This window comes from Phalacrocorax carbo, chromosome 1, assembly GCF_963921805.1.
Source record: "Phalacrocorax carbo chromosome 1, bPhaCar2.1, whole genome shotgun sequence".
Taxonomy (NCBI): domain Eukaryota; kingdom Metazoa; phylum Chordata; class Aves; order Suliformes; family Phalacrocoracidae; genus Phalacrocorax; species Phalacrocorax carbo.
In genome coordinates this window covers 130,217,950-130,288,914 of record NC_087513.1, presented here as the reverse complement: position 1 = coordinate 130,288,914, position 70,965 = coordinate 130,217,950, and the positions used below count along the sequence as shown (strand labels likewise).

The 70,965-nt window shown below is 42.4% G+C and overlaps 3 protein-coding genes and 1 long non-coding RNA gene across 17 annotated transcripts in view; 2 read left to right on the top strand and 2 right to left on the bottom strand.

The window, feature by feature from the left end:
* The window catches only part of ACOT9 (acyl-CoA thioesterase 9), a 24,439-nt gene extending 16,444 nt beyond the window's left edge, over positions 1-7,995 (bottom strand). For 7 of the 11 annotated variants that reach the window (XM_064474137.1, XM_064474149.1, XM_064474138.1 and 4 more), the window contains exons 1-3: positions 5,555-5,633; positions 3,820-3,846; positions 1-831 (exon numbers count right to left, since the gene is read on the bottom strand). The exon at positions 1-831 is cut by the window's left edge. Coding sequence is in view for 2 of the 11 variants with exons in the window: in XM_064474135.1 (XP_064330205.1) it covers positions 786-831; positions 3,820-3,846; positions 5,555-5,646; positions 7,545-7,558 (179 nt within the window). In the remaining 9 variants the exon portion in view is untranslated. Of the gene's footprint in view, positions 832-3,819; positions 3,847-5,554; positions 5,647-7,544 lie in introns of those variants that run through there. The other 4 variants (XM_064474135.1, XM_064474136.1, XM_064474140.1 and 1 more) reach the window with 4 other exon arrangements.
* A 5,452-nt stretch (positions 7,996-13,447) lies between these two features.
* Positions 13,448-16,442, top strand: SAT1 (spermidine/spermine N1-acetyltransferase 1). Of its 2 annotated transcripts, XM_064474050.1 has the most exons (6): positions 13,448-13,728; positions 14,004-14,055; positions 14,131-14,214; positions 15,406-15,507; positions 15,598-15,638; positions 15,942-16,442. In XM_064474050.1, the coding sequence occupies exons 1-6, from the start codon at positions 13,663-13,665 to the stop codon at positions 16,110-16,112; spliced, it is 516 nt and encodes a 171-aa protein (XP_064330120.1). In that variant the 5' UTR covers positions 13,448-13,662; the 3' UTR covers positions 16,113-16,442. The 2 variants fall into 2 exon arrangements, with proteins under 2 accessions (XP_064330120.1, XP_064330112.1); XM_064474042.1 differs by having other exon boundaries at positions 14,004-14,214.
* Positions 16,443-34,130: 17,688 nt separating this feature from the next.
* Positions 34,131-66,738, bottom strand: APOO (apolipoprotein O). 3 transcript variants are annotated; one of them, XM_064474029.1, is made up of 9 exons: positions 66,657-66,738; positions 61,709-61,819; positions 59,232-59,351; positions 56,496-56,550; positions 55,344-55,439; positions 52,371-52,462; positions 46,933-47,040; positions 37,421-37,516; positions 34,131-34,446 (listed from the first exon to the last, which is right to left on the bottom strand). In XM_064474029.1, the coding sequence occupies exons 1-8, from the start codon at positions 66,663-66,665 to the stop codon at positions 37,448-37,450; spliced, it is 660 nt and encodes a 219-aa protein (XP_064330099.1). In that variant the 5' UTR covers positions 66,666-66,738; the 3' UTR covers positions 34,131-34,446; positions 37,421-37,447. The 3 variants fall into 3 exon arrangements, with proteins under 3 accessions (XP_064330099.1, XP_064330081.1, XP_064330090.1); XM_064474011.1 differs by lacking the exon at positions 66,657-66,738 and adding an exon at positions 63,648-63,711; XM_064474020.1 differs by lacking the exon at positions 66,657-66,738 and adding an exon at positions 63,648-63,694 and having other exon boundaries at positions 34,131-34,341.
* Positions 66,739-66,917: 179 nt separating this feature from the next.
* LOC135317783 (uncharacterized) lies at positions 66,918-70,039 on the top strand. Its single transcript, XR_010376451.1, has 3 exons — positions 66,918-67,013; positions 67,761-67,827; positions 69,097-70,039. It is a non-coding gene; the product is annotated as an uncharacterized LOC135317783 (long non-coding RNA).
* The last annotated feature ends 926 nt before the right edge of the window (positions 70,040-70,965 follow it).

The window sequence follows — 70,965 nt, the reverse complement described above, 5'->3', positions numbered from 1 at the left end:
CACTTCCCCATCAGTGCACAAAGTGTGAAACATGAGCTAGCAAACACAGCTGTAAGAAAATCAACAATCAGTACAATAAATATGGGACCAACCAAACAGCAATATGTAATTTTCCCAGACTGCTATACTGACTGATTCAGAATTGTTAACAGTAGAGGATTACAGTCAACTCTGGCTTACTCAGCATAACGGAGGGGGAGGAAGATAACCTGCATAAAACCAAAACATCAATGATTTATTTAAATTGTACATAAATTAATTTAAAATTAAGTTACAGGGGAGAAAAGAAATGCCCGAGATGCTCCTGACTGAGACACAGACCTCAAGCTGACAATTTTCCAAAGTAACATGGGTGCTGCCAGGTCATTCATAATGCAGCCTGCTTCATGGTGAACCAGTGAGGTTGCCCCTGAATCCAGTGCAGGACAAACCCATCATGTGGGTAATCCACCAACAGGTAAGTCAAGAGGTAACAGCAACATCACATGTCCAGTCAGACTCTACAGCTCTTAAACTTCCATCAGATTCAAAGCTAATGGAAGAATCTTGTAAACATCAAGATCACGTATTTTGTTCCTTTGGTGCTAAAGATCTTCTGCAAGAGAAATCTCAGAAGTCTGTGATCCACAAAGTACCCGCTCAGAAACCTTGTTTGCATTACGCTTTAGCTTGGATCTTTTTTCTTCCCCAGTCAGCAAGCTAACACCGTTACCTTCCACTACCTCAACCCTGAGCTCTCCCTGGGTTTCACAAATAAAGTAAAATACATTTAATGTACACTGTACCTCCAGTTGGTAGATGCTCCCACTATATCCCTCAGTCTGCTCCGCACTGGAAAAAAAAAAACAAAAAACCCCAAAGCAAATCAAGCTTAGTTCTGCAGGTGATGAACATGAGGTCGCCTGGTGCTAAAAGGCACAATCCTCATCCCAGAACAGGAAAATTAAGCAAATTCATGCAAATAGCAGGCCAGAAACAAAATTTTTGCCAAGTTCACTGATGCTGTTAGTAGGCATATCACAATAATGGGTTGAGTAACATGATTTTGTAGCTATGTACAGCCAACAAAGAATGCATCTCGAGTGTCTGTCAATGCAAACACCTGCAATGCTAATTAACAACTGAAAGAGAGTTAAGATCAAGATCAGATTGAGAAATTTTGATGTGAAAATATTTTAGCCTCAACACAAACGAACTGTGGAAATAACAAAAATCAGAAAGTCATAAAAGAACATAGAAAGGAAAGGTGCAGCTGGGAGACAGGGAATGAGAGTACTTTTTAAATAATCCCACCCACAAAGGGCAGGTAACGTCAGCCAATTGCCTGTTGCTAGCAGGGTCTCATAGCCTAAATTTTTAGCAGCTGCAGAGAACAGTGTTAAGAGACTGAAGACAGGCCTATAAAATTGTTTCCGGCACTGTTTGCCCTATCAGAGTTAATTCCAGCTCTGCAAAAGTTCTTCCTAAATGTCAAGAATAACCTGCATAAGCAGATTTTCTGCTCTCTCCTCAGATGAGGCTACTACCTGTGCTAAGGTCCCATCAAGTCTATCAAACCCCTCCAACACTATTAGGCAGGTGAACGTATGCTATCTGGAAACACCTGAAAACAACCGGCAATTCCCAGGCTCGGAACAGAAGTTGAGAACTAGATAATAGGGATTCCTTGCTCATTTATGAAGATTTTTATACGAGGGGATTCAAATTTTAGGACAAAATAGATAGGGACAGACCAAGGAAGGGCTACCAAAAGAACCCCAAATTTTATGGTGAAACAGAAAAAGGGCTGCTGGTGACTCACAAGCTGATCCTTTATACTTTTAGGTTATTAGACATCATCAGGCTTGGCACATTCCAAACTAAATGCCTGGCCAGAGTATTCACTACTATCAGCAAGCTGCCCTGCGAACCCTGGAGCAAGCAGAGCCTGATTTCCTAGGTAGTTAAATCACATACCCCTCTCTCAGCCAGATCCACCCCTCTCCTCCCCATTCAGTCACTTCAGTTTTGCTGCTTTCCTGCCCAAGTCCCCACACCACCACCCCACACTGCAATGCCCCTAACCCACCTTTTCTTGTTCCTCCCTCCGCTCCCAGTCCCTATGCCCCCAGCCCGCTTCTGTTTTGCCTGCCCTGTAGGCAAGCACCAGCGTGAGCTGGTGTGGTTACCCCGGAGCTCCGCAAGGCTGACTGCCAGCCAGCACATAGATCCCAGTCACCCGCCAACTGCCAGCAAGCACCGCGGTCCACGGCTGACCCCAACACTAGCTCTGGCACCCTAACAAACCTCTGATTCGCAAGCCAATTTTCACAAAGCATGAGGAAACGCATTTCTCTCTGAGATTTGTGCTCACCTATTTTGGCTAGCATCAACCAATAAAAGGTTCTGGAAGAAGAGGGGGACAAGAAGATAGGCAGACAAAGACAAAACAGATTGCTTAGGCCTCATTTCTTTAGGAAATCAGGCTAAAAACGTGTTTTGAAATTAAGAGAGTTCCACTACAAATTCTAAGAGCAAAAAAATTTTCAGTGAAAGAAACTGACTGAAAATCTTACAGTTGATGGTTTTGTTTTGAAGGGGAAGGGTCCGATTCTTTTTTTCTTAAGAAGCAGTAGGCTGGTTTACAGAATAGGTGCTACCTTCTTGTTACTCATACTCCACCTGTGAAGCTGCCATAGCATGCGCTGGATCAGTACAGTGTTAGCAGGAACACTGTTAAAGCTTCTAGAACACAAAACCTCAGTTTTCCAACAGTGTGCAGACTGTGCTGGGATGGAGGGGCAATAAAAAGCACTTTCTCTTTGCTTAAATTAGGTTCATCTTCCCTTTAAACTCTGAAGAGGTAAAAAGCTCTGAAAAAAAAAATCTTGGGTCCAAACCTGCAAACACATATGTACACTGTCAGTCCCATTTAATAGCATTGATTTCCATTTTAGGCATACAAGTAAACCTTTTCCAGGCTGAGACCACATAATTTTTATTTTAACAATAAAAGGACAAAGTATAAAAGCATTTCTAAAATTCTGCCAAACTAAATGTAGTCCATTTTACAGGTTCTTGAATAAATCGTTCTCTTTTTTCACTGGGACAACTACATTGCTCTTCCAGATATTAATTATTTTACAACAGAAATTTAAGTAATTAAGCATAAAAATCCATAAATTCTTTCTCTTTCCTTTTTTTGGCAAATGTCTTAGATGTGCAAAACAATTACGGCAGATGGGGTTTTGTCCATCATTACCACATTGCGTATTTCACAGCACCTCCTAAACTGTGGTCAGTGGATCATTAATGCCAGAGCAGCAGGGCCAGAGTTTATTAGCACTGTGCTGTGACAAAGGCCATGAGGGCAGCTGGACACAGTCATTGCATTCATCTCTGCCATTGAGATCCATGCCCCCACATGCTGGTGCCTCCCCAAGCTGTATCCAGGTTCTGGTAGACCGCTACGCTGTATTCTGCCACCAGTTCTGGTATAGAGCTCGGTCTGGACTTCAGTGAAAGATGCAGATTCAAAAGTCTAAAATGAAGCTAAGTACTGCAGGAGTTGCTGTGTAAGAGATTTTGTATCCCACAAGCCTCTTAGAAATGTGTTACCCAGCACACCACCAGAAATACGGTGTGCTGACAGAGACCCAGTACAACAATATTGCCACAAAAGAGGCCAGAGCCATTCGCTGAAGGCAACGAGGCTTGAAGCAAGTCGACAGAGAAGAAGAATAGCATTTAAGTTTTCATGAATGCTGAAGTTCGGAAAAACAGTAGCTAAGTTTAGCATTATAGCAAATATTAAAATATGTACAGATTACCACAACACACCATTATTCACATGAATGGGTAAGTGTCCTGTGGAGTGGAAAACACAGGTTAGATTAAAATTAAAAAAAAAAAAAACACAAATAACATCCGTTAAGGGGTTACCTGATTATTCTACCTGCTTGAGTACCATTTACGCACAGCCTCCTTAATTTTAGTAAGCAGCAATAGGCAACCTGTCCTTGCCTGATTTACAGTCAGTATCTTTGCGTTTCCAGCTGAGTTCGTCCTTTCCTTCAAAACCACCTTTCCAGTTCCTTTGCCTACTGGCTCTGTGTAGCATCCACTTGCAGTGTAATTCCAATCAGTTTTTCAAACTTGGTGCTACCACGTGCTGTTGACAAACACTATTAACTGTGGAAAGAATATCTGGGGCATTTTTCCGGAAGCAGGATGAGAGTTATCTCAGAGGGAACTTCCAGAGTCCTGCTTGGTGTAGCCTTTGGGAGAACCACGGAAGAAGTAAGGGCATTCACAACTGGGACCCAAAGTTGGGAGGAAGCATGTGGAAAGCTAGGAAGAATAGTATTCGGTGTTCTGCAGAAGCATGGATACCAAATCGAAGGAAACTAGTTTACATATCAGCAAGAGTTCTAATAATGTTATTTAAATGTTACAATTTTGGAACAGAATCTCAAATATTTAGTTATTATAGTCCAAAAAATATTAGTATTCATTGGAAACAACTCAGAGGCAAGGCCAGGATGGCCTCACTGCTTCACTATTTTTACTAGCCGCCTAGGTGGTATCACTATCAAATATCCAAATAAAAGCACAGGGTAATATTTGGAAGTACGCAATATTCTGTATCCTTGCTTCTCTCCTTTAACCTCCCAAATTACTGTTTATTAACAACGATGAGATTTTTTTTAATCTCTAACAACAAATAACCCTCATCTTCTCTTTTACCAGATAACCTGTGGTTTCTGTTTAGAGAACAAAGGGGAAACTAAGATCTTAGAAACAGATTTCCATGAAGGAATTATTTGTACCTGGCTCCAGCCCTCTTCCTCCTCCCCTTCTCTCAGCACATGGGGTTAGAATGCAAGAAAACTTTTTAAAAGCTTCTGTAACAGCAGCTTTACGGTTTATTACTATTAGAGCGCTAAAACAATACTTCGACACAAAGCTCTATTGCCAAGAGCATTTTCATGAGTCAATGCTGCTGATCTGATTAAAAGATTTCTCTAAGTGTATGAACTTCACAGTTTATTCCTGTTAGAGCGCTAAAACAATACTTCAACACAAAGCTCTATTGCCAAGAGCATTTTCATGTGGCAATGCTGCTGATCTGATTAAGAGATGTCTCCAAGTTTACAAAATTAATGGTATTGGCACATTAAAAGTTCTGTAGAACATTATTTCCACTCAGTTCCTCCATTTCTTGGCCATTCTCTCCAGTTGCCTTAGAACCTGGCTGTAGTACGTTGACTTTCTATCTAGAGCCAACCTGAGAAGCAGTTGTCCCTCCAGAAAAGAATCACATGCTCTTCCAAGTCTTAAAGAACCGAACAAGTCCCTAATTCTGCAGCTTCAATGATTATGCATATATGTTGCCACTAATCTCCAAACACACAGAGTGACATTCTGCTACTTGCTAAACACTTAATCTATGAACTAACAGTCAAGGGCATGTTCATCATCCAAACTGTATTAACACATGAAGGGCCACCACCTGAAAGAATAAACTCCTTAAGAAATATTTCTAAATCCTCCAAAGTACAGCCAGTTTTTTTACCTTCAGACATGTCAGGAAGCACTTGGGATCCACTGGTTCCAGAAGTAAGTGTCCTAGCCAGAAAAGAAGGAAGCTTCCTCATCGTGCACAACCTATAGGCAGAGCAGAAGAATTTAGTGTCATTAAAACTAATGCCATGAAGATAATTTAGGATTTATTTTTGAAATGGCACCAATTACTTAAAAAACCCCACTCCTTATTTTTAACCTGATTTTTAGAACCAGACGCAATCAGTACAGCAGTTCAAGCCAGCTGAAATTCCAACTGATATCTCTCCTTATCTGAAAACAGGAAGGAAGAATGATTCGCTGGTGGCAACTGTTCTCTTCACCAACTATTCAGATGCCCTGGGACAACCAGCTTAGACCAAACGTCAGCTTCCACCCTGTATACATCCTAAGACAGACAAGGTCCTTGTGCATCTAGGCAATTGTCCATGACCCTGACCATACACTTCTCCTGCACCTGGCTGGTGTGCATAGCAGTGGGAGGTGGAATATCCCAAGAAGAATACCACAAGGCCTCCCACACGGTCCCATTCAACAAAGCCTGGTCTTCTTCTCCATGGCTTAGTACAGCTGCAACTCAGAACAAGTCTAAAGTGCAGGATGCAATCCTCTTAGCTGTTTAGCAAGAGGGGACGACCATGAAACCCTTCAGAGAATGTAATCTGCCCAGCAATTCAGTAAGCGTTCAGCCAGGCTGTAGCCAGGGCGAATCCTCCAGGCAGGCAAAACTGTGGTAACGCAAAAATATGCAGAGAGCAGGAGTAAAACCCCCCATGAGAGTTCACAGCATTATCCGGGCAAGGAACACAGGTTACCTGTCCCTTAATTTTCTTCGGCCGAGACGGGGGTTTCACCTCAAAAAAGAAAAAGAGGCAAGTCCCCGGGCACAAGCCAAAGAGCAGGGCCACGTACCCATATGTGTACTCTATATATGTATCCCTCACATACATATCCACACATACGTATCACAGAATCCCAGGTTGGAAGGGACCTCAGGGATCATCTAGTCCAACCTCTCTAGGAAGGGCACAGTCTAGACCAGATGGCCCAGCACCCTGTCCAGCCAAATCTTGAAGGTGTCCAACATGGCCGAGGCAACCACTTCCCTGGGGAGATTATTCCAATGGTGACTGTTCTCACTGTGAAAAACTTTCCCTCTCGTGTCCAATCGGAATCTCCCCAAGACCAACTTGTGTCCATTCCCCCTTGTCCTCTCCATGTGACTCCGTGTAAAAAGGGAGTCTCTGTCTTCTGTGTAGCTACCCCTGAAGTACTGGTACATGGTGATGAGATCCCCTCTGAGCCTCCTTTTCTCAAGGCTGAACAAACCCAGCTCTCCCAGCCTATCCTCGTATGGCAGCTTCCCAGTCCTCTGATCATCTTGGTAATGTATCATGTAAACACAAGCTTCCCTTGCCTACAGGTACACCGGGACTAGTTAAGAGAGTAACAGGGCAAGCCCCCCAGAAGCGAGCAGCGCCCCGTACGCATCCATGGCACGGGTGACAACGACTGACACGGCCTGGGGGCTCAAGGCGAGCCTCACGGCGCAGCCGGCAGGCGACCCCCCGCCCAACCGGCCGGCACCCCGCGGGACGGCGGCCGGGCCGGGCGGGGCGAGGCGAGGCAAGGCGCGGGCAGCTCCCCGGACCGACGGGCCAGCACCGCCGACGCCGGGCGCCATGGCTCGAAGCCGGGCCGCCAGCGGAAAAGAAAGTTACCAGGATGGAAAGTTTTTTAGGGTGCCGCGCCCCAACACCCAACGCACCCAGCCCGCCTCACGGGGGAGAGCCGCGGGTCGGGGCACAGCGCGGCACCCCCGCCCGGTGAGGGAAGGCGGAAGGGCGGCGGCGGCGGCCCGGGGCTCTGCCCCACCTCCCCGCCACCGGGCCCTCCGCGGCTCGGGAGAACCGCCGCCTCCTCCTCCCCTCAGGGAGCGGCGCCTCCCCGGCCCCGCCGCCGCGGCTCGGAGTCAGCCTTACCGGGTGGCCAGCATGGTGCCCGCCGCGCCGCCGCCGGGGCCGTCAGCGGGGCCACGCCTGCCCCAGGCACGCGGTCCTCCAGCACCATAGACTGGCGGCTCGCCTGGCGCACAGAGCGCCCCGTGCGCCGCCCCTCCACCGCGGCGCTGCCTGCGCAGGGCCGCTCGCAGCCGGTTCCCCCCGCGCTGGTCCGTCCGTCGGTCGGTACCGCTCGGCCCCAGCCGCCTGCCTGCCAGGCGGGGGCGAGCTGCCGCTCCCGAGCCGCTCGGCGCCAGGCGGGCCCGGCAGGGCGGGCGGGCCGAGCCCGCGGGGCTCCGCGCGGGCCTTGCTTTTCGTAAATACCGTGAACGTTTATTTTTTATTTTTTTTTAATACTCCTTTTTAATTCCGCCGTCTCCCGGAGAGGAGCGGGCGGGCAGTGCCTCCGCAGCAGGCCCAGGTGCCGGCCCCACCCGGCCCGTGGGCCGCGGAGGCTGCGAGGGGCGGGAATCGGGAGCCTCGGCGGTTTATTACAGGGAGCCGCAGAACCGCGGCGCGGAGCCGGCAACCGGCCGGCGGCGGGGTCCGAGGGCAGCGAGGCCGCTCCCGCTCTCTGCAGGAGCGCCGCCCCCGCCGGTAATTTGCGAATTACAAATGGCAAATCTCTGCGATTTGGCAGAGAAACCGGCCTCTAACTGGCGGTACCTCCGAGGGACTTGTGCACAGGTGCCCGGGTGCAGCCCGCGGCTTTCACACCCACCAGAATTTAACGTGGTTCCTGCCGGTCCGTTTGAACTCGCCAGCAAAATGGTGCTTATAGGAGGTACGACTTAGCAAAGGAGCTGTTACCATACCTCCTTAAAGACGTACCAAAGGCACCACTGAGCTTGTACGAGGGTATGATAAAACAGACGTTCCAGCAAGCAGCAAAAGTACATTAATCAGATTATTCGTTATTTGCAAGAGTAACAACAAGAGTTTATTACTTTCTTCTTGATAAATTGCTTCCAAACAAGCTAAGCTAAGGCTATGGGAATTGAAAAATAGGTTTTGCATCTCTTTAATACAATATATTGGAGTTTTCCCATTTGAAAGACCAAGAGACTGAAGCTGCATGCTTTGCACACCAAGCAAAACCTGCCCGAAACCAACCCTTGCTACTAGCACGGGTTTTTCTGTGATGGATTTGGCGCACGCGCTTCCCTCCTGTTTCATTACCGCATAACCACGCAGGAGCGAGTGGCCTGGTGGGTGAGCCCCATTTGTGGAGGAGGCAGAGAGCAGGCAGAACAGCCAGCACAGCACGGCACGATGAGGGAAAGGCTCCTCTCAGCTGGCCCACATCCCCAAAGGTGTTACTCACAAGTCCCATCCCCAGCTACAGCCCATGTACGCGCCAGCCCACACAGTCACACACCTGGTGCTACGTGAGCACACACAGACCAGCCCTGCGTGTCTGCAGGGGAAAAAGTTGGAAGCGCTATTGCAAAGCTGCTCGTTCATCTGGTCGTGGGTAAAAATGCAGAAACCTGGTAACAGGTGCATGCTGAGGGTTCAAAAACCAAGATGAAATCCCTGCAAAGAATCACCTCTGGGCAGCGCAAAAGACCGTGCCAAAAGACAAAATTGTGATTGTGACATATAAGAAAAACACCTGCTCATCTTGTAAACCCCTGTTAGTTTTAAGGGGAAGTTTAGATTCCCCGGGCTTCTCTAGAGCCTGAGATATTGCGCTCAAGAACACCAACATAAGTACATCGCAGAGTCGGAGCCAAAGCGCCTTCCACTGTGTCCAAAACATAAAGTTATAGAATTGAGGGCTGGTTTCACTTTTTTCCTCAACATTTCTCTCTATAACTTTGAGACCCCAAATTATTTGCATGCATGATGTAGATGATTTGTGGATGCAGGCACATCATTATGTCTAAATCCCAAATTCATCAAATTGCATAATTACAAATGATGAGATAGGTCAGCTTACAGGAAGAGGGTCCTAGTGACCTAACATATGTCTTCAAAGAGAATAATGGGAAATTATTGTCCTCTACTTCCAGTAAATGGAAATTCGTGTAGTTTTATTAAGTGAATCTGTTGATTTTGTGTTTGCCCCAAATTTTGAGTGGGGCTACTGCAGTATTTATTTACTATTCTGTACTGTTCTGATAGAAATGAGTATTTTTTCCTATGTACAGCCTAGTGTTGATGAACTGTAAGTTGCTTGAAAAAAAGTATCTGGAAGCAACTGCAAACTCATAAATAGCAATGCAAGTTCTGAATATTAAAAAGAAATCATTCAGTTGAAAATGCTGAGAATCCTGAATGCTGCCCAAAGAGTTGTCTGGAAAAATAACAGGTCAGTACTGAATATTAATTACATTTTCTGTATTTTCCTCCAGAGATTTGATAAGAGATATAATTTGGACTTAAGTACTTGAGAAATTTAATACTCTAATAAAAGATTATTAACTCACTGCACTGTAAAGCGGAATAAGCAGTTCTTCCCTCTTCTAGTTATTATAAACAGAGAACCTCTGAGGCATGAGAGAGGCATTCATACAGGAATTCCAGGAATCTTCCTAGTGAAGGAGGAAATAAAAAATCAAAATACCAGAAGTAAAGAAGAGTTTGATGAGTTGAACACTAAAGAAAGCAAGCTGGTGCCCACTTTGAGCCTTTTCCTCCTGCCTCCAAGATAAGAGGATATTCAGAAGTTTAGATGCAAATAAAAATACGTTAACAGTACAAGGGTCCAGCTGAGGTCCCGTAACTCTCTGAATACATTGTTCATTTGCATTGCCATGAAGGGATCTTGAGGAACTAGCACAGCTGCTTCTCATAGCTTGAGACTAGATAAGACCTCCGTCTCCAGAGAGGATGTGGGGAGACCTTGCCTCAGTCAGATATGTAGTGCTCTTGTCTGCTTTTATTAATACCAGTTCCTGTTGCATGTTAAAAAAGAAAGTGCTGCTAGCTATTTTGCAGGAAATTTTCTGTCTCCCCACTTACAAGTAAGCTCTAGGGAGGAGAACATATGAGAGTAAGAGGAACAAGGCACGTGAGCTTTTTAGATAGTTCTAACCGTTCTACCCCTCAAACACCGAGGTACCCGCCCTCCTGCTGGAGGTGCAGATGGGTTCACGGTCAGCAGGTTCTGCATGGAAGAAGCCGCTGGCTGGTAACAGAAAAGCAAGCTAATCCAGACTTCCGCGCATATTTCATTGTAACAGGTTATTTCAACATTGGTTTACTTCAAACACGTTTGCTAACCACTTTCCAGCATATGTGTTTGCATAATTTGAGAAAAACTTGAAACTTTTCAGGAGGCTTACCACTACTCATTCCCTTGCGGAGAAGTGCAGATAAACAGGCTGACCATTCACAGATAAAATCCCAGCCCTATGCAGGTCATTAGAGGTTTCGCCACTGCCCTCAGCTACGTCAAGATGACATGAAACCTGCTCAAAGATGAACAGACCTGAGTCAAAAGGAAGCAGCTGCTTCTGAAGTACAAGGCCCATCACTCCTGATTCGTTCACAAAACTGAGTTCCTTTAGAAGCTCTTTGTAAAATAGTCTTACCATTCTTGTTAATCTTATTCTGAAAAAGTACCTCTAGTAATACATAACTACATAATTGCAGCATAGTCTCTGAGATCTAGGTATCTTAATTATATATTTTTCATTTTCTTTTATTTTTTTCTCTGCATTTCCTATTGTTCCATAAAATTATTTTTGATACTTTAGGAAATTTTTTACTAGTTTTTTCTTCTGCCTTGTGAATTTGAAAGCTAACTCCAATGAACTGTATTCACTGGGGTAACACAATATCAGCATATTTCTGAGCAAGTTCAAGCAGGATTTTCAAAAAGCAATCAAGGTGGAAGGTGGGTTTTTTTGCTGAAACTTCAACTTCTAAAATCATATGACTTTTCTGACTTGAGAGTGAAAAAACCAGATACTTTCTGTTCTTACACAACAGCAGGTTTCCTGACAGCATGACTTCCTTATTGTGAAATGCGAAACAAGAGGAGTTGACACAGCACAAACAACATGAAGTCTTTCATGGGGACCATATTCCCCCTTTCTGATCCCAGGCAGATCATCCCTAGGGATTAAAAAAAATGAGTATTCATTAAATGTATGTGGTTAGGCTGAGTCTATTATTCGCTAGTTTATTCAGCTTCAGTCTCCCTACCAAAAGCCCCATCCTGAAGGATTTCCAGATCCCTAACTCATTAAACTAATCTTGACTTTTCTGCTACTAGCCATTGGCTGTTGCTTTGTGTTTTGGAAATGCTTCTTTTCTTTGGGCATCTCCCTTTTTGCTCCAATAGAGGATAAACCATTAAGCCAGTTACGGTGTTTGCATAAATCCTAAATTACTCTTCCAGGACTCTAGGTACTTTGCACTGCGTGCCAAAGGACTTCCTTGGCTAGTGCCAGCCACCAGAATACGCACTTCTTTACACAATGCTCTTGTAGTGTCATGTTCCATACTGGCCCCTCTGTCTAAATGAAGGTGAACCTTGTAGGTTGTTGGATATGCTGAAAACTAGGGTGCAAGCATTGTGAGAGTGTTTGGTAATCCAGGTTTTCAGGGTTGTAACTCTGCAGCGGTAGCACGATTTAGTGTCTTCCCATATCCCAAATCCCTCTTAAAACAAGTTGGATTAAGCTACACGTAAAGTAAAGAGCTGCTTTATAGTATCTAAGAATGGACATGATAGTTCAAAGTTTATAGAAGAGGGTGAAAAGAAAATCATGCGTACGCCAAAGAATTATACTTCTCCTCTGAATGGCCTAGCTGGTAGGTCTATAGACCCGCATGGTCACCTGGATCAGGATCCTGCTCTCGTCCTGCAGCATAGATCTACATCTACAGGTAATGTTCCGAGGAAGAGCTGGGCTCGGGATAATTCCTCCATCCTTCCATACCGCAAAGCCATTTTGGGGAGTTGGCTGAATTTCTTCAACACACCCACCTCTCCCCTCAGGGACATCCATACCTCCATCAGGAAGGAATCTCGCCCTCCCTTACGGCAGGCCACCAGCAGATCCCTCCTGTTTTGAAAATACTCCTGTCCTTTGTGCTTCTCCCAGCACTACCCCTTCCTCTCCGGTCAGGCTGGTAAACTAGGTCGGTGACGGTGCGTGTGTCAGGCTGGAAAACATCCCCAGCCCGAAGAGAAACTTAAGTGTTTGGAACCCCCTTCTACTGGGATGCTGCTGCCCACGGGTGTACCTCAGTACTGGACACCTCAACTTCCTTGCAGGGTTTGACATGGATCGCTACTCAGTATTTCAGGCAAGTACAGAGGCTTTTTTCCGCCCCCCCCTCACACATCGGTGAAAAACACAGCGCAGTGCAGAGAGCTGCCGTGCCCCGAGGGCAGAGCCTGCGGCCAGGGCATCGCCACAGCCCCAAGCCCCAGCACCCCCGCATGGAGAGCCCTGGGGCAGGAGCCCCCGATTGCTGGGGCTCCAGCGGGCTCACTTTCCGGGGAACAACCCTTGGCGCCCCCGGAGGGGCAGCCCCTGCCGGGAGAAGCCCGCAGCCCCCCGAAGGTGGGGTGCCCGGGCGGGGCCGGCGCCTCCTCCGCCCCGGAGCCTCCTCAGCCCCGGGGCCCCCTCCCTCCATCCCGTGTCCCGTCCCCCAGCCCCGGGCCCGCCGCGCCGCGGCAGAAGGGGCGGGGCCCGACCCGGGCGCTCTGCAGCGCCGCCCGCCTCTGCTAGGGGGCGCCACCGGGCGTGGCGGGGGGGTGGGGAGTCACGGGACACCCCGTACCAGCTGTTGCTGGCAGGCCGGGGCAAGATTCCGGGAAGGAGCGCTATCATTGGCTGAGGGCGAGGGCGGCGGGCGCTCCCATTGGCTTGCGTGCGGGGAGAGGCGGAGCGCGGGCGTCTATAAATACGGAAGGCGGCGGAGGCGCTGGGCACAGTCGGAGTCGCAGTCGCCGGTGCCGCTGGGAGAGGAGGGGGAGGTTTGTCTGCCTGCTCATCGCCGCCGGGACATGCTCGCAGCCTGACTGACCGCAGGTGGCCGCCGCGCCCGGGAGACGAATGACGAAACAGTTGCTCCTCCTGTTCACACATCGGGGACTCGTCAGCCGAGGGGGCCGCAGGGGGAAGCGCCGTCGAAAATGGCCTCGTTCAGCATCCGCGCCGCGCGTCCTGAGGACTGCCCCGACCTGCTGCGACTGATCAAGGTGCGGGGCCGGGGGGTGAGGGTGGGGGGGCAGCGCGGCCGCTGCGGGCCCTGCCCCGCCGTGCCCGGGCTCTCCTCAGGCGCGGTCTCCCCTGGGGAGGGCGGCCGGGCTTGGGGCAGATCCGCAGCCTTCAGCTGGGGGGAGGGAGGAGGGGGGGGGTGCACCTTTGTCCGTCTGTCTGAGCGAAAACAAGCCCTTGCGCAAGGCTGCGGGGGGGTGCGGGGGGAGGCGGGGACCTGCGGGGGAGCGTCTGCTTACTTGTCCTTCCTTTCCAGGAACTAGCGAAGTACGAGGAGATGGAGGATAAAGTGGTGCTGACTGAGAAAGGTATAAAAGCGGCAGCCGCTCGGCGGGTTGGTAGCCTGCTGACGGGGTCTGTAGCTCTTTATTCTGCTTTTCTAGAGCTGCTTGAGGATGGTTTTGGTGAGCACCCTTTCTACCACTGTCTGGTTGCAGAAGTGCCAAAAGAACAGTGGTCACCTGAAGGTGAGACTTCCTGATACTTACTTTTAGACGCGAAATAAATACACAAGAGGCACCTTATACTTAATGCTATCGATTGTACATAAGGTTCCACCAGTGAATCGGGGTAGGAGGAGTAGGTTAACTGTTAAATGCAGTAACACGTAGTGATACTCTGCTGGAGTAGTTGCTAATCCTGGAGGCGTGGGAAGATCAGGTGTAACATAATGTACTTGACTCCAATTAATTAAATGGCTTTTCTTGTTTGACCCTGACTTACCTTTATGTAATCCTGTTGAATCACATTTTTTTCTTTAATTTGTCCCCAATCTTCAGGTTACAGTCTCTAGCTTCGCCATGTACATGGCCCTTCTGTGTACATGGATGGGCGGGGAGGTAACTAAAAGATCCGTTACACAATAAAGTAGATGATCATAATATGAGGTAAGGTCTACAGGGACAAGTGCTGTTCCCAAACCTTTACCAAAGACACAGTAGATCAGAAATCTGTTTGCACGCTTCTCTTACAGTATGTGCAGAGTGTTATGGCAGATGTAGTTAAAATACTCAAGGTTTAGGCTTGAGTGACCTGCTGTTGGAAGAGTTGGTGCCTCTTCCCTCTTGTGCCACAGAATTATAACTGAAGCTGCAGCTTTACTTACCTTGACTTTATGGTGCTGAAGGTAAAACAGCTTGATGCTCTCGGTGGAAGTGTAAGTTGAGGTGCTGGAAATGCTGCTGTAAAGGTGGCCTGTGAGCATGCCTTCTCGCCCAGTGCAGTGCTGAGGAATGTATGTGGAAAGATCAGTGCTCTTTAGAGTGTGATAGACTGTTTTGGTTGCTAAGGAGGCAGAGTTGGGGCAATCATTGAGATGAACTGCTGTATAAAGCTTTTACTTGTATTCCAAAATGGAAATAAATCAGAGTATGCATTTGTTTGGAGAAAAAAGCCTTGTGTTCAGCACTTACTATAGTAGTACTTCTGAGGATTTCAGGGTATGGCAAGGGCAGTCTTCGTTCTGTTAGGTTGATGCGAGTTTGTCAGAAGTTGTATTTTCAGTTCTGTGCTTACTTGAAAACCTTATTCTTAATTCTAACCTAATAGCAAATGTCTGCATGTCACAGAGAATCTCTATGTTTAAACATGCATGTAATACTTAGTATTTTTTTGTCTTTTAAATTCACACTGGCTAAAGTTAACACCCTTTGTTTCAGAACACAGCATTGTGGGCTTTGCCATGTATTACTTCACTTACGATCCATGGATTGGAAAACTGCTGTATCTTGAAGATTTTTATGTGATGGCTGAGTATAGAGGTATGTATTAGTTAGATGAGTTGATTCCCATAGGGCTTTTTTAAAATTAAAACTTAAGTGTCTTGTGGTGTGTTGTTTTTTTTTTTTTAGGACTTGGCATTGGGTCAGAAATTCTGAAGAACTTGAGTCAGGTATGTCTAAGTGATAAGTCTAAACAATCAGAACTGAGGGCACATGGCAAGGCAGTGTTCTTGCTCTTCTAACTGCGTGAGAGCTTCTCCTTCAGCAATAATCAAATTAAAGGAGGTGACTGGACACTAGATGGCTTAAAACATTATCTAGAGTCTATTAAATAGTGTCAAGTGCTGAAGTGACTGACAGAATGAACTTGACTTCTGGTGATACAGTTAGGTGCTGAGTAGTCTCACAAGTTCTTACTAGGCTTATCATCTGGGGCTGTTGCTTGAAATGTGTCTTGTTGCTGGCTTTTGCAGGTCGCCGTGAAGTGCCGCTGCAGCAGTATGCACTTCCTCGTTGCAGAGTGGAATGAACCGTCCATCAGGTTCTACAAGAGAAGGGGTGCCTCTGATCTGTCCACCGAGGAGGGGTGGAGGCTCTTCAGAATCGACAAACAATATCTCTTGAAGATGGCAACAGAAGAGTGAGATTATTCTGGCAAATAAATTCTTTCTGCGAATATATATGCTCTCTGAATAAACTCCTTGCTTTCTGTGTACAGTTTGTAGTGGAATATAGTGTGGATGCTAATAATGAAAATGCTATGCAGGTGTTGTCATAGAGTAATTGGTACTGTGATCTGGAGTTACCTGTGAAGCTGTATGTGTGCTCATGTGCATTCTTTACCAGTGTGGGCTTGTAATCTTTGTATATGGAAACTTCATTCTTGTAAGTGTCATTCAAATGTGTACAATGTACACACTGGTAGGGTTTGTTTTAATTATTGCCTTTTATAAAAATAAATAGTTTTCACTTCATGGCAGTAGTTTTGACTTTAATTTTCACATACAGTTTGCAGATAGGTAATGTGTCAAAAGACTCTCTAATTCACCCAAACATTTTCATGAGTGAAGCAGATTTTACCACAGTGCCAGAGAGGGAAAAGGTGCATTTGTGTGCCTGCAGGACCCAGTGCTGAGCTTCTGAGCACCTGGGCTGGAGCTGAGCATTTGGAGGGGTTTGACATCAGTCTCTGCTTCCTGTGTGGTACTGAGCATCCCACCTAGTGACCATGCTGTGCCAGTGATCTACACTTGAGTTACAGTTGGCTTGCTTTGAGTCCTTCAATTAGGCTGCTGGTCTCGGCCCTCTAGAAAGCAGTTCCAGGAAAACAACCATGTAGTGGTGCCTCCTTGCAATTTGCAGTTCACTGCAGAGCACCTCAGTCAGGAGGGCATACCCCTGAAGGGGACATGCATTTAGCTATAGTTTCAAGGCCTACATCACAAAAGTAGGTTTGACTGGTCAGGAGTAGGAGAAAGTATTTTTACAAACCACAAAAAAAACCCTCCCTTGTGTGAGTCTTAAAGCATCAGACTTGAATGCTTCTGATAATCTGAATATGTGTACATTACATGGTTTCAGGTGCTGTACAGAGTTTTTCACATGCTTCAGAGTGGTGTAGCTGGCAGCAGTGGTGAACTGCCTGAAATAAAGTGCAGCGGTAGGCAGTGAAAAACTGATCTTGCGTGTTTAAACCTTTGTACAGCAGTAAGTGAAAACAGTGCCACTCATCAACTTCTAATCAGCTTGGAAGTGAACTTACCAACTTTGCAATACTGTGTCTGCCTTTCTCGTAAGTCAATGGTGAAAGTGGATGTGTGCAAGTTCTATGCTGCTCTCCTCTTGCTCTGTAATGACCCTGCCACATATAAATGAAAGGCTGCTTTTGGCCAGCACTGCCTTTGCTTCAAAGGAAGGGAAGAGACTGACCTGCCTTGTAACGTGCACTGGTTTAAATAAAACAAGGTTTTAAACTGATTTTGGTTGCTGCATAAATCATGTTTCATCTGGAAGATGTCGCCTCATCCTAGAGAGTAGTGGACAGTGACTGCTTCAAGTATGGGTAACCCTAACCTAAATTTAAGAACAAGATGTCCCTCTGCGTAGCACCAGCAGGAGGTTGTGCAGGGCATTTAGCATGAAATTATTCCTGTTTGCTTTTTTGTTTTTAACTAAGGCGTAGGCAGCAGTGCGGCAGCTCTGCCCAGGTGTGAGATACGGCTGTCAGCTGTTGCCTCAGGAATGAGAAAACCAATAAGAAACACAGGAGCTCTTGGAAGAGAGCAGGAAGTAGCATGTGTCCAAGTGGTTGTCTGGACAAACACACGCTGGACTGAGCCCAGAATCTGCCACGTAAATTACCCTGATTTAGCAGATCAGGTTCTGCATAAGAAACAGGCATTTCCAGACACTCCCCGTGTCTGTGCAGCACCTCAGCTGTGACAGCATTCGTACCATGCGCAGGAGCCGAGGCTCAAACCCCACTCCTGCCCCAGGGGAACAGAAATCTGTGTTTCTCACTTGACAGCAGATTAACTACTAAGCTACGAACCACCCTGTGCTTGCAGAGGTGTTTGATATTTGCTCTTGTTAAGCCTGTTCTATTCTGCAATTCAGTAGGCCAGAGAACATGAGAGTAAGCCCACCCGATGAACCGGGTGAGCTGGAGGCGGTGTGGGAAGGACGAAATGGTCTCCAGCAGTTCTTGCTGAGCCCCGGAGTGTTTTGCCTTCTCCTCGATGAAGCTGCAGTAATTTCACTGGTAACCCAGTGAGCCACAGTAACCTACTCGTGCATCTCAGTCCTAGTGGGATCTGGTTTGAAGTTATTTTAAGCTGGTCCTTTTGGCTCCACATATCAGTCCAGAAGGTGATTACGAGTAGAGCAGTTTAAGAATGTTTTTATTTTCAAACTAACAGTTCATTAGATATCTAGGACAGACCTGCTTAAATCTCAGGCCCCAGACTTCTGTAGCACAATAAGGCTATCAAAGCTGCATGACTGAATGGAACAAGCTAACTAATTAGGCATTATAATTGGGAAAGTAAGCAGCCTTGCCAACTTTTCAATCAGTTTAAAAGTCTTTATCATGTCTTGTTCATGTTCTTCTGCCAATGCAGTTTGCCACGGCATTTTCCAGATGAATTCTGCTGAAATAGATTCTCAGGGAGTCACAGAAAACAAGCAAGGCAGTGTTAAATGAGAAGACATTTTCTAGCCAACTGTGATAACAAACATTCACATGTTAAAGTAGAGACAAGGACTAACCTTTCAGATGTGACTTCCAGAGAGAGCCTACTAAAAGGCAGGGTTTTTAAAACCAGCAGAAATATTCTCAGAGTTATGGTACAGAGCCTCCAACAGAGTGATGTGGTAATGCCATGGCTCAAGAAAAGACCAATTTTAAATTCCCAAATAACTTTTTCTCAAGCTACTGGGAGACCAAAGTGACTCTGTAACTACAATCAAGAAGTATAGCTGAGCATTTTCTATGGGTTTAGAAATAGAAGAAACTTCACCCGGCTTGATTGTCTTCATTTCCAGGATCATGATCACGCCACCAAGCTGCAGTGCGAGCATATGACCAGGGCTAAGCAATACCAGTAGGCTTTGAGCTAGACACTGGCATCACACCAGTGGGACGCCATCACAGCACGGGCACAGGGCTTGCGTGGGGCCTGCAGGTATGTCAGCCTTCTGCATTACCCCATTTCCTCGCTGCAGCATGCCTGCCTCTGGGGAAGAGTTAGAGAGCGGGTGTTATGACAGCGCTGATAACATCTTCAGGGAGGTGAGGTGCAAAGATCCTCCTTGCTCTTGCTCTCCAGCTCATGACCCAGGAAGTTCTCCTCACGCCGAGCCAGGCAGCAGGAAATCTTGCAACTGCAGTGTTTCCACATTCCTATCAGGTGGGAATGGAAAGGTGGCCTCGGACAAACTTGTGGCTGGAGGACATGGTGGAGGGGCCGTACCTGGCTGCAACAAGAAGGAGCACCGGGCTCACCACCCCCTCCCTGCTTGGCGTTTTCCTGCTTGCAGGCTCCCGCACAATGATCTGAGCTGTAGCCATAGCGACGGCATGGAAGGAAGCTTTTTGTCTACATCTTTTGAGTTAAAAAATAATATATGCTAGAAAAACAACCCTTCCCTCTCCCCTCTTCTTTTAAAGAGCCTTTGCTCTCAATGTACTTCAAAAAGCCAATGGAAACTTTTCCCCCAAATGAAGATATAGGTGCTTTAATGCATTCCTGCACACAGTGTTTTGTCTTGGGAAGCTTGCCATCCTGGCGCCTGGCCAGCTGAATGAGGAGGTCTTGCTGACGCAGCTGCAGGGAAAACACCAGCTACATGTGGAGCAGGGACTCAGGAAACCATTGCACAATTCACCGCCGCACGGTGTTACCTTGGGCTGGAGGCTAGCCCCTAGATGTGCCCCACGCCTCCCTTTGAGTTGACCGGAAGGTTTATTTCCTTCAACTTGCACAAGTACACACACGCGCACGCACCCACGGGCACGCACCGACTGATGGCAGCGCTGATGAAACGGGCAGCACGTAGCTGTTTGCCTTGGTTTAAATAATTCACCTCATGTAACAGACCTGGCTTTGCCCAGTTGTTTTGCTTGCCTGGGGCAGGATTGCTTTTTGGTTTTGGTTGTTTTTTTTTTAACTCAGATTTCAGGGAAGTAAGTGATTGCAATTTAAATAAAGGCTTTAGCTGCTATCTGAAAGAAAACAACACACGGCTGGTGTGCCTGCCAGTGATGTTTAATCTCACTGCAAACTCAAGGCAGGCCATAACTTCACCATTCAGGCTCAACTCCCTCGCAGGACTCTTTCTCACCCCAAGACCTGGCTAATTATTTTTGCCGTTGAGCAAGTTTTTGGTAAGTGCAACCGTGATGGAGGGCTTTAGAGCCCATCAGGAGCTCAAATTACTCCCCATAGGGAGCTTGTGGAGGAGAGGGGGTAAGGCTGAAGATGGTGGATGTGGGCTCTGGGGTAGGAGCACAGCCCAACACCAGTGTGGCACCACCAGGTGCACTTCTCCTGTTCCCTGGGCCTCACCCTACTGTGCTCTGGCTTTTTTACTATCAATCAGAAACACTCACTATGGTTGATAACAGTAGAAAGCACAGGTACCCACCTCTACTGAAAAGAGAAAGGGGGAGGGGGGAAATTCCATCTTCAAACCAGTTTCAGTTTCATTTCACATATTTACTGGAGGCCAACGCAAGAAATAAAAAGCCTCAGGGGATAATTACCTCATGACTATGAAAAACAAACACCAGTTGCAGAAACTCCTCTAAGTTAAATAGTTTTGTTTATTTGCGTTTGGACCTTTGCGTTTTTCTATTGTTCACACAGCGGGTGTGAACATTCGCTCAAGGTGGTCACATTAACTCAAAGGGAAAAGGCACCTCCGTTTTCCTGAGCTCTGTTTCCCTTCTCCACCAAAACAGGTTAAAAAGAACATGTTTTGTTAAGACAAAACCGGTGCCCGTCCTCTCCTGAAAGTTTCCTGTCCAGCATGATGAGGGGGCTTCACGTCTTCCAAATCACCTCCCAGAAGCCCGCCCTGTGGGGAAGGGACATGAACCCTGAAATTCCTACCAGAAACCTTCCTCCACCTGGGGAAAAAAGTGCGTGAGAGACGGTAGCTTTATACATGAAAGCCCATCAGTGTTTCCAAGCAACCTGGATATTGCAGTGACGTTTTAAAAACACACTGGTAAAAGTGCAGGGTGACGTTTCTCAAAGCTGGTGACTATAATTAGGCACCCAGATACCACTACAAAGATACCTTTGAACTGCCTTCCTCTAATTGCTCTCATGATGATCAAACTCCAGTCTGGCCATGCACAATCTCCCTGAACTTTCACATTTGACCTGGTGAAAGAATCCCAGAAGAATAAAGAACACAAAGCAAAACCTTTTTGTAAGCAAATGCTCCTCAGGATTTACAGGCATCAGTTGACTACCTTCTCTGCAGAGCTAAGTAATAAAATGATCCTGCGTTTCCATGCCGTCACCAAGATTTGACTGAAATTTGATTACAGAAGTCCTGTGGGGAGTCACATCCAGGGTAAACTGCATATGTGAGGAAGCTCTGCAATGGCCAGAACCCCAGAACTCCTTCTCTTGCTACTTGGGCTTAGCATCAGCAAGCTATTATTTCTGCTGTTAAAAGCCAAAGCACTTTTTCACCCCTGCAGTTCAATGTACTCAGACATCCCTCCTTCACTCCCAGGCAGGACCAGGTTTGCCTCTATGCGCCCATAGCCACGTGCCTCTCCAGCACAGTTCAGGCAGCTAGGGCTTCCCTTACACACGCTTACATCTGGTTTCTCAACTAGGGTATTTTCTGGAATAAGCACAGGATTGTAAAAGCCAAAGGTTCTCTTAACACAGGTCTATAAACAAGAAGGGTTTTTGATGCGTAGAGGAGGACATGACATTATCTCCTGTTTGCTCTTAGAGAAGCTGTAGAGCCTTTGGGATCCAATAAATGGTGGTCCTTTCGTTTAAAATATAGCGCATCAGGTGCTCCTATTTGCAGGAGTAAAAGTGTAAAACAAATATAAATCCAGCTAAAACCATGTGCAGCTTCCAACAAAAGGGTTAGAAACACAAGTATGCCGTGGGCTCTGCTGGGCCAGCCCTTGCCGCTTGCTGGGGTGCAGCCCCAGCTCCTCGGCTGGCTGGGCTGCCCCACACGCTTCATAGCCCCAGTGTTATGGTGACAGCGGCACTCACAGCTGGTCCTTCTGTTTCATGATCTTTTCTAAGTTCAGCCATGGTGGTCTTACTTTGCGCAGTTCCAAACAGCACCCGCATCCCCCCACCAAACGCATCATAGGCGCTGCGGTATGTGTTTTAGAGGAGCTTCTGTGGGAGCTGGCACAAGATGGAAGGGCACAGAGGTGGCCGCGAGCAGCTGGAAGCCCTCAACCCCTTCATGCATGGGAGAGTTGGCTGCCTGGGGAAATGATCACAGACAACTGCAAGTAACAAAAGTCTCATAGTGTAGTCCCTGGTACTACTGCAGCCAGCAAAACCTGCCCGGCTGCAGCGTGGGGAACATCTGCAGGCTCAGTGCCTGCTGACACACCACACAAGTGCTGGTCAAAGTCAAAACGGCCCTTTCCAGTGAGGCTGAGTCCCGGCAATCTCATGACACAGCAAACCATATTTGGGAAGAGCCCAGATACGTCCCAGCCAGCTCCTCTGCAGCGGGGCTGAGCTGTGGCAGCCGAGATTTAGTGCCTGCTGGGATGTGAAAGCCAGAGTCACAGCCATGGGCTCACCGTGGTCTGCGTTGGGAGCACAACAGAGAAGAAACCTGCTGAGATAAACACGGGAAGGTGCAGGGAGCAGACATGGGTTCGTCCTGCCTCAGGCATTTGGGCACCCAACCGGCTGGCAGGGAGGCCCAGGTGTGCCGAGGGCAGGGGAGGGCTGGCTGCAGGTCCGCTCCACTGCCAGACCCCCTTGGCAGCCATTTCACACCATGGCAGAGAGGAAGCTCACACTTCTCCTTCAGGCAGGGAACTGTCTTGTCTGAAGAGAGTTTTGGACTTGAACGTGATACGCAAAGGGCATCATGGGGCCGTGGGCGCACACCTGGGTACGTGCCTCACAGGCTGCTGCCCGGCACGCTTGGTAAAACATACACCGAGTTTTATAAGTGAAGAAATACAGCCCCCTGCAGTGAAACAGCAGGCGTTCCCAAAAGAGCTTTCTGCAACACAGCTGGGATGAAATGTAAATATTTTTGCCAGAGAGCCTCTTTTACCAAATCCCTGCATACTTGGCTGCCACCTGGGCCAGGCAGCTGCCGGTGGCTGGGGATCTCACCCGCATTTCAGGAGAGCATCAGGGTGGCCCTGGGGCCAGGCAACTATGGCCAGGAAGATGTTCAGGGCTTCCCTTGAATCAGCCCTCACTGCGACTCCTGCCAACGACCTCCATGGGCATCCGGCAGGGCTGCCGCTATTTACTAAGTACTTTTTCTTCGATGCAGTTTATTAAATCACAGAGCCTTATAGTGATGTTTGACTTGTATAATGTGTGAGTGAGCACATGTACATGAGTTCCTATTCTTTTGCTCCATTAAAGCTATAGTTAAAAAGACTTTTCTCACAGAAAATTAGTAGAACTTTATTTAATTCCCAGCAAATACAGTGCCTGAGTGATAACGTGCATAAATAATGCATAAGTTGCACCTGGTAGGATGCATTTTTAGGTTATTTCCATGAAAGGAGTATTGGTGAAGTTCTAATGACCATATCACAAGGAAGCCTACAGAAGGTGTGCTGAAGACACTAAACACTGCATTTATATACAAAGCAATTTATTCTAAGTGTTTTGTTCTTGCGACAAGCAACTGTACTATTAGACCATTAAACAAGAGACTTTTTTACAACCACCAGTAACAAGCGCATACTATACCCTGTTTTGGGAATTGCTGCCCATTGCAACCAAGTGCCATGTTTTGTGTATCCTTTGCCCAGCAGAGAAAAACATGCTCCACCTGGCAGCCCCAGCACGTCCCCAGACGCGGCCCCGCAGGGCAAGGTGCTGGTCCCCGCAGTGATGAGCAGCAGCCCCAGAGTGCCCCAGCCCTGGCCGGTACCTGCCATCTGCCTCCCTGGAGGTGACACAGGGCTTTTTGGCATGGGTGGAGAACCCACATCCCGCTGAGCCCAATGGCAGGGATGACTAATGGCCAAGCCATGTCTCCAGTGCAATCCTGTTTGCTTACAGCAAGCCCATCTCCCCTCTTTTCCAAGAAGGCAGGGGGTGGCTGGGTGCCATTTGGGCTTTTTTTTCTTGCCTTTCATTTTGGTAACAAGGCAGGGGGTCCTGCAGCAAGCCCCTGGGCCGCCTGTGTTGCCCTGACATGTGGAGTGCAGGGCAACAGCATCGCCTCAGGACCACCTTCCTTGGGCCATCACCTTGCGAGAGGCCTCAGTGCACCGATGCTGCGGGTTTATGCCAGGGCTGCTTCCAATACCAGCTTCCTGCAAGTGAGCCCTAAAAATACTGGTCAGGCATCAGAAACCTGCCAGTTTCTTTTTCGTCAGAGGCTCCAGGACACTCAGTTTTAGCTGTCCTTTTCTGTCCCTTGACAACCCCTCATGTCACTGACTCATCTGAATGTGAACTATGTCCAGACAACTCTGCGCTCAGCCAGAAATCCTCACCTCTGCTGTGGCTGCTAAAAGGTTACAAGAGGCAGCTGTAACCTTCAAGCATGCACCAGGAAAAACATCTGGTGCGCAAAGTGTATATTAACTTTTATTAATCCAAAACCACCACCTGACTGGGATTATCATGTGATATATTACTATAGCGTGTCTACTTTTGCTTTCAGTATGATAATAGATGGCTTAAGCTTGTTAATCTACAAAAAGAATTAGGGCACTGTAATTGCACAGGCATGCTTGGAGAGGCCCAGATAGTTCCTTCTTCGTTGTAAGCACAATTTTGCTTATCTCTTTTTTTTTTTTTTAAGGACAAATTAACTGGATCAGATGAATAAATCAATGCCTAAATCTCCATCCCAGGAGAAGTAAGCAGCTCTTCTGTACACCTTACTGTAAGTAAGTTGTTCTCTATGAGTTTTTTAAAGATCTCATATTAATTTCCTTTTCCTGAAGTTAAAATGTTTAAATGCCAAAATGTTTACAGAATATATTACCTAGAACAATCAAAAGGAAAGTCAGCATGAAATACGTCTCTGAGCATTCCCTTTCAACAGTTAAAACTTGATCTAATTCTCACGCTTGTTATCAACTTACTGTTGATATTTCTAGTAAAAAATAAATCCTAACTATGGAGGGGAAAAAAACCCTCCTAGATTTATTAGCAGGCAGGGTTTGTCCTCTGCACGCAAATTGGCACTCAGCCTCTGCTATGCCTTACCACAAAACAAAAAAACATAAAGACCCCTTGCAACTACAAGGGGACATCAGGAAAAAGCAATCATAACAAGACTTCCGGGGCTACTGCAGCAGCTTGAGTGAAACCAGGGCTGGGAGGGCCGTGTTGCTGGGCTCCCGCCCATCGCCAGCCCTGCGCACTTCAAAAATAACAAGTTTTCCTCTTACACGGCTGGAAATCTCCCACAAGAATATCCCTTAAGCTTTAGCCTGGGGAGAAGTGTGGTCCCCCTCCAACTGTACTGCTGAGCTGGGAACAGGAAAGGGGAGAAAGGAGAGGTAGGAAAGCAGTCCTTACTAGTGGGGGTAGGAAGTCAATAATGGAGAGCACACATACAAAAAAAATCTACCATAATTTCTCTGCATGCTTTCACTGTGTGCTTTCCCATCACATCGCACCCTTTTGCTCTCCCTTGCTCTGATACTTCTTTTTTCTCTGGTTTGTCATCGCCCTTGTCCCCGCACTCTGCATGGAGGGAAGGACGGGTCTGAGGATCTCACTTGCTCACGGGTACCACCACGTGCCCGCCCCAGGCCAGCTGTTCCCCGTACCTGCCTTCACACGAGCAGGAAATAGCATTAGAAAAACAAATGCAACACCAATCTCTTCATAATTAAATATTCATAGCCTTCAAATGCATCCCTTGTATGCAAGGTGTGCTCTAACACCCTTTCAGATGCTGCCACTGCCAGGCTTTTAGGGACAGCCGCCTGGGTCTGCAGCGTATCCCGTAAGGAAGGTGGCTGCTGCTGTGCCAGCACAAGGAGACAACCTGCACGCACCCAGGCTGGCACTGGGTGATGTGCCATGGCCCTGTGCACCGCGTGTTTACCAATAACGGCTCACGGGCACCAGAAGTCCTCCAGACATGCCGGCGTAGAGCCAAGGTCCCCTGTATTGGGTCAGATGAGGCCACAGGGCCAGCACAGCCGTCATGGCTAAACATTAACCTCGCTCAAAACCATGACGTTTAAAAAAATAATATTAAAAAAAAGAGTGAACTTATTGTTTTCCAGCTCTCAAACTAATAATTGACCAGGTTTTAAGGAAACACTGTCTCCAAATTAGTAACCACAGAATCTCAGGTTGGAAGAGGGATCATCTAGTCCAACCTTTCTGTGAAGAGCAGAGTCTAGACAAGATGGCCCAGCACCTTGTCCAGACGACTCTTGAAGGTGTCCAACATGGCCGAGGCAACCACTTCCCTGGGGAGATTATTCCAATGGTGACTGTTCTCACTGTGAAAAACTTTCCCTCTCGTGTCCAATTGGAATCTCCCCAAGAGCAACTTGTGTCCATTCCCCCTTGTCCTCTCCATGTGACTCCGCGTAAAAAGGGAGTCTCTGTCTTCTATGTAGCTACCCCTGAAGTACTGGTACATGGGGATGAGATCCCCTCTGAGCCTCCTTTTCTCAAGGCTGAACAAACCCAGCTCTCCCAGCCTGTCCTCGTATGGCAGCTTCCCCGTCCTCTGATCATCTTGGTGGCCCTTTTCTGGACCCCTTCCAGCCTGTCCACAACCTTTTTGTATAGCGGGGACCAGAACTGGACACAGTACTCCAGGTGTGGCCTGACAAGCGCTGAGTAGAGTGGGACGATGACTTCTGTATCTCTGCTGGTGATGCCCTTTTTGATGCAACCCAGCATCCTGTTGGCCGCCTTGGCCGCAGCAGCACACTGTTCGCTCATGTTGAGCTTTCTGTCCACCAGGTCCCTTTCGACAGAGCTGCTCTCCAGCCGGGTGGATCCCAGTCTGTGTAACATAAAAGCTGACAGTTGTAACCATAGATGAGAAGGAGCTAGAGGAATCCATGAATGAGAAACCTTGAAAGCAGGGGTGATGAGGTGTCAGAATTCCTCAGGAAGATTATTGAAGCAAGAGAGAAGTGTTGGGAAGACCTCAGCAGGGCCCCGAGGCCAAGGAGGGACTCCAGGCAAAGCCGTGAAAGTCCACCAGAGAGAGACGTCACAAATGCAGCGAGAGGAGAAACACAAGAGAAAATATGCTGGAGCACAGAATTAAGTCAACAGTCAAGCATGGAAGCATTACAGTATCTTCTGCCTGGGGACCCCAAGGTTGAGTTCCCACAGATGTGGGCAGAAGGAGTCCCTCTTTTCCAGTTGGGAGAGCACTCAGCACTCCTGTGCTCCAGGAGCATCCCTCCGGGCCTGGCAGGTGAGCCAGGTGGTTCACACAGTGCTCCTCAGCCTTCCCACAGGCAGAGCAGTTTTTCAGCTGTGCGGGAAGAGGGAAGAACTCATGTGCAAATAAAACTGTTCCACTCATGCCTTTCACTCTGCAAGGAAAATACAAACACATGGGAAATCCCGCAGGATTACCAATTAAAATTACCACTTAACACCTCCTTAATGGCTGTGATTTTATTTACGGTAGTTTACTAATGATTGATGGCTATGAGTTCATTCATTACAGTTAACCTTGTAGCCTTCCCAGACAAAAATCAGGCTCTGAGCACAGAGACTTGTGGCCTGAGGTATGTAACAAGTTCTGCACATCTATGTTACACCTTAGCTTATCCACCAGGAATCTAAAATCACTTGGGTTTTTCGCTTGCACATTTCTGTTACTTTTGGGTGTAAGTCACCACCGCTCCTCTAACATTCCTCAGACAAGCGAGTCTCCTTAGCAGGCTAACCTCATCTACAAATAGGAAAATAGCATAAAAACAGTAATGCTAAAAAGCAACCAGTAAATACCTTGCTTTTTAAAGAGTTTGAGAATGCTCATGGTAGTAAAAGAGGATGTGCTCACATTTACATTGAGTTTGCCACAAGCTAAGGCTCCTTCCCTTTTACTGTTTTCTTTTTGGTCAAAACGCGGTTGCTGATTTTCGCATCTGTGTGTTTTGCTCTCTTGTACAAGGATAGATCGTACTGATCTTGCTCCATCAAGGCAAAAGCACAGCCAAAGGTCGTTGGGCCCCAGGGACGTCCTTGTACAGTTGGATGCTGTGCAAAAGCTGCTAAGCGGCAGAGGACTCCAATGTTTTGTATGAATTGGCTCGCTCTCTCTTTTGGCAGAGATGGGGGAGAGCCGAGCAGATGCACATTTCCTTCTTCCATCAGCCAGTAACGGCTCACCTTTTTTACTGTTAGATGAACCTGGAGGCGAGCACAGAAGAGATAAACACAACGGACTGTGCCTCACTGATCTCCCACCGAACTTCAGACAGGAAAGGAAGTCCTCTGCTGAGGACTGGCAGCAGCTGAGTTTTCTCCAGCATCTTCATTCAGTTTAGCATACGAAGGATTGTGCCGAGCCCCAAGCCTGCCTGGGCTTGCCAGCGAGGCTGCTGCGTAAGCACCATGCATGGCACCGTGCCGGGGGCCGAGGCTGACTCACTTGCAGCTCCTGATGCCATTCCTCATCTCTGGCAGGATATGGAAAATGTGTCAAGCCTGGCACACGATAGTAAACATATTCCTTTAGCCTGGCTTTGGTACTTTTACCAGCCTGTTTCAGTTCGCTCAGTTTGTAAACAATGCTTTTAAGACAGATCAAAAAACCCACTGGTGTGGATCCCCAGTAAATGCAAAGATGACTTCAGCGTGCTGTGTTGAATAACAACACTCTTTTTTGTACAATGCCAAAGTATCGGTGCAGTGCTTTGAACGGAGGTTACCTTTATGATTCACGGCATGAATGAGCACTTAGTGGGTGCATACAAGAGCGCTGTACGAATCAGGAAATGGCTCTTTCAGGTCTCCTTACAAAAGGAAGTGAGTCTGAAGCTTGTTAAATTTACAGAGACGATGTTTGTGAACTTAATCTAGGGCAGGGGATGGGAGGAAGGGAAGAATCCCTTTCCTTCCACTGTGGGTTGATACACTAACAGTACATGTTTCTGTACACAACTTTTAACAACAACAACAAAAAGGAAGTAAAGGGGCTAAAAGTGGTGGTGAGGGCTGCCTCCGCAGCTGCCCACCTATGACCCCTAGCTGCTGCATGCGTACAGCCGCGAAGACTCTTCTGGCTTCATGCTTCAGCGTCCCCCCTATTGCTGGGAAAATGAGAGAGCTTTTCTATGCCCCTCAGGTAAAAGCGTGAGTTGGCACAGAGGGAGCATCTCTGCACACCTCTGCTTGGGGCATCCTTCCTTCCTCCTCTGCCTTTCAAGCAGACTGCCTGCAGAGCAGGGGCACAATGGGCTTGCAGGGTGCCCCAGCACCTGTGGCCAAGTGCTGGATGTGGCTCCGTTTCAGCTCCAAGAAACATTACTTCTCCAAAGGCACAGGTGCTGCAACCTGGAGTTGAGTGAAGGTACTTCAGGTTCAGACTCGGTGCTGGGCGAGTCAGATGCAGTGGGACACATAACACCAGCTTTTGGAAGATTTTGATACGGGAGGTGGTATGGTTCTGTGCCTTCACACCACAACGGCCAAAGGAGGAAGAAATTAGGTTTTGCTCTTGAGGCTATTCTTGTATTACCTTAAAATACATGCAGAGCAAGACCCTGAGGCAAGACGAGGTGCTCACAGGCAGCCTTCCAGTGCTCGTCTGCACAGCGGTCTCGGGGCTGCAGGCCATCTTCCTTGGGTAGGGCTGATGAATCCAAGTGGTAACAGACAGCAGCAACAGCCTTCCCAACACAGCATCTGCCCTCTCTGCCAAAAAGCATGTAGCAAGTGACCCATCTTGTTACTTCACGGGGCTGCCTTGTGAATTTTAGGTTAGTGTTGCCGACCAAGATCCAGACACTGAGACTACACATAAAGCACATCCTTTAGCTTTAGTCTCCACCAAATTAAATTCTTGAGTCTTGTGCAGGTTTATAGTCACACTATAAACAAAAAGAGAAGTTCCCTGACTAAGCTGTCCCATTACCCCACTGCTGTTCTCATGGTGGGCACAAAGACTCTGGGATCTGAGTCTGAGCACAGCGTGGTCTACTGCATGGCTATTCCCAGGCTCACAGCAGCAAGTCACCCAGGATCTATCTTCCTCTCCAGAAGATCCAGCAAAGCTTACCAATAACAAGATCATGCCTCAGTAACTGGGTGATGGACCATCGCATCCAGCTTACCTGCCACAGCCGGACGTGGCCCACATGACTGACTGGCTTTGTGTGTTAGTTGGTAGATTTAGACCTTTAAATGCACCCCAAAAAAAAAAGGCCGGGAGGAGTCAAGAGAGTCTGGCAGCTTAGTCTGGTTGCAGACATTGTAGCTCCATTTCCCATGCAGAAAGGTATTTTTAGAGAAAGATTGGTAACCAGCTGTGAGACACCCTGAGCCTACCTTTTATTTCCCCACCTGTCAAACACCAACACAGTGACTACCAGAAACACCAGCTTGAAAACATGGCCATGAGAGCAGCATTCTGGTGGAATCCATGAACTTCAAGACAAGATGAAAGTCCAGATCAGACTTTGGTCTTTAAGCAGAGATGGCCTGTAATGAACTTCACTGACACGAAACGGGAGAAAACACCACAACTGCATCAATATACCAACACTGCTTCCAGACAGACCTTGAGAAAGCTGTCAGCTCCAGTCAGTTTAAGGACTATACACAGTCAAAAAATACTAGAATCAGCTAATGGTCCGGACTTTAGAGGATGGGGGTTGTTATACTATTAGAAACATCTTTTTTTCTACTAAAACATCTTCTGCTTTGTAGTTAAGATATTGTTATCAAAGGTTCTCCTTGTAAACAAGAAGCTTTTGTACCTGTCAAAAACACTCCGCAGTGGGGTTGACCTAGCCAGCTGCCAGGCCATCCAGGTGCAACAGCCGACCCTGCTTTGAGATGCTACATCCAGGAAGGTCCAGTGAGACGTTATGCAAGCCTCCCCAGCACGCCTGAAGAGCCGAAACATTCCCTGCCAATAGCTGTTTATTAAGATAAAAATGGCTTTACAAGGAGCTTGGGATTCATGAGAAGGTATGGAAATAACCTTTACAAAACAAAGAAAGGGACAAAAACGCATGCAGCCGGAGCTCATGTTTGTTCTGAAGCAAGTGTGCTCACACTGAGATTCTTCTGCCAGGGCTAATGAACAGAGCAGTAGCAAGCCCCTTCAACTCCCAGGGCATTCTTTTCTCTCGGTCTAAAACACAATTCCCTCCTTACCAATCTTGCTCTTTACTGCACTGCAGTTATAGCTCTCTTCAAAGGTGACAGATGCAATGAAGAATGCTCCAAAAGATTTCAGTTACAACCTCTGCTAATAAGTCTATGTCTGGGGCCTTCTATAGTTAGAGCAGAGTCGAACCCAGATTTTTGCAAGGAACACTTCTGGCAAAATACTGTGGTTTTATTCAAGGCTGCAAGATTGTGCATATTTACCTGGACTAAGAGGATTATTCCAGGCTGGTGATGCCCAGCCTAGCAAAAGCTACGAGAAAAGCAGAAAAGCTACACTGTCTACTTTTACTCAGGCAAGTAACACTACCTACAGGAACTGTCATCCCAGCATTGAGAGCTGCATAGGCCAACCTGATGATCTCCAGTTCTACAATTTTCACATGCTGCAGAGATTAAAGATTCTGTTTTTAAGAGAGAACACTGCAACCCGGCCCCAACATATCTGCTAATGGCCACTACGGCCAAGGATGCTGAAATGGAACAGTTTCCTCAGTTCCACTGACACCAGTTACCAAGCCGAAAGGCTTTGAGCGGAAGGATGACCAAACCATTGACGTGAAATCTGGGTGGGGAATATACCATTTCTAGCTTATGTTGTAATACCCACAGGCAAAGTCTGGCAAAAGATAACAACACACGATGCACAAATTAGTTCCATGCATCTGTGTATGTGTACATACATACATATATATGAACAGTGGTCAACTGCTCTCCTGTTTCTCAGTAGGAAAGTCTATGTGCCACGTTAGTTGAATGTTTACAATCTCCTGCACTCTTACCAGTACTAAACCTTTTTTTTTGTTTTGTTTTGTTTTTTGTTGGTTTGCTTCCTGTACTTGTAAAAACACAGAAGACAGAAGGAAAGGATTTCAGTTAGGGCTATCTTGCTCACATTTTGGAACCGTCTCCTCATCATGTGTGCATGCAGGTGCTCCAAGGCAGTCATTTCCTGCTAGATAAAAGCATTCTGTTTTGATGTCTATCACTTGGGATGTTTTTTAAGCAGCAGTGTAAATATGCAGTATGAAGATGTATTAAGTGATACTTATTTAACACCCAGGATATTATAAACATGCACACACATATATATGTGAACAAAGATTAAAAGCTGTTGTGTTTGAATGAGGATTAGCTATTGAAACAGACAGGGCATGAAAAGTTCCACTTTGCTCTCACGGGCAGCAAAAGAGATGGAATGGCTAACAACTGTGTCTAAAAGGAGAATGAAGAAAGCACATCTTGGTGGTGTCTAAGGGTGAAAATACCTGAATTATCAAGTGATTGTGTTCTTAAATGCCAATGTGGCATATGCCAAATATTACTGAAAAGATATAGGCATCTAAATATGTATTCCTAACTCAACAGTAATCATGTTCTCTAGGATATGAGAATGCATAAATGAAGGACTGTCGTTAAAAGGGAAGAAACAGATCTGTGCTTGTATTGCAAGAGTGGTGTAACAGAGCAGTTACAGCTATGACTGATATTTCCCAATTTTCCACTATCGACAAAAACACTACTTTGATCCTCCCAGGCCTGTTTGAACTATGTTGGCGAATTTAAAGTAAAAACCAAAACACACACACACACCCCCGCCAAACCCCACACAGGAACTCTGCTCCCTTTGCTAAATCAGCATCCATCTTTACCAGCCTAAAACAATCATAAAAACATGCACTGAACATGTTGGGAGATATTGTTTTTCTGCCTGAGGCCTTATGCCTGTATTTAAAAAGCGTTGCCCTGTTTTATAATGCCCACACAGACGGGTATTCACACTGCCAAGGTCTGTCTGTTTTTCTCTAAAAGTCTGTGGAATGCACTCAGCCAGAATACCTAACCAAGTAACTACGAAGATGTTTAAAAGCATTTTGAATATGATTTACTTTGTATTTTCTTCCCTGTTCTTTGCTGAAGTTAACATATACAGGCACACATTTAATTCCATCCTTCCCCCCAGCCCTCATATTCACTAATTTAGGAACATTTAAGACTCACCAGTAGAGCTTTAAATGCTCTGAGCCACTTGGATTACAGTAACCTGTGAAGCATCATGCCCCAAAAGAGAGACTCATAGGAATCGCAACAAGTGATGAAAGGGTTTCATTGTGCAAAGATTTCAAAATGCTGGAAATCCTTTTGTATTTCCCTTTGCTTCACTTTTTCCTCCCCTCCCCTCCCCTAGCTGGGAATAAGGAAACAGCCAAGTTATTCTATAGCTGGTTCCCACCACGGTAACGTTCTGGTTCCCATTGAGCTGTGCATTCAAGCAAAAACAAGAACAAACATTAACAGCTCCATTCCCATCCATCTCCTAGACAGGAACTCACAGACGCTTCATTATATACCCCCCGCTGGCACTGATGAGGCAGAAGATTTGTATAGAAAGGAAGGGGAGACTCAGACAAAACACAAGAGTCATTGTAATTGTTCTTATTCCTAATTCTATTAGCTAATGTTAGCCAAAACATCATACTACTTAAAGCTTTTTCTCACTGTTAAAAAATACAGGCATTGTCAACAGCATCTCGAGAACCTTCCATGGATTGTGCAAATGTCACATACACGAGCTTAAAGAAAATATGAGGAGGGAAAAAACCAGGACCATTTTGTGTAACTGGAATTTTATTTTATATATAAATAATAACAAGAGACTGAAGATTTTTGAGGCTTGCTACTTGCAATGCTGATCCTGCAATGGACAGACTTGAATCCCACTGCATAATTGAGGACAAGGTCTCAAGACTGACCCACGATACGTAGTGTCCTTTCACAGATTCCATACCAGAAGCCCAAGCAGCCACACCGTCAGTCCTTCCTGAGGCAGAAGGCAAATTAGTCACATTCAAAATCAAAATGGATTCAGATGTTTTTCCTCTTTTTCTTGGGAAATTGTTCTCATATCTGTATTTTTTTTGTTCACCTACAACCAAGGAAAGAGGGCAGAGTATAAGGGGGAGAGGGTGGCAGGGAGAAAGCAGAATTAAGTATCACAGGCCTTTTCTTTCCATTGTCAAAGTCCAATTAAAACTTTGTTCCTCAAACAGATTTTGGTCAATTTGCCACATCAAAGAGAAGTCTCAACACCAATTTACCTTCTAGTAAAGAGATTTAACTCTTCGTATTACTGACATTACAGCACTAATGATTATGTCTGCTCTAGGGAACTCAATTCCTATAGTTGAACTGTATGGACACACAAGAGGGAAAGAACACTTCATAGCAACAAAACACCAACTGGAATCTTGTGTAATAAACCAACTTTCTCAAACAGAATTCCTTCTAGTTCCCACCAATTGCATTTTTTCCTAATATCACTTACTCTGGTGTAAAGCTAGAGTAATTTAACGCAAAGAAACGGAATTGCACAAATATAGAACTTTAGCAGCGTGAAAATGAGATATGCTATCTCCATGGAAAAACACAAAGCCATGTCACTTCCGTGCAACTCTTCAGCACAACAGCTGGATAAAATTAAAGCTTGCTCTCCCATGATGGGATGTGGTTTGAGCTGTACTTTGCATATAATTATTGATGACAAACACACTATAATAAAGGAGGTGCAATGCTGCTGATTTTTGGAATGGAGAAATATGTTACTGTCTCCAGCCCAAAGTGATTTTGTCCTTGGCTGACCATTCACAATTCAGAGTCCCATGTTGTGGCAAATCTTTATGATGAAAATGAGATTGTATTTATTTTAGTAACCAGATTCAACTAGTAATATTGCCAACAGTTGAAAATACTGTGAGACTTTCAGGACTGATCTAAGTCAGAACAAACAAAAGTCTTTTTCAAAGATCACAGCAGCGTTCTCCAACCTTTGGGATCACCCAAATCCAGCAAAACATCTGGACTTGGGTAAGGAGTTAAATAACCGGATTTGATTTCAAGCAGAAGTAACAAATCACCACCCCCACAGAACAGCTGAAAATCGATACTGAACTGAACTGAACTTTCACCATCTGGTTGCTCTAGGTCAAAAATCTAGCAGTTCCATTTGTGCATCTCCTCCAGAAACACGTGGCAAAACAGGCAGATTTCAAAGCCGGCAGCACCCAGGTACTTTAAGCTCCTAAGCAATTATCTTAACTCTTCAAATGAAAGACAGCAGCTGTTAGTGGTGTTTTCCTCAAAACTTACTTACATAGCATGAATATATTTGTAACTAAAATCTTGAGGACAAGAGGTCTGGATACCAACTTTAGTAAAAGTCTTCCTGACAGCTTTGTTCCTTTCATCCCACCCACCCCTCCTTGAAAAGGAAATGTGCCTTAAGCAAAAAGCACTATCATTTCAAAAAGTGAATAATGACCTACAAGAAATTATATTCACAGAGTACGAAATACTAAAAGAAAAAAACAAAAAGCTATTTACAGGTTTCGGTTTGTAATGAACCATGAGTGCCCCACATCATAAACAAAAGTTCAGTTTTCCTGGCTTTTCACCATTTAGTAGCTCTATCCTAGTTCACAACAAGCACAAGATTTTAGTGAATTTTAGAGAAGCTTTTCTTCCTCTTGGCTCTCCTCGGTACCTTTATTCAAAACAAAAATTGGGTTTTTAAAATTTATTTTACATAGCTATTTTATAAAATAATTGGAAAACACATATTCTTAAAGGCTTCATACGTCTGAAGGAAAAACCAATGTACTCAGTAAATCAGCCAGCCAACATACCTTTTTGCCCTTGTGAGAAATAGCTATAGCAATTAAAAACACATTAACACAACATTAGAAACTAGTTTTGCTTTTAAGGCTGACCATGTAACAGTGGAACGCTGTTGCTCAGCAGATGCGTGCATTCCATCACATCTGCAAGCATTTGTGACTGGTGATGATGCACAGAAGAAAAAAACTGCTGCAGTTTTCTAGCTCTGGACTCTATTTACACAGTTGGCAGTTAGGAAAAGAACAATTTTACTGGTAAATGGAATGCTGCATACAAAAATAATGAGGAGTCTCAACAATGTTAGGATTACTTTCTGATGAAAAGTACATCTTTAACATAATGTGAAAATAATACAGGGCAAAGACAAGCAACTAGAAAACACATTCAGAAAAGACATCCTTTATCAACTGATAGCGGAGTAGACATCTGATTTTGTACCAAATTATGTCCAATTACATTATAATTAGTAATAAGCCTCAAATAGAGAGCAGTTTTTGCCCTATGAAATTGAACCACCTTTAAAAAGTTGAGAAGGTGTTTTTGTTTTGCTTTTCTAGAAACTGTAACAACCATGGGACTTGCTTGGGTTTAGAAAGTAGCCCAGTGGCCAAGTCAGAAACAAAAGTGGCGTCTCAGCTCGAGCTTCTGGCTCAGAGAACTGGGAAGCGCTGCCTCCATTTCCTCCATCACTCATTCCCAAGTGACGAAGCACGTCTCATTAGGGAGGTGCATCAACATGAAAGGTCAGGCACATCATGGACTGTTACAGGCTGTAAGATAACACTGTACACTGGCATAGACAAATCTTTGGAGACAAGGTATGAGTACAAAAGAGGGTTCTTTCCCCTCCTTCATATGTGCACAGGTGTAACAAAGGCAGCAAAGAGGTTTTTGGGATGGGGGTCAGAAATGGGAAGGGAAGAAGGAAAAAAAAACAAACCCAACACATTAACAAGGCCTTGCTAAATAAACTCAGAACCCTTGGAGGAGACACAGATTTACTTGCTATTCTCTAAAGATGAAGAATTTAGATAAGTCAAGTTCAGTAGTGTTAAGGAGCACACATATTCTTGAGAAATGTTAAGATGAATAAAATTACTACCTCTCTTCCCCTCTTTCTTCATCAATATGAAGATGAGAACTACAGGTCAAACTTGCAAATGTTCAGCTTTTCCAGGTTATTTTACTGCTGTAGCCACATACTGTTATCAGTCTTTATCCTTTACCTGTTTGATGCCAAGCGATCTGGTCTTCTACTTCTGGGCTCGCTCTTCATTTGAAGTAGCATGGATTTCCAGGGGCTTGTCACCATCTGCATCACCCTTGAGGAAGGAAAAATATGCACAGAATTTCAGTTGAGGCAATCCATGATTAGTGTTTTTGCCTGAACAGAAACCCCCTTCAAAAGCTGAAACAAAAACTTCTTGCAAAATCAAGTGGTTGATGAGACCAATTCAGTATAATATACTCAAATATTATCTTCTCCAAAATGGTTTCTAGATTTTAGTCTTCCTGTAGTTAGCTGAGCAATTAAAGGATTTGAAAGAACAAGTAGTCCAACAGAAATGCTTTAATTGACTCATTTTGCCTCTACTAATAACAGAGGACGAATTCCCACAGAGCAGTTTCTATTTTGCATTCTCTGAATTCTGTGTGGATTCATACAATAGGTCTCTTTTAGTACATATCCTTTGAAAGACAGTTCTCACACTTTCCCCAAAATAAATTACAGAAATCAAAGAACGAAGAGGGGCTTGTTAGAGTGTCTGGTCTCTCTATCTGCCAAGTATGCTATAACGAACAGGCATTTGATTAGAGTTTTAAATAGATATTGACAGAAAAATACTTAAAGGGGCACATACATGGCTAGGGGACTGAAGCACATGACATACAAGGACCGGCTGAGAGATGTGGATCTGTTCAGTCTGGAGAAGGCCACACAAAGGGGAAACCTAATTGCTCTCTACAGTTCTTCAATAGGAATTTACATATTTGGAAGAGCTAGGCTCTTCTCAGAGGTTCACACCAAAAGGACACAGGGACATAGCAAATTTCTATTAGATCTAAGGTGGGGTCAGGGGGAAATATATCACACCACTGAACAAGCACTGGAGCAAGTCCTCCAGAGAACTTCTTGAATCTCCATCCTTGGAAATATTCAGCACTTGACTACACAAGGCCTGAGCTACCCAATCTAACTTCAAAGCTGGCTCTGCTTTTAACAGGGGGTTGGAGGAAACGAGCAGAGGTTGCACCCACCCTCAATTATTCTTGAATTCTACTTGTGAAAATTACATAGCATTTTCTTTTTATTCTAAAAAGGTATTTTTACCAATATGATTTAAATATGAAGGAAAATGTAACAAAAGAAGCCAGCAAAGACTGGAAAACAAACTTTTCACAGGATGGGTCAAATTTAAGTCCCAGCACAAATTAAACACTATGTATAAGGCACAAAGTCTATGAGACCCTGCAGATGCTGTGCTGGAGATATGGACTCAATACATCAAGATTCAATTATGAAGATAACTTCAATTTTTTATTCCAAATATGCCTAGCAAGACATTTAAAAGATGTCTTTCTTTCAAAAGCCCATTCTGTTTCAATCGCTACCCCAGATATTTCATAGTATAGGAGATCACACTGCAGATCACACCCATTTCAAAACAATGATCTGCTTGGTAATTTTCTTGTACAGGAACTTGTACGTTACAACATTTTACTATAATTTACAATGATTAATGTGACTCATGATGCCTCATCTCAGGCATTACTCAATCCTGAGCAAATGAACTAAAAATAAAGTTTTCTCAAAGAGTTCTATGTTTTCCACTTGCTTGTTTTAACTTGTAAAAAGCAAATACCATCTAGGTAAGCTTTTTTTTTTTGTCCTGAAAGAGGGAAAAAAAACCCCAACATATAAACATACACACAGGCGCACAAACATACAGGAAAATAGCCATCTTGCTCAGTTCCTTTGTTTCTGCGAGCACAGTAGATCTCCTCACAGGGTTTGTGTTCACTAGATCTGTTAATCCCGAGTTATTTCATTCAAGCCAATCCACTACTAAACTGTCATTCCTTACACAAATTCATTTGCTGAATTAGCAATTAAGTTGTTCTTCTAACTCCATCCACTGTTATATGCCCACTACTTAAGCAGTGAGCCTGAGTGAGACTGATCAAGCAGTAATATGGATAGCCAGAACAGGACATCCTTTGAGCTAGCGCAAGACATAAACACACCTAATTTTACAACAAAGTGTCAAGGTCCTCTAGTCACGCTCAAAACCAGATCAGAAGCAAAAAGTGTTTAGATCAATGACCCAGAACACAGGCCGCCTCTGTGCCATGATGACCTCTCATAATTAGAAGCAGGCATGTATTCAAGACGCTCTTTCTACTTTCTGGCTCAACACAACCAGTCCATAATATATCTGGGTGGCCAGAGGACTTCACACATCAGAGTTCTATCCCACAGCAGAAGGGGATTATACACAATTATTTCTGTGAAAATTTTCCTTCCATACAGAGGAAAAATGCCCAAAAGCAACCTACCCTAACGTTAAAAAACACTAATGTGGAGTGGCTTTTTTCTCACAGTACAGCCCAGTCTGACACATAAGTTAAGTTTCTGTTGCCCCCTCTGAGAAAGCCTTGCAGACGGCCAGGCCCTTTCACACTGGCACCTAACCTTAGGAATCGTAACTCTGAAGATAGGTATGCATCTGTTATGCTTATGGAAAACTCCTGAAATGTAGAGTCTGGCCACCAGAAAAAACAACTGCAAAAGCAGAACAAAGGCTCATCTAGGCTCACAGATTAATAATTTACCGCTTCTTCTGTCTTCTTTTGTTTGCAATGTACTGCTTAGCATAAAGAGAACATCACTGGTTTACCTCATTCATCCTCCCCCAGTCAATCAATAACTTATTCTCCACTTTTTATTTTTAGCTGAGCTTGAACTTAACTCTCTCAGAAATATGAAGCACTTTTAAAAATATTACTCTTAAATTGCCCTAAGAAGCTCATCTTTTTGTGGAGTAGATTCTGCCTTTCCTACTTCTAACACATTTAAATTCATCACAGCCCAAACTAAGGATCCAATCCAAAAAGAAGTAATAATTTTTACAAGTTTTCCTCTGTTGTTTTTCTTACTGCCAAACAATAAAAGGAGGGCATATGACAGGAAACAATATTTTCTGTCAGAAGTAGACGTTTATCTTTTAGTTCAGATGACCAAAATTTTGCTTGTCTGTTCAGAAGCTAGCAAAAATAAGTCTTACAAGCATTTACTGTAGAAAGAAGCTCTCTCAGATGCTCATGTTGTGTTTTAAAGATGCTTGAAACACAAATGACTTAAAAACTCTCCTCTTAAAACACAGTGTAAGGTTTGCTACAGTCACTGTCCCTGATGCTTGCAGTAAAGCTCCCCAGTCAACACACTGACATCACAACTTCCACCAGAGCTTTCAGGTGAGGAAAATCCAGGACCACAATTTCCTTGATATTTGGTCTGAGCAAGCGCAGAAAACAAGTACAAAAAGCGGAGCAGTCTTTGCACGTGGAAGCACTCTGTCACCAGATAGCAATTAATAAAATACCCAGAAATACCTATATATAGTTATATTTTAAATATTTATATATTTTTGAGATGTGTGATAAATATATATATAGGTTAAAAATATAAATTAGTATTGGTATGTCACAGATGGTTTCTATCAACAAACCACGCAGGAATGAAAAACCTAACAAGTTGCAAGAGTTTCAATCTCAGAAGCTGTTTGGTCTTATTACTGATTGGACCGAAGTGGGAAAGAGCTCACATATGATGAAAGGAACAAGAGCTGAAAAGGAAGTTCTAGTGCTGTTGTGGTTTTTTACATTTCAGCCACTTCAGTAAAAAACAACAGGTGCCCGATTCAGTGTTAGGGAAAGAGAAAGAACCCAAAATAACTGAAAATACAGCAAAAGTCTTTGAGTAGTATAAAAACAAGATGAAGTGAGAACTAAACAAAGAAAACTGTTTTTCTATCTGTTTCAGTACGTATTAGCTCACTGGCTGGAACAAAGTCTGGGTTTAAGTGACTTGGTGCCAACAACACATGCCCTTGTCACTTGAGGACGAAGTCATTATAGTATGAGAGGTAACAACCCTACAGCACAATAAAACAGTACAAATTATGGAAGTATTGAAACCAGAGGTAGAAGAGGAAGGGCAAGAAGGCTGCATTTCATGAAAAGAAACATCAAATGAGCTGACTGACAAACAGGACCCGATTGTTAGAAACTTACAGGTGGTATGTATTGAACTGTGGCTCTGAAATACTGATCTGGATTTCAGCAGTTTTACATAAATAAGTTATAATCCTTTGTATAGAAAACCACAGTCCTTAAGTTTATGCTGTTGCACAAAATCCTCAAGCTGCTATGGTTCGTCCACCCCTCTGACCTAAGGACAGGTATTAAAGCTGACAAACTCAGCCAGTATTGAAGAGAGATCACTGTGGATAAGGAGGAAAAAAAAAAAAAAAAAAGCAGCTGCAATTCACTGGCTTAACAGTTCAGCTAGTTCACCAGTTCAGTAGGCACTAGAAGGCAAAAAAGTGTAGAAGAAAACAAACAGAAAAACATGATCCTGCACTGACTATGATGTTATGAGAGGCTGTGGAGTCTCCTTCTCTGGAGACATTCAAAACCTGCCTGGACGCGTTCCTGTGGCCCCTGCTCTGGGTGCCCCTGCTCAAGCAGGGGTCTGGACAAGGTCATCTCCAGAGGTCCCTTCCAACCCCCACCGTTCTGTGATTATTGGACAGAAAGACCCGTTACTCACAGACTAGCTGAAGGCAATGCAGGGTATTAGCCTTCACAATTGCAAAACCCCAGTAATGAAAGTTTGATGCTGCCTAAGGCTACTCAGAAGGGTTTCAGACGTGCCATTCTAAAAACTGCATAAAGGCGTAAGTTTTGCAAACTGAGTTTAAGGTAAACAAGGTTTGAGGGACACATATTCCATTTCACTATTGCTTCCCCTGAAGATTTACAACCTGATAATATAAATGTTAACACTAATTCCACTGATTTTTGTGGAATTACTTCTTGTGAGTAAACATCACTCAAGCAAGCAAGAGATTTTCAGAAGATAAAACCCTTAAAATATTCCTGGTCCCCCAACAAGATGGTTACATTTCTTCTATCATCTCCTCTACGTGGGGGAAGAAGTAGAAAAGTTGTCCACTTTATATCAAGATAAAGTATACAGAAGCGGAATAACTACTCCTGCTGTAGTTATGTTTAATCCTCCTGAAAATAAAAAAAATGTGAACACTGATTTTTACTTATGGTACTTCTGTAGTTTTAGCAGAGGGCTTTCATCCTGACATCCTGACGAGCTGGCTCCTCCAACACGCCAGCTTCAGGATACCAGAATGCTATACTGTAAACAGCATATTCAAAACCTTATCAGACAGACTTGCCCTGTGGAGAGGCTCCAACCACAGTATTTTGAAATGTAGCAGCAGAAGGTCCTGGAATTCATCTTTCTTGGCAGAACTTAGATTTCAGTTGATATGACCTCAATTTGGCACAGGTTTTTGTTTCATAAAAGCTTCAGAAATTAACATACCACATCTATTTTAATGACATATTGCTGCACAAACGTGAAGTTATGCACAGCTGTGGTACCTCTGACTACCAAATTATGAGCAACATAACAAATTAACACAAGCCAAGAAGAGCCACCCATATATTGCTTGACTATTTGCAAGAATCCTTTGTGTAGCAACAGAAAAATGCTAGAGTGAATGTCACAAAACAAACAAAAATAACATCTTTTGCTCTGGCAGGGTTTCACAAAATGGATTACATCTGCTGTAACAACAACTCAAGAATAACATTTATATTTGCCTTCATTAGTTAAGGAATCTAGCTGCCTAGTACAACAATAAGAAATAAATGTGCAAAACCAACCCAATTCTGTCGCAGGGCTGTCAAATTAAGACAGACGTCCTTGTCTTAAAGATCTGTGCTAGAATGCTTTGCCAGTTTTAGTACCTGATAGTTAGAAGCCTTTATTTTCATCCATGACACTTATGTATCAGTAAAAGCTCCAATAAAAATGCAACTTGTATTTGTAACAAATTCTTTTGCTGGAAAAGTTGATACATATTTGATGGATCTAATAATCTGTATGAACAAAAAGTACTTTTTTTGCACTAAAATAAGCACACAGCATTAGAGATGGAGTGAAAAAATTTTTCTAGGGTAAACTTCACCTCTCATGTTTCATGTCACGGACACACCAGTGCTTATATGTATAAAAAGAAAAGGTAGAGAGGTAGAGGTTTTCATTATCAGCTGTGACTGACACATCCTGATAGAACATCATAACACTATCTCAAAGGAAAAGAAACCAACTAAAACAAAAAACTCCCAAAGCCCACCCCTACACCTCCCCTGCACAAATTCTCAATTATGTGTATTATACTGCTTCACCAAAAGGAAGTTTCAGAGCAGGCTTCTTCCGCTGGAAATACTTTCCGGTCCACATTCTAGTGACTTCAAAAGCATGTGGTGTTTTACAACTGTTGTACAGCTTCTCTAGACACCAGGGAGGCTACTCCCTCTTCAACAACTCCAGAGGTCAAAGAAACAATGAGGCTGTATAATCCAGTGGTAAAAGATCACTGGACATCTGAAATGCAGGCAACTTCATCTAGTACATAGTGCTTCTTCATTTGAGTCACAGGATCTTTGTACCTTGCCTAATCCATGAATTTAAATGGAAAGAGTAAACATTAACAATATCTGATCAATTAGATGAACTTTAGGAGGAAACCATTCAATGGCATTTCACTCCTTTGTGCAAGTAACATATTTTGGCAACGAAGGGGGGTGATTTAAAGATTCTGCAGGGAGGAAGAAAAAGAAGCATGTTTACTTAGTGGTTGCTGCAATTTCGCTTGTCGTTTGTTTTTCTGCTGAGGTAGCAAGTGCTTGAATAAGCCTTATCATAAGATGAAAGCTTCAAAAGTTTTTGCCTTCCAATAACAACCACGTTTCCTTTTGAAAGCCTGGGACACAATAGAAGAAAAAGCTCAGCTAATTTTTACTGATGCTGTCAGTTTGTCCTTCTTAAATTTTAACGTTGCCTATTTTTTTGAGATACTTTTTGGCAGCCTACGTTTTACGAAAGGTACAGTGTGATTAACAAACCTTTGTTTATTCAAAGAGCTATACAAGTGCATTTACTGAAGTGCCTAGGACCAGTACAGGATGAGTATCCACTGATGAACATCTCCACTCTCGTAAGACTCAGCAACTGGCAGGACACGCGAGCGCTCCTTCAACCCAGCTTGTTTGGAACTACTCCCACACCTGGACCTACCTAGGGAACTAGGTAACAATAATATTTAATGATTCATTAAAACAAGTTCCCATTTCTTCACAAGTCAGTGCTAATCTTCAACTATATCATTAATCAATCACACTGCACTTATTTTGAAACTTGGTAGCATTATGTAAAACGCAAAATGCATTTGAAGCAGCAAAACAGAATTTTATTTTGGATTTTTTTTGAGGGGAGTATTTATGAATACTTCCTTTAACGTAATGATGTCACTGTGTACTGCCCTTTTGGGCATTACTATCCAGTCATAACATCTAGCAATTTGCAGAAGCAAACAATTCTAGATACACAGAACTAAAACCCGACAATTCACTACAGTTGTGTATCATGTTCGAGCAACTCCACAGGCAATGTTTAAGTACTGTTTAAGTTCTGGGTTCCCCAGTATGAGAGACATATGGACAGACTGGAGAGAACCCAGCAAAGGGCCATGAAAGTGACGAAGGGACGGAAGTGCCTCTCCTGTGAGGAAGGTCTGAGAGACCTGGGACTGTTTGGCCTGGAGAAGAGAAGGCTCAGGGTGGGGGATCTCATCAGTGTGTATAAATACCTGCAGGGAGAGGGCACAGAGGACTGAGCCAGGCTCTTTCCAGTGGTGCCCAGTGACAGGACCAGAGGCAATAGGTACAAACTGAAACAGAGGAGATTTGCTCTGAACAACAGGAAACACTTCTTTTACTGTGATGGTGACCAAGCCTAGGCACAGGTTGCCCAGGGAGGTTGTGGAGTCTCCATCCTTGGAGATATTCAAAAGCTGTCTGGACACAGTCCTGGACAACTGGCTTTAGGTGGCCCTGCTTGAGCAGTAGGGTTGTACCACATGACCTCCAGAGCTCTCTTCCAATCTCAACCATTCTGTAGTTTTATATGGAAATATAGATATTTTTAAAAAAACATACATCATGTAATATAAAGTCTTAATATACACTGCTTTAACACACAAACACATAAGTGAATAGTTAGATACCAACACAAACATTAACTCAAAACAAAGAAAAAATTCATTCATGTACACTGAATAATATGACTTAAATATAGTGCAACTACTTTGATGACTATAAATAACTATGGAAGAGCACACTGGCTGAGATAACGAGACTTAAAGTAACTAAATGTACACACGCCTTAAAATGGTGGTATTGTATATGCACAGAACACAGGAGTGCTGGAAAAAAAGGCTTCCCTTCTCTGGTGAAGTATACAAGGAAATCACACTGTATCACTGATGCTTTGTAGGGGGATTAAGGAAAGCTGCTCCATTCTAAAACCTAAAATAAGCATGCAGACATTCCCTTAGTCATATTAACAATGTTAATTTAAAATGCTGTTTTAAAGAAAACTCGGTGCTTGCCAAACTCTGGAAAACAAAGCCATTATGTTAGCATTTGCTCTGTCACCAGATGCAGGCATCTCTAAGGCAAGCCATTAACACAGAACCGTAATACCAGACCAAAAAAAAAGTAGACTTGTTGAACAGAAAATAAAGATGGATGTTATTATAACTAAAAAAAAAACTTTTAAAAATTGCTTTTGTGAATGTTAGTCTCACCCTCGCACTGTACCCTCATACAGTGTTTAACAACTGAAATCTAGAGAGCAGAAACTTTCAGCAATGACTGCACTTGGTACCTCACCAGGATGCCCGGTTCAAAGCAGATTCAAAAGAAACTCAGTCTTTACTGGCAGCCTTCTGGATGAGAATTGGTTAAACCAAATTTTCTAAAAATAGGGCTGCAAGTATTAAACCATGCAGCTAGTTATTTATGACTAAATCCCTAAGAACTACATATCCGTATAAACTGCTGGCTTTATGACTAGATAGTAACGTTTAATAGAGCAGCACACAATGACATCATCATGCTAGAGCAAATATTCATGAACATTCGAAGGAAAAAGCCAAAAAGGGAATAAATTGGAAACAAGATTGTATTTTCTCTCTTTCAAAAAGGAGATATGTAATGAAAAAAAAAAGTTATTTCAGATTTTTAAGATGGAGCTTGTCAAACTAAACTACTTTAAATAAAAAAAAGTTCGTTTTTTAAATAATCAAGAGCATAAGAGGCTTGATCCCTAGCATTCCAATCACAATACTCCAACTTTCCTATCAAACACTTAATAGATTATACTAAAGAAAACTTCCAAACAGCATTTCTGAAAGTTTAACTTGAAATAAGCTTAATATTTTTCCACAGCTTAGAAAGACAGAATTAAATCTTTGTCTTCAGAAATCAAAGCTGAGTTAGAGTGGGGGAAAAACCCACTACTGTGTGTATACTCTTTGTCTGAAAATGCAGTGGCAAATTCAGAAATCAAGTTCCTCAAACTTCCTACCTTATCACTTTTTTTTCCAGATTTCTTCTTCTTAGGATTATCCTTCCAAAGAGATTCTGCAGCAATATATCCCTGAAGACTCCAGTCATACAGCTGTGTACCAGCAACCTTTGAAAACAAAGATATTAAAAAGCATGAACTTAATAATCTGGAAAATATTACTTTGCTTCTTGTTTAAGTGGAAGAAGTCTCAAAACACAAGATCTTTGACATCTTCCTGTGCAAGCTCAGGGTGTACAGCATCTTGGAAAAAACAAACACAAGGAATAAGAAAAGCCAACTTATTAAGGAACTGTTTGAACACTGCCTGAAAATGTATCTGTATAAAAAGGGTGGAATGATGCTGCATGGAAACAATTCTGGTTTTCTTAGTATTTGACATTCAACGGATTTAACATATGTAAATTATTTCTTAATTTGGCCATACTCATTTTAAAGACAAAAAAAATCCCCCACTTCATTTGCCACTATTTTGCAATTTTACATGTCACTGCTTTTACAGAAGAGTACCCCTTTGTTTCTTTGTTAATTAGAAGAAATACATAATTTGCTGATAGATGTCTGTCAACTCTCAAAATGGAAGACAGCTAGGAAAGCCTGTGTTTGCTATATCACACCAACAGGTAGTTTTACGACAGGAAAAATCCCTAAGTCTAATAAAAGAGTATCTCCTGCCCCTTACGTTATATGGAACAGTAATATTCATAGCATCCTTTAAAACTCAAGAGTTTTAGGTTTTTACATTTCCAGGCTCAGGTCAGTACTGACTTTCTTATCACTATCAGTTTTCTTACAAATAAGAACAGCAAAAAATGGACAATTTGCCCAACAAGACAGCCATTAAACTAAAAAACTTATGAAATCAAGAAATAAGATGGTATCACCCTATCTCCCACAGCAGGCAAAGCTGGAAAAGCAAAACTATGAAAACAGGGCAAGCATAAATGATGTTTCTGAAACACTTTCTGAAGGAAATCTTTAAGTTTCTTCCAGTCTCCAACCATTTACTGCTCAGAGACGTCCTGAGGAAGAGGTGATTTCTATGCGCATAACACCACCCACGGAATTTCCCTCCTATGAACATGTTGCACTTCCCCTTGAATCCCATGCAAATTTTTAGCATCCACAACATGCTGTGCCAAGCACTTCTACTGCTAGGCACACATGGTATGAAGAACCACTTCCCTCTGTTTGTATTAACAAAATTAAGTACACTGGTTACGTACCACAATGGTAAGGGATGTGTTTCTGGGCAGCAATCATGTTACCACCTTACAGAAGAGGCTATTTAATAATTCGAATTAAAACAAAAACAAATCAGCAACTACATTTCCGAGTCACAACTAAATCCAAAACATAGGCTGTTTTAAATACAACGAGCTAGCGTATTTGTCACCACATTTGACAATTACAGTTGTACTTTGGTTCCAAACAAGTCAGTAGGATGCACTGAGTTTGCTCTAGGTTTGAAGGTGATAGAGGTCATCAGAAAAACGCACACTAACTGTTCCAGGGATGAATGTGTTAAACCTCCAAAACCCCTCCATTCAAACATTGCAGGCATAGACAGTTATCTTCTTTTTCAGTATCGGGAGTGTTCATCCTCAAGTACTTCATCAAATTAGTTCTGAAAGTCAGAGGAGCCTGTGGCTCATCTGGAAAGACAGTGTGATCAGTTGTGCAAGCCATACAAACCTACCAGGCCTGAAAAATAACCGCAATAAACAAACAGAGGGATGTTTTGTCTGCAGTGTTACTGAGGACATAGATATCAACATAAAACAAGAAATAACAACTATCCATAAGCCATTTCTTGTTCCTCCTTAAAAATACTCTATTAAAATACTTTAAAACACCCCAAATATCTAACAGTACAAATTTTAAAATATTCTTATTATAGGAGTCATAACATCAAATGAATTATGAATTGCACTAAATGAGAAACTGGTCATTCATGATGCTGGAGTGAAGTAGCTACATCACAAGGTACAGCAGCCCAGATAGTTCAGTCTGCCACAGACAACCAATGTTTCAACACTCTACACACCTCCCAAGAGCTGGGACCCACACACACCTTCACAGTTCGCAGGGGCTGAAAAATACAGTTCTAGATAGACTGTAAGCTGCAAGTTACAGGGTCAACAGGAACACAGCCAAGAAATTTTTATAACCACCCAATGCATTCTCTCATGAACACAACACTAGAGTCATGCATTCGGCTTGTGTTTTACACCTCTCTGTCACGGAGCAGTTGAAGAGGAAGCAGGTGGGTACTGCAGTTGCCACCACTATTCTGGGGAGTCGTGGTTCCAACCAGGAAAAGTAAAAGGAACACTCATAATATAAACAGTTCATTCAATTGTTCAAAGTGTTCATTCCAACATTCATACCAAAACTCCCTTTTAAAGGGAGGCAAGTTTTTCCAGGCTGTCATCTGGAATTCTTTATTTCTGGAAGGTAACAATCTCCAGCTTGTTTGCATTAAATTACAACATACTAAAATACCACCTCTGTTCAATGCAACACTCTAAGTTTCCATGCTAAAATTCAAGCTGAAAAGTCAGAATCTGAAATGGTTTGAAGGTGATGCTGGGCCACAGACACCCAATGCTAGGCACTACCAGGGTAGCAGCAGCAGTCTCTAAGGCCTAATATGCCTGTAAACAAGCTCCCATATTTTAATTCCACACAGGACCATAAGCATATAATATTGATTATACCATATGCTATATGTCAAGATTATCGAGCAGAATTATGGTTAGCAATTCTTCACCTACACTGCATGCTGAGAAGCTAAACTGAGAATCCGCTGGCTTTTCTACACTGATATTGTTAACGAAGTAGTCATAGTGCAATTTCACCAACACTTCATTCTACAGCAAACATGGATCAAGTGACCCCAACTCCTCCTTTTCAACCCACAGTTCCTGTAACCGTGTCATGCTCTCAGTTTTACCAGTTCAACTGTTTATGCCTTATGGACTGAACTGGGCAAGGGACGAGGTACAGGTTAAAGAGACAGAAATAATTTAGTTTGTTGACAAAGAAATAAACATATTAGGGAGCTTTTCTATCTTTCCAGAAGGAGGTAAGCGTAACACGCTGCTTTAGGCAATTTGACAACTTACAACAACAAGGAACAAAAATTCATTCTAATGATCAAGAGACTGATTTAAGTAACTTCATAATGGGAAGTTTCTTCCAGATGGAACATAAGCCACAGTAAATATTGTGAATTTATTAAGATTAGCTGGAAAGCAACAAAGTCCCAAAACACTAGTTAAAGTTCCATCAGAACAAAATAAACTTTAGTATTGAATTCTGTTCCCTTACCACATACACAGTCTGACCATTTGTTCAAAGTTATACAAATTAAAGTTATATGAGCAGTGAGGAAATAAATCCCTTACAAATTTGTGATTTATTAGAATGATTACTGAAGCTGGAAAAAAAAAATTAGTCTGTGCACTTCTATCTCCAGTTAGATGAATAGTGTCTGAAATTACAAACACTGTTGCTGTAACTTCACTTAGCAACTCATACATTTTAATTAAATAAAAAAGTTTTCTTCCAGACAGATGCATCAAGTGTTGTACCAACTGCAAACATATTTTGCTGTGTTTACTTCCAACTCTCCAATGGAAAGTCGTTAACAAAGATGGGAAGAAAAAAAAACAACCCAAACAAAAACCACCACCCAAAACTTTTTTAGTCTTCTAAAGTACTGTCAAATCTGCAAGTTTACCAAATGAAGCGAACTACATCATGGTAAATGAAAAAGCAGTGATGAAGTACTGGAATGTGGAAGAAAAAAAGAACATAATATAAATAAAAAATTAAAAATTAAAAATTTATTCTTCAGAATATTTCCTATACTCTTCTATTAACTTGGCAAGTGAGCTTTGTACTGCTGGCATTCCTTCCTAGGCTTCCAGAAATTTTTTTAAAGGCCTATGAAACATTTCAAAATTACTAGAGATGAAAGTGCTTCCAATTTCAGATTAAAGCATAAAAGATATGGATAGTAAGATCTGATACGCTTAAAACTTTTCTTCTTTAAGAAAAGCATGAGAGAAATTAGAGAAACCAAAACAGTATATAGGGTATCACTCTCTCCACAGAAGTTTTCAAACTCATACATCTAGTGTCCTGACCAAGTCACCAAAGCTAAAGCTATTCCAGTCAAGTTTCAGGCTCACGGTCTTGTATCAGACTTTGTTACAGTCAAACTAAGAACTGTGAACTAATCAAAGGGCAATCATGCACTTCAAAGTTTTCATAAAATAAGCAAAGTATTGTGAAGCTGTTAGCAGCAAATCCATGATTAAGACTAAACTGAGCTTCTTTAAAAAACGCCATTCAATCACTTCCCACTTCACTGTTCAGAAGGCAACTGAAATTTCAATCCACAGTTTCCAACAGAAACTATCTGTATCTGAATCCTGGAAGCAGGGTATCGCCATGCTGGCAGAGTTCAAACACAGCGTTTTTGACTCTCCCTGAGTCAATGACCTTTCAGTTTCCAAAGAACATCATATGTTCTTGCAAGTATCGTCTTTTCATCCTGACATCTCAGTGTCACTCACAAGTCACCAATAACTGGACAGCCAATTTAACAAAGCCTGAAATACAAAGTATTGCTGACACACTAAAATATGTGCCCTGGGAGCGGTTAAAAGCTGGATTTGAAAAAGAACATGGTGGAGAACTGAGAAATCTGCCAGTACAGTGAAGTGCAGACAGCAAGGCATATGAACTGACATCAGTAGGGGCTGCAAGCAATTCCCTGGTCTCTTCAGTTCATTCTTTCATAGGAAAACCACTTAAGGAACTGTAAGTTAATATGTTTCTTATGCGTCTGAAACAACAAATGCATAAACAGGAAAGGCACCCAGTAAGCAGCAGAATTCTTACCCCACTCCAGAATATGCATGCTATCTTGCTTAAAACTCTATCCAGCAAAAAGCAGAAAACTTCAGTAACAATGTTTATCTCAGAATGCTGTTCCTACAATTTCTCTACAGAATCACACCCCCCTGTATTTTTTTTTCCCTTCCTTCTTTCAAACCCTGTTTTCATTTGCTCTCCAGATATTTCAGGTTTCCTTATTATTGTAAGTAAACATGCAAACTGCACTTACTAAGCATATTTATGTTCATTTATAATTACTTGAGGTCAGAGATTCAGAAAGGAAATTATGTTCCTCAAACTGAAGACACTATTGCAGATGTTAGGAAAAAAAATGTTACTAAAAGAAACAGAATGTCTGACCATCTTTCAGCCTAGACTGCATGTTCTTTGACAAAATAACTACCATTTTTCTAAGCGCCGAGCACACTGACATGGCTTTTAAAAATGGATTACCAGTTAATTTGAAGGTAGGAGGCAATAATCAAAGCAAAAGACACTTCTCCAAAGAAAGGTATCATATCACTGACCTTTGCAATAGAAACCGCTTGCTGAGGGTAATACATGGAGGCACCAATACCCATGAGACCTGCGGGATACACTAACTTCTTTATTTTTGAGCCTGTTTCATAACAAGAAAACCAAAAAAAAAAACCCAAAACATTGTTAGAGTATATGTTAACCATGACAGACGAATGGCCCTACCCTTTTATTTATAACCAAAACAATTTTACTAAAAACAGTTTAGCACATTTTCTGTTCAGTCCTACTACTGGTTTCTTAAGAAACATGATTACTCTGATCAGTAATTATTTTTTCAACCTTTTTAAGATAATATTTTCTTAATTTCTTTCCATAGTGAAAATTACCTTACAACTATATTCATTGTAGTAATACATAATTTATTTCAATACTGAATAATGAAGTAAAAGCCACAGTTAGGAGATATTTCAGTGAATTAAACCAATGGATACTCTTTCCTAAACTAAAAGGAAGGACTTGTGCAAAGAAAGGTTAGGATAGCATTCTTTTGATACATCAAGCAGAACAAAAGACGTTCCAACACAAACTTTTTAAGTTACCTTGGCTCACAAATATTCATTCTTCCACAACTGCTCGTATGAATAATTTTTCGTGATTCACTACAGCAATTCGCAAAGCATCTGAAAATACTTTTAAAGTACTTAAAATTATGCTATACGCCTATTGCTCAGCCCCCAACGAAATTTTGAACATTTTAATCAGTTTGAACTCTCTATTCTACATACAATACATAAATACAATACTCTCTTGTATTTCTACACACGTCTAAAATAATTTAAGTGCCTGAAAAGTTCATCCTCTTATCACAGCTGGCCACAGGCTGTGTATCCTGGCTGGCCAGTGAAAATACGCATCACTGAATCAGTTACAGGGCATGCTGCAGTGCATCCAGTCAGAAAGGAACACAGAAGGGAGCAGATAAAGGAGAAAAGCAAACACTGCAGGAGTAAAAAAGGTAATAGAACAGACGTACAGGAGTCAGGATGCAGTAGTTCTGTTCCTCACAGAACAGCCTGTTCTATATGAAAAGCCAAATGTGCTTCTAATAAAGGAATAAGGAATTCTGAAGGGGAAATGCATATGAGAAGTGTTTAGTGTTTCCACTAACATATGCTCATGAGATGAGAAACTTAGCTGTAAACAAGAGACCTTCATGAAGTGATGTTGCTAGCCTTGTGAAGAGGGAACTTGGTACCAATTAGCTATAAGAAAGCACAGAAAAGGCAAGCTTCATTGCATCTTTACAACCAGGAAAATCACACTTTTTTGTAATTTCTGGGAATGGGGAAATCTTCCTTCGTGATAGCTTATCAGTGTGCTTACAATATCACTTTAGGAATACATGTAAATGTTGAAGATATTAATGCCTTCCAGCAGGCTGCTACCTGCTGGAGACACCCATTAGAGGGAAGTTTAGGAACACTCTCATGTCAATTCCAGTACTACTCAACATGGTTAGAGCAAATGATCTTCAACAGCATTTTAAACCAAGCTGGATGACTGCACACAGTCACATGATTGAACTCTGAATACTGTACTTTCTACTTAGTGGGCAGCTGTATCTTCAAACATTATGTTTAGACTTGGAAGATTTTATCCAGTACCTTCCAAGAGGGAAATTTTTTCTCCAGTGAGACCAATGGGGGAAGGGGTAAAAAAAAAATAAATAAAAGACAACATTTCGTTTTAACTTTCTGCAGCATCAAAATTAAGGGGCACTTCCTTCTACAGTTTGAATACTTTCTGGAAATATCAGTCAGTATTGTAAACCACAACCAGACAAAAAGTTTTAAAATTATTGCTCCCATCCTAAAAGATTCACAAATCAGATGTTTGTATTATGAGGGATTTTTATTTTTATTAAACTTAGGACCCTCTAATCTTTCAGATCCAGCCCCAAAACTTCCCCCACCTCAATTTTGCTACAGTCATCGAGGTTGGAAACCGATCTCATTCATAATCACACAACTCAAGAAGGAGGAATTTGAAGAGAAACTTCAAATGGGTAAAGTTGGAGACCTTGATTTTCATTTAAAAATGATGCTAGGAAAAAAACCAGAAGTACTGTTTTCATTACCTTCACTGAAAAATTAAATATTTTGAGAAGTGCATATATAATATGCATATTCACAAAATGCTTTCCATTTCTACATAGCCAAGCACACACTTCCAGTTTGTTGAACAAATACACCACAAAGGTTTATTTTTTAGCCAAAGGAAGCCCTCACCGGTATTTAAATTATAGAACTTTACAGCTGTGTTACCTATAAGTTTTCTTCTTGTGTTACTTTGTTTCACTATATGGAGAATCTCTCAATGCCAACACAAAACACTTTTTCACAACGGAATTTCTTAATAAAACATTTATTTCCATGCAAGCACAAACGTATAAGTTTCTTCAGCTAGTGTGATGAAATCAACAGTATCACATTTCTATAGCACAAAATGCACATGCATTTATAGTACAGCCAGAGTTCACAAGTATTTTTGCTGAATATCACCATCTGCAGCAGCTCTGTGCCTGGACACACAATATTTTGAAGGAACCTGAATATACAACTAATTGTACATGTATCGTAGTTCAGGAATCTCTGTATTTTATCATCATTTATTCCTCTGCAGTTTTCTACAGTGACATATGAGATCAAGAACTTCAGTCATTAAAAAGATTTTTTTGGATTAAAAAAAAAAAGCCTTTCCTACTTTTGCTGTAATAAGCTAGAACTGGAAAAGATCAAAGACTAGATTCCAGTAACAAATACAGTATTCATGAACAATAATTGATGGTTATTACACATCTTTTACATGAAGTTTCTTTATAATTGGAGGAAGATGGCAGAAACATGCTTGACAGTTAAGTCAGATCTCATGTGTCACAATTAAAAATTAGTATCCAAAAACCACAAATAAATTATTTATCCCAAATCATAATATAAGTAGTTCAAAAGGTTCCCGCTTACCTCTAGCAAGAAACAATCCAACAATTCCAGCAAAACCTATGACACCAAGCCTTGGATAAAATCCAGCAGGGGGGTTTTGGAGAAATTCACAGCCCTCTGAAAAGAAGTCAGAATGAAGTGCCTTAATGTAATGTGAAAGCGTTTTTGTGATAAGGAATCATCAACACATGCTAGCAATTGTTACAAAACATAAAGAGTTATCAAAACACATTTAACTATCTTGCACATTTTAGATCTGCTGGCATAAAATTCAAAGCCTTTGAGATCTTCTCTAGAGACACATGAATGAAACTGAACATCGTATTGTATTTACCAATTTTCACACAGGCTTTTGCCTTTGCTCCTGGGCCATCTGTTTTGTTTTGCTCTTTTGCACCTCGATTATCTCTCTTTCAAATTAGTGATTAAAACCTCTGCAAAATGGATTCTTACATTTACATGTGAACAAGAATTAGTTTTGGCAAAACACTGTACAAAAAACAAATCACAGAACAAAGGAAAGACACAGCAGAAACAAAGCTCACTCCAAGATGGGAGTCCAATGGGGGAATGGAAAACTGTGGAAAAACCTTCCATACAAAGGAATTCAAAAGACCGAGACTGTTAAGTTTAAGGAAAAGAGGTGCAGCATCTGAAATAAGCTCTAGATCACGTCCATGCTCAGTCCTGATGAGCCTAAGTATCAAAGGATGCTCCCAAAACCAAAAATAAGCATAAATTATTTTGGATTAATTAAAAATTCTTAGGAGATCCAAGGAAGTAAACCAAAATGAAAAGGCTAAACATTGCAAACACAAGACATAACACTTGTGACAAGTAATAAACATTGCAGGAAGTTTCAGTTACTAGGCTGGGTCAAGCAAATACTACCAACTGATAATAAATTGTGAGGCTTTTTTTCCTTCTTTTCCTGCATAACTGTCATTTTTAGTGACATTGGTCAACACAGATGCAGGTCTTAGATTTTAATTGTTTAGAAATGTAGTGTCCTAATGACCTACAAAGGAAATTTAAACAAATACACAGTGCAAATAGTCTTAAATGCATTAGAAATTATATATATAGTGATGCTTAATGGAATTCCCTTTTACCAAAAGATACAGTACAGTCCTGCATTTTAAATTGCTAGTTTAGAAAACTAAACTGATTTACCTCTACCATGCTCAACAGCTTTTTCTAATTTGGGTATAGCTTTGGCATAAAGATCCTAAAAAAAAAAAAAAAGAAAATGGTAAATAGATACCAAGTAAGTAAAATATTAAATACAGATTGTAGCTGACCTGATGAAGAAAAGAGAAAAAAAAAACGTGTTGGATCCCTAAAATAAGTTCTTTTTATTCCCACTTCCACCCTTCAGTTACAGGGCTAAGCTTGCTCAACATTATGTCTGGCATAAGGTACAGCTTTTTCTCAAAGCAGTCTTTGGACACAGATGAAATATAATACCTCAAAACACAGAAGTCAACTTCAATATTTCATTGAGTTCCTAATCAGGTAGTTGAAACCCAGGATTATCTCAGGCTTCTCTGTGTACGTAGGTATGGCAAAGATACTTGAGTTGAAGCAAAGAAAAGAAGTATAACACTGTAATAAACTCCTTTGCACTTCACAGGGGTACATGACTCATTCTGCAAGGCGATAAATTCCACCTTCCAAGAGACTATTTTAGGGTAACAAAACTGCATTTTTGAAGTGACTTGGAAAATGAGATGTCCATACAATGTCCAAAGTAAAACACCAACGAGCACTGCATCAATCCCACAAACTAGTTCTAGATATTTTTCTCAGACTGAAAATATGCAGGAAGTAGAAGAATTCACACTGCCTTTTATCAAAGTAGAAGAAAACCCATCTCATTAAGAGCAACCCTGCTAATTGTTATTGTGCTACTAATCCTTTGGAGGGACAGTGTAAGACTGCTATGAATTACGGAACAATTTCATAAACATGTATGCCCAAAGCTAAAGCAGAGAGTGGTCTTGCAATACCACTTGAGCTGTATCTGTGCAGAAGTGAAAGCACTTGTTTAGGATACTGCATGGGGGATAATATCTTTAGAACTTTCATTTCCTTACTGGCAAGAGTGACTCAAAAAAAAACCAACTTGTAATGAAAAAAAGTGTTAGCATGTGACACACAACATAACACTAAATGGATGTTGGCCTTATTGAAAACCAGTGAAAAAGGACCACGTTCTAAAGACCCCAGAGACTAAGTCTTATCTTCTGTCAACTGGCTCATTTCTACATCTGTGTTTTGAATGGACTTTCCACTACAATTAAGCAAGCAATTTTGAGAACGTAAAATGGATATATGAACATAATCAATTTTATTCTCATTATCCTGGGTTATATTTTTATTTTTAAAGACAACTGAAACACACCTAAAATGTTATTTTCTTTAACATAGCAGTGGGTGGGGCTGGTGTAAAACCAAAACTATCTGACTACAGTTAAGCAAGAAAGATGACCCAAAACCCATAAAGTTTACATGCCCACTTCATAAAAATGAGTCAGTAAACCACTGCCAGGAAATGGCTTGTTGTGTCTTAGCAGAAGAACACATCTTATGCAAACAATCACCACACAGACAAAAAAATAAAGCAAATAGGAAAACAACAGGCCAGTGAGACATAAAGCACTGTCTTCAAGGCTTACCTGCAGTCAGTCCAACTGGGCAACTAACCCTGTCTCAAAGTTCATTCCCAGTTATGGTTACCGCAGGCAACCAACAGAACCCATGTGTTTTGGAGGTCAGAGCTCTAACTATACTGTGGAAAATCCCCCTTCTCCTTCAAAACTGAAGTCAGTACTCCTGCTGGTGGCACTTCAGAAACACATCACTAGACTGAGTAACCCTCAGTATTTCTGAAAAAATGTTTCAGTACTGTTAAAGTTTAGCACCACAACACAGAACTTCTAGGCAGAAAGGACACCTGATCTGAACAGCTTGGCTTTCTATGGAGAACTGGAAAACCAGCTTGCAGCTTAAGAAGAGGATTCACAACAGCCAGAGTGCAAAGCAGAGAATCACCTTAAGTTGCCAAGAGGCAACCAAATGGCAAGGATGCCCTTGCTTCAAAAGTATGTCTCAGCGTTTGTTAGGAAAGAGCAAGAAAGCCATCACATGACTCTGCAATCTCATATCAATAACTTAGGCTTTCATTACAAAGATCTTGGGTTTCCTCTATGCTCCAAAGACTATTTTTGTATTTAATGACTGTTTAGTATAAACATGCTACCTAATAAGATACATAATAAAGTTTTGGGGTAAGGTCTGGGGGCAAGATTTGCCACTGCTGGTGTCCTGGGATTTTTGCTCTTCCAGAGAGCCACATTCCTTCCCCCAACATTCCAGATCAGCAAATACTGATTTAATTTCTGCAAAATTGTATTTTGCCACAGATACAGCAAGGACAACTATTGCTACTCTAAAACACACTGCTTGATAATTTAAGGCCTCCTCCTTGAGCATGGGAAATGCAAATTTAATCACTCTCCCATCTTCCTTGGCCACAGGACAGTACCAAATCCAGACATCCCTAGATACCTTTAATCTTAAAGTTTATTTCAGATAACAATTATAAGTTTTAGTTAATTTTCTTTTAATTCTTTTGGAGGGATAAAACTGCGAAAAAGCAGGGGTTTAGTTCAGTAAATTAGCAGAAACACCTGATTCTGTGTGAGGAGGGGGTAAATATGACCCAAACCGTGGAAAATTTTAAGTAACGCAGCATTTTGGAAAAATGCTTGTACAGCTATCAACTTTTACTTTGCTGCTATCTGTTAATTTTGCCTCTTAAAAAACAAAACAAAACAAAACAAAAAAACCTCCCAGCTCAACCCTTATCACTGAACCACTACCAGATGTGATATAAAACCATTATACCTGACACCAGGCTGTATATGGTTCCATAACATGCCGTAAATGTGAAACCCCCTCTTCCAATTGGGTTTGTGGATTCTCCACGTATTTAGTCTCTCGAGCTGGAGAGGAGTAGAGTGACAGCTGTGAATATTAGCAAACAAGAGGTTAAAAACAAAGGCGTAATTGTGTAAGTAGGTCTTCAGGGCATGAACAGTCTAACTACAGAACACCTAACACGGTGCTTACTACATAAACAATACATAATAATAATTCAAGCACAGCTGTGAGACAACCATTATGAGCAAAGTTTAATTATATACTATGATGAAGATGACTTCTAATTGCTATGCAATTCATCCATAGCTCCTATATGATCCAAGTCACAGGTTATAAATTAATATTAAACTAGTTTAATAAGAACACAAAACACAATTGTGAAAAATGTTTCTGGTCTTAATCAGCACTTCTGGTTCCCAGTTAACATACTAAATGCACTAGAACTCTGAAATCACAATCGATCATTTTCTATATTTGCACAAGCCATTATTAAAGAGTCTAAGTAGCTTCTAACAAAGGTAACATCCAAAACAAACTTGTCCGTCTGTTACTGAGCAAGAAAATGGTATGACATCCCAATGTTGCAGTCATTAACCACATCAGCAACTGACAGCATTAATAGCACCACAGGGCTGAGCAAATAGGAACTGTAACACCCACCTGAAAAGCAATGGGCATTTTCACATAATAAATACTAATATTTAGGCTTTAGCATCACAAGGTATTTATTGCAATTACCTAAAAGTATTTAAAATTGTATTCCATTACAAAAAGTCCATGCTGTTGAAGATGAACAGCAAAGTTTAGATCAAAACAAAACCTGTTAAAACTCCTAGCAGTTTATATACTACATTGATGTTTAGTATAAAGAGCTTATATTTTATACAACATGTATACTACCTTTAGTAGTTTATTACAAACTGATGTTTACACGTATTGTTCCATCAAAGCGTAGCTAGCCCTCTTTTCAAGGTAAGTTGGAAAACAATAGTATCTCTATCATAATAAGAAAGCTGCAAAATATATAATGACATGGAATTTGTCAAATAATTCAATAACTCTGGGCCAACTGCAACTGCATTTCCCATAACACTTTGAAACACCAGCATTTTAAGTCTCTTTTCCCTAGGAAATCCGGTCATCTCTGGCAATCATGGTCACAATCAGTTTAGCTTTGATCCTGTTAGATGACCTAACAGCCATGCCTGGCACAAGGACAGAAGTCTCAGAGATAGATTCCTATACATTTTATGAAACTAGACAGCTAACAGTAGACATGCAAACTAACATACACTGTGAATGATAAGAAAGGCAGCCAAAACTCCTTGGCTTGCACATTCTGCTTTGCTGAAGCCAATTATTCGGCACATATGCAACTTCAAACTGCTGCCTCATTACTGACTCACGCCAGCAGTGGTGTAGGGCACGCAACAGCCCAAGCTAAGGTTACTTCACTGGGGTGAAGCCAGGCAACTGCTTCAACTATTGATCCTCTCATATCATGCAAATGAACTGCCTATGCAGGCACATGCAAAAGACCTAAGTATACACAAAAATAAGTTTCATTTAGTCTCACTGCTCCCGTAACAACACTTTAGCTTGGGTTGAAGTACTTAAAAATTTTGAACATCTACAAACTCTCGTGGATATAAAGCTGTATTTAGTTACAAACTACAATCTTTTTCTTTTCTGTATTTTAATGTTGGAGACGGTTAAAAGCCTATGCAACAATGTTGGCGAGTCTACAGTTTCACAGGGTGCTTTTAGAGCTCTATTTGTGATATAACCAAGACATTTGTAACATCTTAGAGAAACAATAAAGTGACAGGTTTTTATTACCACTACTTATTGTATTTGTTGTTGCTTAGGTCTGAATGCTGTAAAGAAAGGAAAACAGATAAAACTCTGCGGGCTACTATATCGGATTCAAAGCACTGCCAAACAAGAATTTTGCCTGTAAAAGAGAGTATTTTTAGAACTAAAAACTTTTTATTCACTGTTTTACTGGAGAATGTAAATGAAATTTTATTAGAATTTGCCAACAGTATTTGTAATTAAAAAAATACATGGTGTTACCTAGATAAAAAGCGAAGAAAATATTCCTGGGGATTTGAAACATGACCACAAGTAAATCCACAAACAGGAAAAGCCAATTTCTGAATGAAGAACAGAAGGTTTTATTTAATGTAGGAAAAAGATCTTGCTCACAAGCAAGCCTAATGCTACCAAACACAGGGCATCAAATGCAACCCTCATGTAAAAGAAGCAAAGCCATATCAACATCTCTATTACTGAAAACAGAGAAGCAAGTATCAAGGCAAGAATACAAAGGGTGAAGAAATGTACCTAAATGCTTGCACACATCAAAATACCATGTCTTTCAGAATTCCATAGATAGTTCTGTATAAATAGAAGAGCACTACGGCTCTAACCATACTTACCTCCTCAATTTTCAGCAACTCCTTTTTGGCTGTCTCCTTCTCTGACGAGGAGGCATAAACCTGGATTGAGAGCAAACTCAGGCTAACAGGGGTGGCCCCCAGCCGAATTACCTAGAAACATTATAGGAAGAGATGTAAATCATTAGGTTCAAACAAGTTGGTAACATGTTTGAACATATCCCTGTAGACAATGTTTATGTCCCCGCAGATGTTAATAAGCGATGTATTAAGATGCTTAGAAGGTAGGAGAAAGGGGAGTCAGTGGTACACAACCTAATGCTCTCAGGCACTCAAATGATAACACTTAAATTATTCAGATGGTATTCAGAAAAGCCTAAGGATAAAGTAGACAGTAGATACAAACGCTAATCTCATCAGTTTTAATCTCGCAGAGAGATTTCTGTTTTCTCTCACTTGAAACAAATTTTTGTTGGCTTTCTTAGTATAGATATTAACAACATTACATCCATATTTTAAACAACTTTGTGAATGTCCGTTACAGCCCCATTTTTCCATATTTAGTACCAAGTTGTTCAGCATTTTATTTCTAGTTATTGTCTGCAGCTAGATTTAGGGAAAAAATGAGACCTACAGTTGAAAGTATCAGAACATAACCACTGCTTTCTAAAAACATTAGGAATGTCTCCTACTTTTCTGTGAGAAACATGAATTACAGTGCATCATGACAGATATTTGACTGGTTTTGAATACTTCAGATTCAATCCAGTCACACGACACAACCACCATGAGTAAGGTAAATATAATTCTTCCTATATTCAGGACCTATACTGTATTTCCTAACAGAAGAGACTGCTTTAACTTAAAAAACAGATGATAAAAATCTTAGCTGTGTAGCAAATCAAGAACGCACAGAAAGCACTTTCCAACAAATGCACAACCTTACTAAAAACAACATTTAACTCAAGAAAAAGCAGTTCCAATGGGAAACCATTGCATGTCTTGTATTTATGTTACTGCTCAGCTAAACGTGCAGAGTTACAACAGCCAGTGGCTTGTTGTATCAAGTTACAGTGTGAGCGAATCTAACAGCCTGCGGCCACCAAACTGAAGAGGTCTGGCTCTGCTTGTGGCATCCATTCCCAGAAGTCCTGCTGCTCACCTTGCCCTAGCTTTGGTGGCCGGACGCTTCCACCGCGAGGCAATTCACCTCGCCCTTTTGGCACAGGATTAATCCTGAAAAAGAAGCGGAGAGCTTTGTGTGGGGTTAGTAAATTGAACCCATCCATGAAACAGCCTGACAAGCACCAGAGGAACTGTGTGGCCAGGGAAGAGGGGATGAAAAAGGAGAAGGCAGCAAGCCCTCTTCCTTTTCAGAAATAGTAAGAAATTCAGAAATTGACCTAGCTGCTTGTGAAACTGAAGCCTTGGTCAAACCAACCCATCCTTCATGCTGTTATGATGATAACTGACCTAGCATCAGGACAATTACTGTGAAACTTTGTTTCTGCCCATTGCAGAACTGTTAGAAAAGTACCCAGACTACATGCTTATTGCATACAGACCAGCATTTGCAGCTTAGATTTCTTCCACTGCTTTGCAGATGGAATATTTATTAAATGTAACCAAACCAAGAGACTTCTCAAACTCAGAACTAGACTATATAGTTGTCAAACTTCCTCAAAATGGTCATTTTTGTGTAAAGAAACAGCACACAAGAACTAGGTCATAGGATTTCTTTTCAGCAAGATGTAAAGGATCTGATGGATCAAAAGGTATGGAAAAACTTGCTTAAAATGGAAGTTTTTCCTCATTTGTATTTATGGACTCATTATTACAGCACTATAATGAAATACCACAATGACTGGATCAGCTGTTTCACAGCCAAGGGAAGACACAAATGATCTTTAATTACGTTTGCTTAAACAAACACTTTTCACATACTTTCATTAGCCAAGATAAAAACATGGACACCACTAACCATTAGTAACTGTAGAATATATTTCCTCATTCTTTCCTTTTTTCACTGCAAAACTGTTCTGTCACTGAAAAGGCAAAAATCTGAAATGCACTTTCATTCTGAAAGATATGCTTTCAGTAAAACATGACTTCCTGTGATTTTGGGAACATTTAAGAATGAAACACAGAGCTAGAAAAGACACCAAGGCATTCACGACTCCAATCACTTTCCTCAAAGCAGTTTCAAATTTATTTAAAGTATAGCTACCAGTTACCTGAACACCCACGTTCAGTGCAAATATTTCGTATGAGGCTACATTTCAAACAAGTCTAAAACTACAGACAGCTTTGGAAGAGCAACTACTAAATCAACGGCATATGCTACACTCAAAAGATGTTAGCAGCAGAGGAGGCTTTTGAAATAAGCCTTGAAAAACACAACTTCAGAGAGCACCACTCAGAGACAAGTGTCTAAAACTTAATTCCTGAATATGGCAAAAGTTTGTTACATGAATACACGTGCAGAGGTTTTGTATCTTCTATTTAACGTTTCTGTAAATGCCCCTCACAGAAAAAAAAAAAAAGAAAAAAGAACATACAGCAACATCAGAAAAATACTACTTTAATTGAAGTATGATTTATTATGCATAACCTCTGTTTAGGAAAAACAAATCCAGTCTGCTGTGTTAGACAACAGGTATGGTTTTTTTGCTGCTATTCAACACCATTTATATTTTTTTTAAATGTTCTAAACATCACCAGCATAAACAGTAAATCCAAATGCTTTACATATCTGAGATTTGTACATAAAGACACTCACAAACAGCAGCGCATAAGAATGGAGCGACCTTGGTTTCACAAACAAATATCAGTGATGACAGAACTACTCATACTGAAAACATCATATTAGCAGAAACTGAAGTACAGACTTTTTCCAAAGGTTTCATATTTACATTTTAAACAAAAGAAGAACCTCTTTTCAAATGCACTGTTCAAGCTATACTGCAACAGTCTTCTACATCAGCTGAATTTATGGGACAGATCGGCCAGTACCAAAGTACTGTATATATGCACACATTAAAAGGTTTATTCACTAGTATGAAAGATAAATCATTCTACTTTTCATTTCCAAAATTCACTTTAGGATCTTATTTCCTAATTTCATATTAACCACATATGACTAGGCCAATAGGTTTAGTAAAACATTCTGACTGAGCTGTGCTTTCAGTCAGCCCATCTTACAGCTATTTGATTGACACGAAAAAAAGTAGAGCTGACATTCTTCTCTCTAGGCAATGCTCTGCATTTACTTTAAGTAAAAAAAGATATTAAGTTTATTCCTTTCTCTAGCTGAAGAACTCAAATTTATCTGTAAAAACCAGATTACTCATAAGCAAATTCCATCTGAAAGCTGGAGGGAAAAAGACATTTCACCTTCCATTGTCTTGCTTTATTGCCTTTCTCTGAGATTTAAATTCTTAACTAAAAAACAGCCTCTGCGAAGAATACATCCCACATTAGTTCTCAATACAAATGGGGGTGGGGGCAGCTAAAGATTAACTACAACTTTGGTCTTTTTTTCTTCTTGTCTGTGGTTTCTCAGTTAACTTATTACTGTTATTGCCAGCCTGTCAAAACCTGGGAAAGGAAGAATAAAAGGAAAAAGTCCTTCATCATACTTTTGTGAAGGCTGGTATTTGCCCTAATATATGAAGCTGCTTCATTTTTCTCTTCTTTTTCCATTCTTCCCCCATCTCTCAACACCAGCTAAAATAACCAAAAAACCCCAAAACCAAACTCCTAAGCACTCCTGTTCCCTAAAGCACAGATATCAAGGACAAGAAGCCACCTTCCCCTTTTACTCTTAAAGGCAAAAAATTAGGTTGGCCTGAAGCACTGGAAGGTGCCTAACCTCAATGGTTGTATAAAAGTGGTAATATTAAGCATAGTGCCTCAAGCCATAGGTTCACATATAACCCTTTAATGACAATTCGGTATCACTTATGGAATTCTCAACAATTGTAAGACAAAATCCTTCTGTAAGAATTCCAGCAATTGGCCCAGCATTAAAGTACCAAAAAAAATGAAGTTGCAACAAGAGTAAAGCAAAAGTAGCCTGCTCAGCATATATTATCAATATCTGACAAACAAAAAAGGCACAAAGGAGAGCGAATTTCAAGAATCAAGAGTCACCCGTTTTTTAAAAAACTCCTGCTTCTTGAGCAGTCATGGAAACGATCTGATTGACATGTACGACTTGCTTTCAGCCCTAAGGGATCTGGGGCTCTCCTTAACAGAGGCAAAGACCTTTGAGACAATTACCCGATTTAAGGCCAGACCGAGCACCTTCACTCCTTTCCACAGACTCCGCTGACAACCTACATGCAATAAAGGGAGACTTTCAAGACGTGGGTTTTCCCAAAAGTAGGAACCCAAACTCTGTAAGAACACTCACTCATAGCTTCAGGCTGCTGTATTTGATAAGTAACTTTATATAACGAACGTGGTGCTCACGTGTTTCTTTTTGCGCAACGCGGGCAGGGCACGCAATTTTGAACTATTAAAGAAAAAAAAGAGATTATGCAGCTGCAACGAGAGTAAAACTAACAGCTTGGGAGTTACAGACCAAGCACCCCGGGCAGAGCTGCCAGACAACACGCATTTTAGGACTGTTTTAACGTGAAAAAAATCATTCGCTGGTAACAACGTCAGGGTCTTGGCTACCGCGTCTCGTCATCTGAGCAACAAAAAACAGCTTTAACGTGGGAGAAACGGTGCCCTCCCGCGCCGGAGCTCCCCCGTCACCGGGCGCCTCAGGGCGGGGCGCCTCCGGCCGCGCTCCCGGGCCGCCCCCTGCCGGCCTAGCCCCACAGCGCCGGCTCGGCCGCCGCCTCCGCGGGAACCAGCAGGCCTGAACGGAATGGGCCGCCGCCCGCCTCCGCGGGGTGTGCGGGGTGGGTTACGGGCGGCGGGGAGCCCCGTTCAACGGCGGGCGAGCGGGCGGCGGGGACACGCACAACGGTTTTCTCACCTTCAACATGGCGGCGCCGAGCGGGCGGTAAAGACCAACCGCGTCGCTGGGCTCTGACGTTGAAAAGACCCGCCCGCCGCGGGAGGCGGGGCCGCAGTAACCCGGCACCGCCGAAGGGCGGGGCTTCCCCATGTGGCCCCGCCCATCCTCCCCCCGCCGCTGGCGGCGGCGGCGGCAGCCGGGGCCGAAGGGAGCGAGGACGGGAGGGGGAAGGAACAGGAGATAAAAGCAGAAGGGGCGATACCCGTGTTGGGCCGGGGTTAGGGCAAGGGGGCACTGCGGGTTGTTCCGGGGGAGGTGAGGGGGCAGTGGAGCTTTCTGTGGTTTGCAATTTTAAAAGCAAGGCAAGCGTGTCTGGTACGTAAGGGGGCGTTTTGACGTCCTTTTATTAAATTTGGACTCGGATCTTATTTTGAATTAGTGCTTACTGTATACTGGAAGAAGCTCGGTAATAGAAAGTATTATAAAATTCAGTAGCTACAACGCAGGAACATCTCTTTAGAATTTATTAAAAACCAGAAGCGCCAGAGTGCTGTAAGTGCTTACACGCTGTCCTTTACACCTGCAAGCATGCTTCAGTGTCTTACCTTGCCACCTTTGTAAAATATATTGAGAGATATCTCAATGCCATTAGAATTTGGATGGGGCTAGAGTACGGAGGTCAAGACTGGGTTCTGTGCCTTTCTGGTCTCAAAATACTGAATTAGAAACACTAAACCTATGCCTCTCTCTGTTATCTTAATGCTCTGTGGCTTCTCCAGCCCTGGCTGTGGCATCTCCAGCTCAGTGGGTGAGTTGGACAAGAGCACCTTTTTTCCCACTCGCATCTGCTGCAAGGGAGGGTCTCATACACATCCCGTGCTGTCTGACCTGTTACTCAGTGGTAGAAGAACATCAGAAACAACAAGCACTAAATTCCCATCAAATAAGATAAACAACAACAATTTTCTGTCCAAAAAATAATGTGGATCCTTTCCTCATGGGTTTTCTCAGGTGCCCTCCCCCTGAAATTGTAGTAATTTAAAATAATTAATATTGCTTTCAGAATATGAAGAATAGCACCCTATTAGTCATGGTAAAATTCATCGAATTTTTATATTCAAGGTAAAGCACCTGAAAAACAAGGTAGCAGAGAGTTCACCAGGAAAAGAATTGTGGAAAGACAGACAAGGTACGCACCCTCTTATAATCTTAGAATTTCTTTGTGATGATAACTTTTATTGTTCCCTCTTAAAGAAAGTCCTACATTTCTTTATTGCAGTCTCTTTACAGACCTGACAGAACCAGTGATAGCAGGAACAAATATTTTCCTAACTAATGGGGATGTTTAACCATCGCATTGTAGAACTGGGCGATGCTTCCTAATCAGCTGTCTGTAAAATTAGCAGTCCCTCTTACTTGCTGGCACATTGAACAGTCATCAGGAGCAACATGAGGTGAAGTGAAAAGACTTCAGGTTTTGCCTTTTCTTTTGAAAGCTTCATTGTATTCTTCTGCTGCATTTCAAAGGCAGCAGCTGATGCTTGGGATGGGATGTCAGAAATACCATGAACAAAAGGAAGATGAGCTTCAGTACCCAAACCACAGGATAACAGATGATAAAGTTTTATTACAGATTTGGTTATGAAGATTCCCTCTTTAGCAAGGAAAAGTTACATCTAAAACGTATGTAAGTGAGCAAAGGGTGAAGAATGCTAAGGGGCCTCTTTCTCCATTGCATTAGGCTTTGCAGGCAGCTGTACCTGTGGAAAAAGGGCAGCCAGGGTGCAGCAAATGTTTGTGGAAAACCAGTTTTGTGGTATTTTATGGCAGTTTTGTGAGAGCATGGAGAGTGACCGGGTATTTTGCAGAGCAATTGCATTTCTTGATGCATTTTGGTCATCCTCAAGGAGTTAGAGAAAGAAAATTTTCAAAGCTCAAAATGACAGGTGAGCCCACAAGAGGAGTGATGGCGTTGAGGTGAATAATGGCACCTGCTCTGGTTAGTTCTTAACCAAAGCTCAGTCCCAGGCTGTGGGTGGGACCGTCTGTCTCCCAGTTTTACAGAGGACAGACATAAGAATATTTCAAGCGCGTTTTCTTTTGAAGTTTGATACATGAACAGTAAAGAAAATTCCAATTGTTTCTGGACATAAAATCCAGTGTCTATGTTACAAACACATATTTTTGTGAACAATTTCTATCCAATGACCACACAGTGTTTATTGATATAATTATGTAACACTGATACAAATATCTGAAGAACAGAGTTGTTTTATAATTTTTTTCAAACCAAACAATGTCATCAGCTCCAGCATCTTCAGTGCATTTTTTTCTTTAATGTGGAAGTTCATCTTTAAAGTGATTGCTATGACTAACTAAAAAAGAATGGAAAAAACCTTCATAGAGAAGAACAATACAAATATATTAGCTTTCATGTAGGTGTTTTGTTCTCCCACAGTGTACCAGTAATCTGGATGAAAGCCCTGCGTACTTCGGTGGCAGGAATAACTGCTGGAGAAGGTTGTCTCTGCAAAATTTCCCTCGGTGATGATAATATGTGCCATAATGGATTACGCACAGTCCAAAACATTTTGTCAGACAGACTTAAAAAGGAGCTGAAGTTTCTGCTGCTGAGGCCACAGGATAAAGAGCTTTGGCATGATCGACTCCTGGCTGTTTCTAATGTAAGAATGTATAACAAGTTTCAGTTTTATTTTGCATGCATTTTTCCCTTTCCTTGGCAATGGGCTTTTCTAAATACTTGTGAAAGAAATATTTGTTTTAGAAAGCTGCAGCACAGAGAAGCTTGAAAATGTTGCCACAGTTCATAAACTATGTCAGCCCAGGCAGAAATACAATTTAAGAAACTTGATCTCTAAACCTTTGCCTTAGCCATTACAGTCTGAGCTTTCCTAATGTTGTATTAGATTGCTTATTTACAGTCTAATTTTTTTTGTCAGAAAAATAAGAACGGTCCTTCGCTAGCAATACAAGGGCAGTTATTGCCACACATTTATAGGTACAGTAGAAGAAAAAAATTGATTTGTTTCACATTCCTGTTAAAATGTTAGTTTGTAACATCTACCCAATAAAATATCAGTGCAGCTACCTACTCATATCAATCATTAGAAAACATTGTAATTCTGAAAGGCTGGCTTATTTTGATGTTCCCCTTCATGATAAATATTCTTGTATATTAATAAAAAACAACCCAACATAATAAACAAAAAACAACCCCCTACATTTTTCCATGTACCTTTTATTCACTAAAATGATTTAATTTTTCAATACCATGACTTGGCACTACAGTTTTGCCAGCCTGTTTAGAATTTATTTTTAAGGTCATTATAAAACAAACTGCATTTCTGCCTCTTACAGCTTTTTTGTGGTGTTTTGTTTTGTTTTTTAAGTTAAAAGAATTTTGAAAATACATAATTAATAGAAAATACACAACCACAAGGGCTCCAATAAAGTCAACTTTCAGTTGTTGAGCAGCTTCACTTAACACCGTGAGCCTGGCTTTCTAAATGCTGTGCACAAAGCACAGTCGGAGGTGACATGTCAGGTACACAGCTTTTCTAGGTCGGTCTCCAAAGCACCCGATTCATTTCTCACGTTCCTGTCACTTTTAGCACATACTTGTTAAACAGCTAAGTGAACTGGCGTTTACAGGGGTGTGCAATGATGGACCTTTCCCAGTATCCTTACGAAGGAAGCATAGTTCACATATTCATAAGAACACTCTTTCATTCTTTCCACTTTATTCACTTCCTAACTTGGAAGAAAAAAAAAGGGGTTGAACAGATTTTTGTATTTAACGATACTGTTTCATTTGGAGTGAAACTTACCTTGTGCTTTTGCTTTTTATGCTGAAGGTGGGTCAGTTTTCAGCGTTTGTCAGGGGTACTATTATGGCAGCTACGAGGTCTGAAGTCATACATTCAGAAAGTAAACAGATGCCACTGCAGAGCTCTTTGTGCTTTCCCACTGACCCACCTTTAATTGCAGCAAAGGCGTTACTGCATTTGCACCTGCGGTAAACCGGTACTTGAATTTTAGTGCGCGCTGTCTCATCAGCTTTGTCACATTCTGACAGCATCCAAAATATACTCAGTGCTTTCCAAGTAAAGATCCTATATTCTAAGACGGGATAGGTAGAAAAAGAGAAACATGCAGAAAACCCCAGTGTAATCCAACTGCATATAGTTTCATTTTTGATATTGCCATGGTTAAACCCCCAAATGTTCCTTCCCCAATTCAAATCCATGACTTCTCACTGCAGCCATCAGTAGCTCTGGTTCCACATTTTTCAGTTACTCGTTTCCAG

Bases quoted from the DNA above. Each gene is read 5' to 3' on its own strand.
- SAT1 (XM_064474042.1), top strand. From the start codon at position 13,663: ATGGCCTCGTTCAGCATCCGCGCCGCGCGTCCTGAGGACTGCCCCGAC. The intron at 13,729-14,003 runs GTGCGGGGCCGG...CTTCCTTTCCAG, and splicing joins ACCTGCTGCGACTGATCAAG to GAACTAGCGAAGTACGAGGA. The intron at 15,639-15,941 runs GTATGTCTAAGT...TGGCTTTTGCAG, and splicing joins TTCTGAAGAACTTGAGTCAG to GTCGCCGTGAAGTGCCGCTG.
- APOO (XM_064474011.1), bottom strand. From the start codon at position 63,677: ATGAGGAAATATATTCTACAGTTACTAATG. The intron at 61,820-63,647 runs GTTAGTGGTGTC...TAATGTTTCTAG, and splicing joins ATATTCTACAGTTACTAATG to GTAATTCGGCTGGGGGCCAC. The intron at 55,440-56,495 runs GTAAATCAGTTT...ACTTCTTTTCAG, and splicing joins AGCTGTTGAGCATGGTAGAG to AGGGCTGTGAATTTCTCCAA.